General features: G+C 32.2%; 1 protein-coding gene and 3 long non-coding RNA genes across 6 annotated transcripts; 2 read left to right on the forward strand and 2 right to left on the reverse strand.

Moving 5' to 3' along the window:
* Positions 1–1,705: 1,705 nt before the first annotated feature.
* Positions 1,706–2,820, reverse strand: LOC126882120 (uncharacterized). Its single transcript, XR_007697151.1, has 2 exons — positions 2,686–2,820; positions 1,706–2,530 (listed from the first exon to the last, which is right to left on the reverse strand). It is a non-coding gene; the product is annotated as an uncharacterized LOC126882120 (long non-coding RNA).
* Positions 2,821–10,223: 7,403 nt separating this feature from the next.
* On the forward strand, positions 10,224–12,044 carry LOC126882122 (uncharacterized). Its single transcript, XR_007697153.1, has 2 exons — positions 10,224–11,635; positions 11,720–12,044. It is a non-coding gene; the product is annotated as an uncharacterized LOC126882122 (long non-coding RNA).
* Positions 12,045–14,651: 2,607 nt separating this feature from the next.
* On the reverse strand, positions 14,652–15,158 carry LOC126882121 (uncharacterized). The gene is made up of 2 exons (XR_007697152.1): positions 15,010–15,158; positions 14,652–14,922 (listed from the first exon to the last, which is right to left on the reverse strand). It is a non-coding gene; the product is annotated as an uncharacterized LOC126882121 (long non-coding RNA).
* A 2,994-nt stretch (positions 15,159–18,152) lies between these two features.
* LOC126882123 (protein-S-isoprenylcysteine O-methyltransferase) lies at positions 18,153–40,079 on the forward strand. Of its 3 annotated transcripts, none has more exons than XM_050646966.1 (5): positions 18,153–18,612; positions 24,644–24,905; positions 32,255–32,379; positions 36,909–37,016; positions 38,458–40,079. In XM_050646966.1, the coding sequence occupies exons 1-5, from the start codon at positions 18,421–18,423 to the stop codon at positions 38,632–38,634; spliced, it is 864 nt and encodes a 287-aa protein (XP_050502923.1). In that variant the 5' UTR covers positions 18,153–18,420; the 3' UTR covers positions 38,635–40,079. The 3 variants fall into 3 exon arrangements, with proteins under 3 accessions (XP_050502923.1, XP_050502924.1, XP_050502925.1); XM_050646967.1 differs by having other exon boundaries at positions 32,261–32,379; XM_050646968.1 differs by having other exon boundaries at positions 32,270–32,379.
* The last annotated feature ends 32,010 nt before the right edge of the window (positions 40,080–72,089 follow it).

A 72,089-nucleotide genomic window follows, 5' to 3' on the forward strand; every position in this document is an offset into this window, starting at 1 on the left:
TATTTATACATGTTGACATTCATTCTTCTTCGAAATAAGTCGAACTTATGTAGGTGAGGGCGACGCTCATACGCGTGCAACCACGTCCGAATAGAAGACGCGTGTAACGGCGGGTTAAGCTTGTCATGCACTGGTAGCTATACTGTAATATATGTATATTATATCATATCGCTCTCTATAGTAATGAGTGAGCCTGCAGACAGGGAACTAATGGTTCCGTATGTGCAGGCTCACTCATTACTATAGAGAGCGACGTGATATAATATATATTACAGTATAGCTCCCTGTGCATGGACAAGCATAAGGCAGTAACCTATAGCCTCAGGCTATATTATTATAAAAAAATCACTTAGATGGGACAACAGGTTTAGGAAATTCGAGACATCAAAAATGCCCAATTTTTAAGGTGGTGCGTAATGCACTGTATATATAGGTAAACTTATATACAGGCTGTAACAAAAATAAAATTTTTGTGTTTATTTAGTTGGCTATCTATTATAGTGTACAATCATCTAGAATATTTTGAACAAACTAAAAACATCAATATATCATCGAAAAAATAATAAAAAGGTCTTAAAATGCTTGGTTAGATATTAAGATCTAGTTAAAAAGAAACCAAAAACTGTATATTTTCTACAGAACGTAGATTATGAATTTTTAAGCCAGCTAATCCCATTTATTATACAGGGTGTCCCGAAAAGATTGGTTGTAAATTAAATCACATATTCTGGGACCAAAAATAATTTGAATGAACCTAACTTACCTTAGTACAAATATGCACACAAAAAAAGTTACAGCCCTTTGAAGATACAAAATGAAAATTCGATTTTTTCGAATATATCGAAAACTATTAAAGATTTTTTATTGAAAATGGACATTAAGCAATATTATTGCAGTAATATCTTAAAGAAAAATTATAGTGAAATTTGTGCACCCCATAAAAATTTTATGGGGGTTTTGTTCCCTTTAACCCCCCCAAACTTTTGGGTACGTTCCAATTAAATTATTTCTGCGGTACCATTAGTTAAACACTGTGTTTTTAAAACTTTTTTACCTCTTTCTATTTTTTCGATAAAGCTCTTTTTATCAAGATATGGCTTCTTTTTAAAATGGTTCAAAATATACCTAAAAATGTAAATCATAAATAAATTTTCATATTATTAGTCTCTACAATCGTACTTAACCATATACAAATATGTGGTGGATTTGACAAATATTCAAAATATCACGATAAAAACTGACTTCAAAAAAGTACTAAGAGGCAAAAAAGTTTTAAAAACATTGTGTTTAATAGTACCACAATAATAATTCAATTGTAACTTACACAAAAGTTTGGGGGGGGGGGGGTTTAAACGAACAAAACCCCCATAAAATTTGTATGGGGTGTCGGGTGTCCAAATTTCACTATACAGTGGAACCTCGATTATCTGTCTCTCTATTAACTGTTAACCATTTTGTAAGAGAGACTAAAAACTTTTTTTACAGTCACCTCCTGTTTTCATATGATATTTTTTGACATGTTTTGTAGTAAATTCAATTATCTATTTACTACAAAACATGTCAAAATTTACATGTGAAAACAGATGACCCTAAAAATGGTTTTTCGTCTCCTACAAAATTCATGAAAAAGCAGATAGGAGGTATTGTCACATCACCGACGATATACCAGAAGTATATGTGGCCATACCAAATAATACATCCTTGATAAATATAAACATTTTTATTGCACAAAATATATATATTTCTATATATATATATATTTTTTTCCATAATCATCACTACGATGATGATTCATTTGTATTGAATTGTACATTGCAATTCTCTGATGTTTGGGAAAAAGGGCTTAAGTCAGAATTGCACATCGATAATGTTTTGATGATTTCTGGACCAGAAAAATCGGCTCTTTTTATTGGTACATACAGTTTAAGTCTGCAACACTTTTTTTATGGTCCAGAAATCATCAAAACATTATTGATGTGCAATTCTGACTTCAGCCCTTTTTGCCAAACATCAGAGAATTACAATCTGGTCATAACTGACCAATGAGCAATTTTAATTTAACCTAAATTACTACTGTTCCTTAAAATGAAGAGCTTACCCTATAGCGTCTCTTATCTAATCTAACAAGATCGTGCACTATTCTAACATACACAGGCACACAAGCACTACGCTCTGCTTTTCACTATCACCTATCACTCAAACTAGTTCAAAAGGCTTTGTCCTCTTCAATCTTCTAGTTTGTCCAGTAGTAGATATCGAGGAGCTGGATTTCCTCAATATTCTCATACTTATGAAGTTGTTGTTGCTCATGACCTCCTGCTATCTTCTTGATGACTATATTATCCAGGTTCCATTCCTAGGTCTTGATATTTGTTTATAAAGTAATATCTTATTATGCATCGACAATGTGGAGTTTCTTCCAACTAGTCAATACACTTTTTATAGGTATCTTTCTTTTGCCTTTCATAGCCACAACAAGGCTATAATACGTTTCCTTCCTGGTTTTTTTGTAGACCACTTTCAGCTGATTCTAAAAAATTAAAATGAATGGTAATTTTTCTATTCTTTACAATTAAAAATCAAAAGAAATAGGAAATAGGTACTACTATTTACAGGTAATAATATGCATAAATAATTCGTTTCCTAAAGAATACAGAAAATTGAAAACGTTTTTATAATACTTACATAATTGTTTAAACAAAAGAGACCCAGCCAGAGCAAAACTAACAGACAGAACTGCAAAAAAGCCACTAATTTCCATTTTCCCACCCCCTCATCTTATATGCATTTTCCAATCAAAATTTTTAGGTTGTCATGAACATGAAAGACTCAACCTCAACAAATAATAATAAACAAAAAGCTCTACAGCTCTACTTCCACTTCCCGCCAAATGGACACAGGTTGGTGACACTGAATTCACGCCAAATAAATGAAAAAATAGAACAATTTTCTTTTTCGTCAATTTCTTCACGTGAAGTTTATAACGAACAAACTTAGATGTCAAAGTGTGCTTTTACACGTCAAATTTGGCCTTGAATAACTTGGTCAATTTCTTGTCCAATTTATTGTTGATGTAAAGTGGACTTAATGTCCAGCAAACGACGGCAATGTTGCCAGATTCCTTTTAGCGGGAATTTTAAAATTTTATAGCAGTTTGGTTTTAAATTTGACAGTTCTGTTTTCTCAAGTCAAAAATCTTAACCTTACTTTTACAAGTGATTAGGATTATTATTATTATTTTATTTACATGTAAATTGAAACAATAAATATTGTGCTGTGTCATAATTTCAAACTCATTATGTTGCAGTCTTTTCCAGTTGATAAAATTGCAATTCAAAAACTTTTAGGTAGGTACCTGTAACTTCCACATTATGATTTATTTTTTAAGTATTAAGGTTGATGTTGATATCAAAAATTTAGATTTCAAAGATAGTTTTATGTAGGTAGATACTAATAGAGATACTAGATAATTACTAGATAATAGATTAGATACAAAGTAAGCTGTAAGTAGTATAACTGCCCATGTAATCACCTGTTATGTTTTTTTAGATTTGCACTGTAAAGATGGCATAGGAAGAGAACAAGAGTACAAGAACATGAAACATCTTATTATGAATGTATATGTATGTGATCCTCAAAAAATTATTTTACAAAACAAGATAGAGAAAGAGCTTTAAAATCCCAAGGATCCTGCAAAATGTTTATTTGGTGTACTAGTTGAATAATAGTATCTAAAAATATTCAAACTAATTTAAAACACATTATGGGCATGAGGATGATATAGAGCACTTACATAAATACCAAAATCAGATAAATATCTCTTCAAAGTTTATTTTGAGACTTTCTTCAACAATGTAAGTAAAATATTTGCATATCGACGGCGGAAAGGCAGGACTTTGTAACGGAAAAATTTTTATAACATGAGTTACTTCAGTTTTCGCTTTAGAATAAGTGTATCGGCAGCTATTAAACAGCGATTACAGCTGGGAAAGTTTTTGGAAGGCTTCCAAAAGGCTTTCCCAGCTCTAAAAGCTGTTTAATAGGTGCTGACACACTTATTCTAAAGCGAAAACCGAAGTAACTCATTTTATACAAATTTTTCAGTTATGAGGTCCTGCCTTTCCGCCGTCGATATACACAATATAATTTAAAACAAGAATGTTACCACTAAACCACTTTTTAAATATTACTTATGAATATTGACTACAGTTTACAATTTCAAATAGTGTGTTTGATTTTCCTATACCTATATTTTACTTTTTTAGTAAACTTCAGACTGTTCAGGATAGCATAATAGCATAGGAGGCGAAATAAAAAGAATTGATTTACTTACAAGAAAAGATATCACAAACATTAAACTCTCTTATGGCATTGATTTGAAAGATGGGTATATGTACAATGATGATGCAACCAGTGTTTATTTTTGGGTTGAATGCTTACAGACTCATGTCCAATATTATTTTACAAACAACAGGGCATACTAATGGATATTCATTCTGAATTTAACATTTATGATTTTTGTCTTATTTTCCTTAATACTGTGCCAAAAGGAAATGTTAATTAAGTTTGGTAAATCCTTTATCGCAATCGATGGAACTCATGGGCTCAATTCCTATGACTTTGAACTTATGACAGTATTAGTAAAAGATGAATTTGGGAATGGATTTTGTACTGCTTTCTTATTTTCAAATAGAAAAGATACCTACTTTAATTCACCACTTTTTTTTAAATACACGTCTGTGTTGGTATTATATGTATAGTCAAACAAGAATAAAAAACCGCTAAACGCCGTAAAAATGAGTGGCGCATAAAATATTCCAGCTACAAAAGATTTGATATGAATGTTACGTGGCGCGAAAATGGATTTTCATTTGATGCAAAACAAAATTTTAGTTTTCTTTTAAAATATTTTTCCATAATATTTGCTAAATTTGAAGTAAACGCGCCACAAAAGAGTAACTTTGATACAGTTTGAATTTTGAAACTCTTTTGTGGTGCGTTTACTTAAAATTTAGCAAATATTATGGAAAAATATTTTAAAATAAAACTAAAATTTTGTTTTGCATCAAATGAAAATCCATTTTCGCGCCACGTAACATTCATATCAGATCTTTTGTAGCTGGAATATTTTATGCGCCACTCATTTTTACGGCGTTTAGCGGTTTTTTATTCTTGTATCAGGAGTTTTTCAAAGTTATTTATAAATTAAATGTATGAAGTTGAATGCAATGTTCCTCTATTACACGTCAAGCTTTATAAATTGTCACCTTTGTTGCATTATCTCCCAAATGATCTAGTGTCCATCGAATGTACACTAGATTTTTTAGATTGAAAAAAATATATTGAGATGGCCGGTAAATGAAGTCGGATTGCCCGTTGCCAGATTAAATTTAGCGTCGTAACCACTACAACTACATAAACCATTGGGGAATAATCGTTAATTGGAGTATACTTTTGTATCTTAATAACTTCTAAACGGCTTAACCGATTTTGATCAGTAAACATGAGTTTGAAACATATTAACCAGTAGTATCTGATGGATCTAAGGTCAAATATGATAACTGAAGCTATTACAGGAATTATTGAGCTTTCGAAACCGTTTTTCCCACAGGAAATAGATTTTATCATATTTATGAAGAGATTATATAGATTTTATCATAAAAATTCGAATTTTCCCGGATATGAGGTATACATTGTTAGATTCGTCTTGAGTCCTTCTACAAACGCTAAGTTATTGGCGTAATTCGTACGTTGAAATGTTGAGTAATTGTCGAAAAACCAAAATTTTCAAAGTTTAGTTTTTCAGTTTTTCGGCTATACTGAGCCGTGTATATGTCTGATCCTAACGGCTTCAACACCATTTGAAAGCTTAAGTCAACACTATTGATTTGATGTATTTGCGGTTTTCCTGCCTCTTCGTGATCCGAATATACCCCCAAAAAATATGCCGTTTTGTACCTACCAAGTCCTATAGCTGGCTTATGGGTGGTCAAAAGTAACAAAATACACCGGTTCTAAATCGGCCCTGACCCCCTCTTTAAACACAGAGAAAAATATCAAATCGGTTTAACTTTCAAACACACATCCATACATATCCACAAACATTTTCCCTTTTTTAAATAAAAATTGAGTCACATTTCTAAGCTCTATAACTTTTGAATGGTATAACCGATTTTCAAAATTATACATGCGTTGGAAAGGTAATGATCAGTTCTATTAGAAGCCGTAAAGGTTGGACAAATTTTTAAACTTTTTGGGAGTTTTGGTGACGAGAACGAAAAAGAGGCCCTAAATAGGAAGGGCCGTAAAATCTACACCCTTGGACCAAAATCGATGCTTGACATATAAATGGGTGAGTATTTTCTGAACTTTAAGATGGGAGTTGGCCCAATTCTCAATTCAGTCAGATTTAGAAAATCGAAAATTTTGTGTATACAATAGTGTCGCGTGTAGGGTGGTGTGGGTGTGCGCCACTGGCGAGAACTGCCGTTCTCTGGTAATGTTCAAAATTAGACATGCGTTGGAAAGGTAATGATCAGTACTGTTAGAAGCCGTAAAAGTCGGATTTAAATTTTCGAAGTTTTTGGGAGTTTTGGGGACCAGAACGAAAAACAGACCCTAAATAGGAAGGGCCGTAAAATCGACACCCTTGGACCAAAATGGATGGTTGACATATGAATGGGTGAGTCTTTTTCTGAACTTGAAGATGGGAGTTGGCAAAATTTTCAATTCAGTCAGATTTAGAAAATTGAAAATTTCGTATATATAATAGTGTCGCGTGTAGGGGGTGTATTTCTGCGCCACTGGCGAGAACTGACGTTATCTGGTAATCTTTCCGATATAAAACTAACAGCTTCGATAACTAATAAATCGAAAACTATTAATTTTATCAAAAAAATGTATAACGAACATTTTTTGCTTATAATTAATATTTTTACCAGCATTTGCGGTCAAAATATAAAAAAAAATTTCCACCCTCGAGATGAGGTGGCAACCACCCCATGGTAAAAGCGTCTTTCGGCATCATATAGATTTTGGTCCTTGGACTATCCACTACTTATTGTCAAATTTTTAAGCAAATCTATCCATTCTGTAAAAATTGCGAAGTGAAAAATTTCAGTTCCTGGACTAATTATACTTTTGGAGCTCTATAACTTCTGAGCGGCTTACCTGATGTTGATCACTAAACATGAATTTGAAACGTATTGACAAGTAGTATCTGATGCATCCAAGATCGAGTATGCTAACTGAACTTATTACAGGAATTATTGAGCTTGAAAAACCGTTTTTTCCCATAAGAAATAGATTTGATCATACTTATGAAGCCTATAACTTAAAAATTCGAATTTTCCCAGATATAAGGTATACACCGTTAGACGTGTCCTGAGTCCTTCTACAAACGCTCAGTTATTGGCGAAATTCGTAGGTTGAAATTTTGAGTAATTGTCGAAAAACCAAAATTTTCAAAGTTTAATTTTTCAGTTTTTTGGCTATGGTGAGCAGTGCGTATGTCTCAGCTTGATCGCTTAGGCGCCATTTGAAAGCTTAACTCAACCCTATTGATTTGGTGTATTTACGGTTTTCCTGTCTTTCCTTGAACCTAAGATATATACACCCAAAAAATATGCTATTTTGTATTTACTTAGTCCTCTAGCTAACTTACGGGTAGTCAGAAGTCAAAAATTAGACCGGTTCTGAATCGGCCCTCACACCCTCTTGAAACACAGAAAAAAAAATTCAGATCGGTTTAACTTTTCCACACACATACATACAAACATACATATCCACAAACATTTTCCATTTTTTAAATAAAAATTGAGTCACATTTCTGAGCTCGATAACTTTTGAATGGTATAACCGATTTTCAAAATTAAACATGCGTTGGAAAGGTAATGATCTATGCTATCAGAAACCGCAAAGGTCGCACTTAAATTTTTGAAATTTTTGGGAGTTTTGGGGACGAGAACGAAAAACAGGCTTTAAATGGGAAGGGCCGTAAAATCCACACCCTTGGACCAAAATGGAGAAGTAGCATATGGATGGACGAGTCTTTTCCTAAACTTTAAGATGGGATTTGGCCCAATTTTCAATTCAGTCAGGTTTAGAAAATCGAAAATTTCGTGTATATATATAGTGTCGCTTGTAGGGGTGTTGTGCGCCACTGGTGAGAACTGCCGTTCTCTGTGGATGTTTTCATATCAGGCTGTTTTACATTTTCATTTACAATGCCTCGTCAAATGTAATGGGTATTGCTCCTAATATACTGTTAAGTGCCTGGCACATAGATAGGGCATGGTAAGTAAATCTTAATAAAATATCTGATTCTGAAAAAAATCCTATTATGTATACAAGATGTATTAATGATGGTTTAGAGAGTATTAATAGCTTTTTGGGTAGACTTCTAAGTGATGTAGATACATACAATTTTTGTAAGTATTTCCAGTAGAACTACTGCAATAACATCCAACAATGGGCCTATTGTTATAGGAAGGGGTTGTGGAATTAATACCAATATGACCATTCAAAATTTTGGATAAAAGGGTATCTATTAGTTGTTATCAGTTAAGTTTAAAACTTGGCACTCATGGAGAGCTATACCATAATATATAATAGGTATATCTCATAATATTACATCTCATATTGTTCACTACAGTAGTAATGAGTGATCCTGCATACACAGAACCATAATAATATATTATAGTTCGTGTATGCAGGCTCACTCATTACAATAGTGAGCAATATGAGATATAACATAATATAGTATAAGTCTCTGTGCATGACCAGATTAACATGTTTGGTGCCCATCTCGAACAAGCTCCACTTGGCTGGTACCACATACTTAAATCATTTATTTAGTTACACAGTACTACTCACATAACTTATGTGTCGTCAGTACCTTCCGTAAAACCGTCGTGATGCTACCCATACATCATGGCCACTGAATGTGTTAAAGCTTGTTAATGTAGGAGAGTTACTAAAATATATATCTTATATTATATTGCCTTAAATAGAAAAAATATCTTATTTAAATTGTATCCATGTAAGTTTTCATTTAATGAAATAAACCTTTTAATCAAAAAAGTGTTGTTTACTTGTGTACACCCAGCAATATCCTGATCATAGATAAATAATATAGTATTACTGGATCCTGATATGCAGACGCCAATAGGGCTTTTCATCGATTGTCATTTGTTTCGAGCTTCTGTCATGAGTCACATAATATTAATGTATCTACATCATACGTCTTTGGTTTGTATCATTGGTATATACCAATAACGTACGACGTAGATATATTAATATTATATGACAGAAGCTCGAAACAAATGACTGTGAATGAAATGCCCTATTGAATAGGGCTTTTCATCGATTGTCATTTGTTTCGAGCTTCGGTCAAGTGTCACATAATATTAATATATCTACGTCATACGTCTTTGGTTTGTATCATTGGCAATATCAATAACATATGACATAGATATATTAATATTAGACAACACATGACAGAAGCTCGAAACAAATGACTGAGTGAAAAGCCCTATATCATGTAAATACAAGTCATAAAGATGTGTTTCTACAGTTAAAATTGCACAGCCTAAAGACATCATTTATGTAACTTTTAAGCCGTCACAAAATGACTGCAATAAGAAAATAGAATTTATTAACTTGCCCTCGCTAAGAATGTTTTTTTCAATTTTTTTGATTTTGCGGCTTTAGCCCTTAGCTATTTAGCCAGATACATGATGAGAATTAATACTATTATAATACATATTAAAACTAATTCAAATTACTAGTAATTTTATTAATATTCTGAATAATTATGTAACCACTTAATACTAAAATAAAAAAGTGTCCAACACATTTTCACCTTTGAAATCCTAAATTTCCATTCCCATTAAAAAATAATTTGTACTGTATAAGTATATTTCTTTTGAGCTTCATTTTTTTTTTTCAAAATACTGCAACATGAGTTTTAAATTATGACACAGTACAATACTTGTTTCAATATTTACAAGCAGTGGTGTCATGGCAAAATTAGCAGTGCGGGAACGCAGCGCCGGAACGCACTGCTAATTTTTGTTTACAAAACCCAAATTCTCTATTATTTTTTTCTTTTCTTAACCAGTGCGGGAACGGCGTTCCCACGCGTTCCCACACCATGACACCACTGTTTACAAGTAAATAAAATAATCCTAATTACTTGTAAAAGTAAGGTTATAAATTTAACAGAACTCTCTTTTAAAACCAAAGTGGCATTAGACTAATTTTAAAATTCCCGCTAAAAGGAAAAAGGTAAATCTGGCAACAGTGCCGTCGTTTGCTGGTTAATCTCACAGTAAAGGACATGACATTCTGTCATGTACTGTGGTTAATCTCTCCCCACAAACTATCACCTACCACTGTCAGTCGACCACAAACCATACATACTCATAGACGTTTCACGACCATGTTAATCTTTTGGATCGAATTAACGCCATCTCTTGATTGGAATGGGAACTAAATTGACAAATTTTAGTTACGTGGGAATTTCAAATTATAGGTTTTGCGGGATTTTTGATGAAATTTCGCAGGAAATTAAAACAACAGAAAGACAATTCAATGTTTTTTTCAATATGTTACTGAAAACTTCAACTATTCCAATTTGTTTTCAAAATGCTAAACACTACTGCCATGTGTCACGTGAAAGCACTGATGTGTAATATTGAGTTGAATGAAAATTTTTGAAAGAATCTTGTAGGATGATTGTTTAGATAAATATTACCTTATAATCTTTTACAAAGTTCCAAAAATATATAGGCCTGAAATGTTGATGACACACTTGTCTGTTGGAATAAACTGTTTCAGGATCTCTTATATTGTTTTTTTTAATGTGGAGAAACACAACACGGGATGATCAATGTAAACTAAAAATTCTACTCATAAAAACGGAGAGGAGGTTAATACAATTGATTAAAATTGTGATTAAATCTAATTAAAAACGTAACACCACTATAATAAAATAATTAAGCCACAAACTGTAAAATAAAAAGTAAATAACAAATTAATTTAATTGTCAATTGTCAGTTGCTAAATATGACAAGAGAATTGACTGACAGCGACATCTCTGGATTGGAATGGTAACTAATTTGCTGTCTTGACCTTGACAATTTACGTGAAACGTCTATGAGTATGTATGGTTTGTGCAGTCGACAGCAACGAAACAAAAAACGGGTCGCGGATGTTACGAGAGCTTAATTTCCCGACTCTGCACCCCCCACTACTGTTTATATGTGCACGTATTTAACGAATGGCGGGAAGTTTGAAAATGGCCATGACCAACCAGCTAGAGCAATCTAACCTTACACTTACATTTATAAAAGTGTTTTGTTATTGTTTTTGTATAAGTGAACTATTTTAATTTTGTCAAATTTACGTTTTATATTAGTAAAATGTATCCTTAGAATTTGAGGAACAATTTAGTGATGATGAAAGAATAATATATTTTTTAAATAACGCTTGAACCTGTACCATACAAGAACGAAAAAAGTTATGAAAGAATTTGATGATAACAAATTTTTATTAATGTTTATAGTTTCCATAAAAATACTGTGAGATAATTTATACAAGAGCTGGTCCCTGGTTTCCATTATGTAATTCTTTAGTAAGTATAGGTAACCTTCCTTTCATGAAAATACATGTTATGATACTTTTTGCTTGATATTTATATCTAATGGAATTTTTTTAGGTAGGTATGATGAGCCTAATATCACAGATCAAGTTTTAATAACATTAAAAACTTATATTATGAGTTGTTTTTATTTATTGTATGGTTTTGGTGGTATACCTATACAAAACAACTACTGAAAGATTTATAAAACCCATGAAGTACTGGCAGATAACATAGTTGTTGATATTGATAGAGAATATGTTAACACAGAAGATATTCCATTTATGAGTACTAATCTATAAACATGTTATAAAATACTATAAAATTTAACATTTATAATAAATATTTAAACCTTTGTTTTATTGTATTTAGTTTATATTCTTAATATACACTTTATGTTGAACATGTCTTTAATTGAATATTCTAATTTTCAATCAGAAATATATCCTCATAACAAATTCTAAACTGATCCACAATGTCTGAAACATGGTTCGTTTATGAAAATTTATTGTTTTCACTGTATTCGTTCACTCAACCATTCTCTCCAATTCTTTCTCTTTTGCCAGTCCCTTACTGCAGATTTATTCTTTCCATTGCTTGGTCCACTTTATCTCTTCTGAAAGATCTTCGAGTCTGCCTCTCTTCCTTCTTCCTATCAGGCTCCACTCTTTTATCCAATGTTTTTTGCCTGATCTCCTGACCTGTCCGTAACAGATTAATCTCTTCTGTTCTATGCAATCTTATATTTGAGTTCATTCCCATTCTTTTCTTAATCTCTGTGTGATTTATTCTATTTCTTCTTGTTACTCTACAGCTTCTGCTTAGGAATTCCGTCTCTATTGCTCTTATTTTGTTTTTGGTTTTCTTATTTATTATCCGATTTTCACATCTGTAAATCAGGATAGGTACTTCTTGTCATGGTGTTATATGTTTCTTTTTTGTTTGTTCACTTGTTCCTTTGTTTGATATAATGAAACCTGAATACTTTTATTTGTCTGTTCCTTTGATTTTTTGACCTTTGTCTATTTGCAGCTGCTCTATTTCTGTATTCTCTTTTGTTAGGTATTCAATTTTTTTTAGGTCTATTTCCATTCCATTATTTGTGTATTGCTGTTCCAGTTTTTTCATCAAAAAGCCGAGGTCATATTCATCCTGTGCGATCACTATTTGATCAGCAGTAAAACTTAGCATATATAAAGGTATTTGTTTCTTGCTGGTATTCCCATTCCTTCGCACTTTCTTTTCCATGGTTTCAGGGTTTTTTACTGCAGGGTAGATGATAGCAGTTCTTTTGTAGTTTTAAATGGACTGTCCATATATAGATATGTATATATTATTTGTAAAAGCATGTGATCAGTTTTTTTATTTTTAATGATCTGGAATTCTTGAAAAGTAATGTCCATTTTGTTGTTTATTTCTAAATCGGAAAAAGATTTCCTTTTCAGAATTCATCTTTTTGGAATAAAAACAAATAATATCAAAACTGAATCAAAATAATTCACAATAATAATGGTAGAGACACTCAAAAAATTTTCCGGGTAGAACGTAATTTTTTAATAATTATTTATTTATAAAGCAGTAAAATGCCACCTGTTAAATTTGAACAGTTATTTCATTATTATTTCAGTTCTTCAAAAAATTTAAAGAAAGTTTCAATATAATAATTATTGGTAAGTAGGTATTTCATATATTTTTCAAAAGTAGGTATAATAAATGTTATGTTATAAGTGCCTAGTGTTTACGTTTACCAAATAAAGTTAGGTAAGTCCAAATTCATAGAACGTCAAACTGTTCTTAGAGCTTAGTTGGTGGGGGGTGCCTAGTCAGGAAAATAAGCTCTCGTCAAAATCAATCTTGGCCGAGAAAAGCCGAAGACTCGTTTATAAAACAGAACGTGCTCTTGAGCACGACGTCACAGACATATAAAAGTATTCAGGTGTCATTATATCAAACAAAGGAACAACTGAACAAACAAAAAAGAAACATAATATACTACATTCGCTCTCGCGAGATTTTTTTTGAGACATTCGGAATAGGAAACGTACAACACAAAAATTCCTACGTCACACTATTAACTGCTAAAATCAACTCAAATCAACTTAATCTTTCATTAAAAAAAGAAGAATTATTAGAAATAGTGGGAGTGTCTACTAATCTCATAAAATTTTGTGAAGTTTATTTCTACAAAATATTTTTATTTTGTACAATAAATAATTTTCTCATTTGCTATCAATACATTATAATGGTTTTAATAAATAAATATTGATTGGCGTAAGGTTTATGTTATTTTTATGTCTGTTTACTATTAATAATATTGGATATGAGCAGGTGCGTTGGTTTTGTAGTAATTTCCAGTCACTTCTGACAACTGAATTTTTCAAAAAAGAAATTACTAACGTCTGTGTCAAAAAAAATCTCGCGAGAGCGAATGTAGTATATATAACACCATGACAAGAAGAACCTATTATGACTTACAAATGTAAAAATTGGATAATAAATAAGAAATCCAAAAACAAAATAAGAGCAATTGAGATGTAATTCCTAAGGAGAAGCTGCAGAGTAACAAGAAGAGATAGACTAAATAACATACATATTAAGAAAAGAATGGGAATGAACTCAAATATAAGATTACATAGAACAGAAGATATTAATCTGTTACGGACAGGTCAGGAGATCAGGCAAAAAACATTGGATAAAAGAGTGGAGCCTGATAGGAAGAAGGAAGAGAGGCAGACTCGAAGATCTTTCAGAAGAGATAAAGTGGACCAAGCAATGGAAAGAATAAATCTGCAGTAAGGGACTGGCAAAAGAGAAAGAATTGGAGAGAATGGTTGAGTGAACGAATACAGTGAAAACAATAAATTTTCATAAACGAACCACATTTCAGACATTGTGGATCAGTTTAGAATTTGTTATAAGGATATATTTCTGATTGAAAATTAGAATATTCAATTAAAGACATGTTCAACATAAAGTGTATATTAAGAATATAAATTAAACACAATAAAACAAAGGTTTAAATATTTATTATAAATGTTAAATTTTATAGTTTTTTATAGCATGTTCATAGATTAGTACTCATAAATGGAATATCTTCTGTGTTAACACATTCGCTATCAATATCAACAACTACATTATCTGCCAGTACTTCATGGGTTTTATAAATCTTTCAGTAGTTATGTTTTGTATAGGTATACCACCAAAACCATACAATAAATAAAAACAACTCATAATATAAGTTATTAAAACTTGATCTGTGATATTAGGCTCATCATACCTACCTAAAAAAAATTCTTATTAGATATAAATATCAAGCAAAAAAGTATCATAGCATGTATTTCCATGAAAGGAAGGTTACTTATACTTACTGAAGAATTACATAATGGAAACCAGGAACCAGCTCTTGTATAAATTATCTCACAGTATTTTTATGGAAACTATAAACCTTAAGAGTAAACAGTAGCGATCAACAGGTAGCAATAAAATATAACTTCGGGAGATAGTATCATAAACTTTGGCAACATTCGTAATCTTTGACATTATGTAAGATTAATATTATTGACAATTTAACTCATAGGCGCGCTAAATGGAAGTAACCGAAAACAATTTTGTTATTAGTAAATAAATATTTATAAAAATAAACCCAAATGGGTGAAAATTTTATGTTAACATAGGTATTTGTACGAAAAAATAATAATTTCATTGTGAAGCGAAACGAGAGCAGTCTTATTTTATTTAGTTCATAGAGCGCCAAAGGCACTCTAGAACACCCTTTAACCCTTCTTAGGGTCCCATCAGAGGTGCATATTTCATTCTCTTTGAACTACTAAAATTTGGGCTACCGTTATCGGTTCACAACGAAATGATGGCATGAATGCCGTGGCGGTATCTGCTAAAGATGAACGAAAGTTTTACTTCTAATATTAACAATATCAAAAATAAAATAAAACTTAGAACTAGTCTTCTGGTTAAACCAATCGTGGCTTGTGGCTTCTAAAATTTGCAAGCCAACGAATTGCCGGAGCTAAGATGGCCGAGGGAAATCTACCAGGTTAAGTCGTACTTCATGGAATGATTATTTATTATTTTGATTAGTTCTACTCGTAATCTGAGTATTCGGAACTAAGCTTTGTTGGAATTTTACCGTGCTGGACAGGCGGGAAGTGAGATGCAGCCTGATAGTTCTTCCTCGGCATTGTTAGCTCCTGCACTTTTTATAAAAATACACTTTCTTCAATTTTTTTATCCGATGCCTAGATTTTGTGTCATTTTGGAACTACTAATGAAATAAAAAATTTTAGTAGTTCCAAAATTACACAAAATCTAGGCATCGGATAAAAAAGTTTATTTGAAGAAATTGTACTTTTTTGTTCTTCTTAATGGCGGTACAGGCTCGTTTTTTTAATATTGTATTTAATTACAGAGTAATTTCCACATATTAATATATTTTTCAAATTGGGCCCTGTACCGCCATTCTTTATTTTATTACGAATACGTGTATACGTGTGCCAAATATCTCGAAAAAATATTCAAAATTACAGCCGCAATCTTGGAACGCGTTTTTGCTACCTGTTAATCGCTACTGTATCACCTTTAGCAAAAATAAATTTTTTCGGGTTCAAAAATTGCAATTTTTCGATTTTAAGTTCAACCGCGTTTATCTCGAAAACTATGCATCCTACGAAAAAACTTGTCAGAACAGTTTTTGCTTAGAATGACCCAAAAAATACAAAAAAAAATGTTTTGTTTTGCGAGAAATCGCTGTTATGTAATTCCTCAAGTTCTTTGTTTATAACAATCTTATCGACATCCGGATCAACTGTTACCCAACAAATTCGTGTTCTACGGGTCAAGATACATAAAAAAATCTTGGGTAAGACCATCTGAATAAAGGAGGCCGTTGTACCCCCTTGGCGACAGGACTATGAATATCTACCTAAAAAAAATTGGCATTTGTACTGTAGTCAGGATTTCTGTACCTAAACATAGATTTATTACGAATTTCATTTTCATGGGAAACAACTTTTCACACTTTTTTTATGTATGACAACAGTAGATTACTTTTCATAGGTACTTACATTGTTAAAATTTGTGGTGGCTCCAATTTCGATGTTCTCATAATTTTGGCACGGCTTTTAATGGACTTTTTCTTGGAATTATTCGCTTTATTTGTCGTTTGATTAACTTTTCCCATTTCGTTAAACTATTGATAATATGTTAAAAATAAAATATCCTCCTAAATCTTTATACTCGCATTAGAATTCGAAATGTTTTTACGTAAAATATACTTACCTACCTACATAGAACTGAACTAAAACACAATTAACAACAATCTATTATTTCAAACAGGCCAACAACTTATACAACAACAACAAAAATATAATAAATAACTATCAATAAACACTATTTTCCTATGAAACCACTATAACGAATTCTTAAATTAACACACTACTGCACTGGACTGATATCAATAAAGATGACGGAATAAATTAGAGAAAATCTGACGCAGGTTTGTCAAAATGACACTGATAATTTCTCTATGTTGCCTAATTAGTTATTTAGTTATAATATGTTCGATTTCTTGTTAGAAATAAAAAATTTTAGTAGTTCCAAGATTACACAAAATCTAGGCATGCGATAAAAAAGTTTATTTGAAGAAAGTTTATTATTTTTTTCGTCTTAATGGCGGTACAGGCTCCTTTTTTCAATATTTTATTTAGCTTTAGAGTAATTTCCACGTACTAGCATATTTCTAAAATTGGGCTCTGTACCGCCATTCTTTATTATATTACGAATATGTGTGCCAAATATCTCGACAAAATATTCAAAATTAGAGCCGCAATATTGGAACGCGTTTGCTGCTACCTGTTGCTCGCTACTGTAGCCTCTTAATAAAAATTTGTTATATATCATCAAATTCTTCCATAACTTTTTTCGTTCTCGTATGGTACAGGCTCAAGCGTTATTTAAAAAATATATTATTCTTTCATCATCACTAAATTGTTATCAAATTCTAAGGATACATTTTATTAATATAAAACGCAAATTTGATAAAATTAAAATAATTCACTAATACAAAAACAATAACAAAACACTTTCATATATGAAAATGTAAGGTTAGATTGCTTATTGCTCTGGCTGGTTAGTCATGGCCATTTTCAAACTTCCCGCCATTCTTTAAATACGTTCACAAATAAACAGTAGTGGGGGGTGCAGAGTCGGGAAATTAAGCTCTCGTGCGGATGTTCCCCAACTGTCATCAATGCGACTAACTTCACGCGTAACTTTGATACGAGAATTATAAAAAAAATATGCATTGAAATCCAGGACATTCCAGGATCCAGTAATTTTTTGAGCGTTATAAAGTGAGTACAATGACATACATATTTCTTTTTTTTTTGTAATTACAGCTTCAATTTACCGTACACTTCTCGTAGACACTCCCGATAAGGTAGAGTCGTGTTGACAAATACCTGGCGTGCCCGTACGCCAGTCTCACCCAGTCAGACGTGGTTAGAAAATTACTTGTTAGAAGGCATCCGAATCATTTGAACTACTTTTCCTTTGACACATTATTTGTCAATATTTTGACTAGAAATGTAGAAATTTTCTATTTCAGATGTTTACCTGATGCATTTTTCAATTTTCAAAAATAAACATATATAAATGAAATACCGATTAAAAATAGCACAAAATCAATGTAGCTACACCTGAAAATGAGTTTTTAAGTGAATCTAACTTGTGAATAGAACATATTTATTTAAAATATTTGAACAAAAATGGTTTGTATCCAAGTTCAAATAGGGCTCAAAAGCTTCTTTTTGTCATTCGCGTTAGTAGCAATTGTAGCTTTCGTACAAATATATTATAGTATTATACACTTTTGGATAAATGTTTTGATGTTTTCTGCCGCCGGCGTTATAGATTTTGTATTAGTAAAAGTGTTCTTCAGGAGATATTTTCCATTTCAAGTAAGTTCTATATTTTTGTAGATCTAAACTATAATTTAAAATAAATAGTTCTATAATTTTTTTTGTTCTTAGCCACTTTACACGATGCAAGTAATTGCGAAATTTATTGCACAAGTTCTTGCAGCAAGAACTTCTGCAATAAGTTGCAACTAGCTTTCTGCAATAAAGTGATTACACAGTGCAAGTAATTGTAGTTCTGGATCCCGCGTATGAAAAAAAAGTTGATTAATAGCAAGCTGAAAATTTGTTAATAGCTTAAGGGTGTCTAGTCGGATAAACTTTGATATATGGGAACACTGTAACAGGGGCAGTTTTAATTGTGGAACAGGTTAAAAATTTGGAACGGTCAGACCACGAAAACCGCACATTTATTTTGTCCGACAGAACAGACTTAAACTCTCCAAACAGAGATTAAACTCTGATGCAAAAATCAGACTGCTATTTATCACCTGTCATAATTCCTGTCATTTGACATATTCTACATGTTCCACTCATTAAAACGCCCATTTGGTGATAAATAGCAGTCTGATTTTTGCATGAGAGTTTAATCTCTGTTCGGAGAGTTTAAGTCTGTTCTGTCGGACAAAATACATGTGCCGTTTTCGTGGTCTGACCGTTCCAAATTTTTAACCTGTTCCACAATTAAAACTTCCCCTGTTCCAGTGTTCCCATATATCAAAGTTTGTCCGACTAGACACCCTTAAGCTATTAACAAATTTTCAGCTTGCTATTAATCAACTTTTTTTTCATACGCAGGATCCAGACCTATTGCATAAACTGACATGAAATGGACAGAAACTTTGACATACCATAAATTTTGGGTTGTTGTTTTTATAAATTAAAAATGTAATTTTTTGAGTAGAGTTATCAGATATATTAGATTGAAAATGTTAGATTATAATTTGAGAAAAGTATAATATGTATTATGTATAACAAAATCAATTAATACCTAATGCAAGTATACCTATAATACATTATTCATTTACAAAAGGAAACAAGTTGTTAAATACAAAAGAAATAAAAATAGAATATAGTTTCTTTAATCCCTATGTTGCATAATTAAAGTTATCCCCCAGAATAATGTTATCTGTGAAGCGTGAAATTGGTAAAAAGTTCCTCTAGTTTTGTCAAAAATTGTTTAGTTTGAAATTTAGGATGACAGAATGTCAAAACAAACAGTGTAGCCTTAAAAGTTACTAAAAATATACCCTAACTGCAGAAAAAATTGCATGAAAAATAGGACATGTTCTATCTAGCTGCAACTTATTGCAGCAAGAAATTGCTGCAAGAAGTTGCAGCTTTTATGTGCAATTCGCGTATGACACGATGCAATTTCTATTGCTGCAAGAAATTGTGCAATTAATTGCGCAATTAGTTGCATGGTGTAAAGTGGCTATAATGGAAGTAATATTATATATACAATATATCAACTATTCATTCTAAGACAGCTTCTAGAAAAGGGATGTGAGTATAACAGACCCATACACAATCTCTTCATAGACTTTCGACAGGCATATGATGGAGTAGAAAGAAGCCAAGTATGGAATGCTATGGCAGAGTTCTCAATACTGATTCGGATGACCAAAGTCTGTATGGAAGGTGAAATATCTAAAGTACTGTAAATAATAAACTGTCTGGCAGCTTTGAAATAACAGTGGACTCAAAGAGGGTGATGCGTTATCTCCACTACTTTTTAACCTTGTATTAGAGAAAGGCATGTGGTCAGCCGAAATAAAAACAAAGCTGCTATCCGTTCAAGGTCCCAAGCTATTACTAGCATACACAGATGACATTGATCTTGTTGAAGACTCTATCCTATCCATAAAAGACATTTTCAACAAGGTGGAAGGAGCAACAAGTGAAGTAGGGCTCAAGATTAACACTAGAAGCACCAACATTTTTACATAGCTAGAAGCACCGGAGCGGTCAGGATGACGGCTATTAGAATTTTCTATCGCCAGTCGTTTTCGTATCCTTTTTTTACTTGAAAAAAACCTATATTGAATTAATACCAACTATTACAAGACATATTTAGTTAATTTAAATAAATTATTTAATTATTTAAGCACAATTTATGTAGTAGCAAAATTTTTTAATTTTGCTTTTGCTTTTACAAGACCTACACACAAATTTTTTACATAGGTATATGACAAATTTCACATGTTTTATTTTTGTTGCAGTTCCCTGTTTGCCACTTCTTCTTCTTCAGGTGCTATCTCCGCTACGGATGTTGGCTATCATCATAGCTATTTTAATTTTTGGGTCAGTAACTCTAAATAGTTGTTTTGAGCTGCATTTAAACCATTCTCTCAGGTTCCTCAGCCATGAAGTTCATCTTCTTCCGATGCTTCTTCTACCATCTACCTCTCCTTGCATTATGAGTCGCAGGATTCCATACTTCTCACATATCCGAGATACTGTAGCTTTTGTCACTGCCTACGTTTATTATTTATTGAGGTGTTGTATCTCTGATTTTATCCGTTGATGTTGTCCTCCCCTTAGTCATATGATCTTGTTGCAATTCTTGTGCTAACTGAAGTAGGAAAGTTTGCCTAGATATTTGACAACCAGTAACTTCCTTATATAGAATCCAAGCATTTATTCGTACCGTATCTAAGATATTAAAAAAGTCTGCAACGGCCATCTTCTTGAAGCTGATTTGGTTGAACACTGTATGGCCATCTGATTTACAACGTCTACTCCGTATTTTGTGTGGTTGTAGTAGGTAATGGCTTCATGTTTCTTCTTTTTATCTATGCCTATTTCAATATTGTTTGAGTATAGAGAACTCAGCGCTAGAAGATTTTTCTTCATTTTTCACTAGTACACCTGGTTTCCCTGGTTAGCTCAAGTCTTCGTGTATGAAAATGTTTGATTTGTTCGTTTTTTTTTTTGATGGAGAAATGTCCTTTCTTGCTCGGTTTATTGTTCCAGTACTGCTGGTAGCCTTGTTTTGTAATTCTTTTTATGTGTAGTGACATTTCTTCCTTTATTCATAAATGGGCCCATTAGACGTCTAATTACATGTTCCCCGAGAAGTTGATTGTCTGGTAAATCTTTCGGTAGCTTAAGGAAATCCGTGCCATAAATATTTGGACTAGGCATTAGCTGTAAGCCAGAATTTGATTCCAAACTTATCGGGTTTATATGCCATGTACCTACTGGGTGAAGTGACATCTTGCCTTTGTGGGAAGAAGCTGTTGGTCGATAGATATAATATTTTAGTTAGTTGTATGTATATCAAAATATACAATTCTCTGTAAATAGGTTCCATATTGCTGACGCAAGTGCAAATTTCTCTGTTGATCATCACTCTGATCTGGTACTTCTCCTCCGTAAGAAGGACCGCATTTTTTCTAGGTGAACATCAACATATTCAAAAAGTAATTAGGTACACTAAGTATTTACCTGTAAATGTAATCCTTAAATAAATGTAGCAAAGTCCTAAATTATTAAGTTTCTACAATAACTATGAATAAGTAGTAATACAGAGGGTCAAAAATAGAAAGCAGTCAAAATGACCGCCCTGGTGCTTCTAGGTATATATTAACACATCTCAAAAAGTAATTACACTAACTACCTGTAAAGAAGGAATTATAATCCTCAAATAGATCTAGCAAAAGTCCTAAGTTATCAACTTTCTAAAACAAATAGGAATAATACAGAGGGTCAAAAACAGAAAGCAGTCAAAATGACCGCTCTGGTGCTTCTAGTGTTAATGAAGAGAAGACGAAATGAATAGAACAACACGCAGAGACAGGATAGGACAAAATGTGATGGTCAACACCTTTAATTTCGAAAGAGTACAATGTTTTAAGTATCTAGGGGCCATAATCACAGCTGACAACGATGTTACTGAAGAAATAAGAGACAGAATCCAATCGGCAAATCTCTGTCTATTCGCACTGGATAAGCTTATAAAATCAAAAAATCTTACAAGTTCCAAGAACAAAATCTATAAATCCATCTTCAGACCTGTACTAACATATGGATGCAAAACGTGGACCATGACCAAAGCAAACGAAGAAAAGCTCCGATGTTTTGAACGAAAAATACTTAGAAAAATTTTCAGATCTCACCACTACATTAACACAAACCAGTATAGGATCAGAACCAATATCGAATTAAAACCACTCTACCAGGATCAGCACTCTACAAACTCACAGCGATTAAGATGGGCAGGCCACGTGCACAGACTTCATAACGAGAGACTTGTAAGACTGGTATGGGAGGAGATTCCTACAGGCAAAAGACCACTCGGACGTCCCAGAATGTAATGGAGAGATACCATCCAAGCAAATCTCCAGAAAATGAACATTCCATTTGTCCCTAGGTTGATGGAAGACTAAACAAATTGGAAAAAAGTTGTACAGTCAGCCAGGACCCACCCAGGGTTTAGCACTATGTGATGATGATGAATGGAAGTAATAATTTGAATAAATCATTAATAAGTCAACAAATCAATCTACAAAAATGACAGTGGGATTCCAAGCAACATCATACAGGCAGTCTTAACATCAATTTGAAGCTACAGTAAAACCTGCCGGTAAAGCTACAGTAAAACCTGATCGGTCTGTCGCCACATTGATCCGGATATGAAAAAATCCAGATATCAAGACCACTACTTCTTTTACAGTCTCTGAAACGTTTTCTCCTTCATACATTCCAGTAATCAACGCCGTCAATAACTTTCGTCGATAGACACATTTTATAGATTCTATAATACATTATTTCGCCATCTTTTAGTTCTTCTTTTAGTGCGTTGTTCAACAGCAGGACTGCCTTTCTCGGTAGATTTCGGTAGATCCGGACGGCGCAGAACCGTCCGGATATGGGGAGGTCCGGATATGACAGGTCCGGATATGGCAGGTTGTACTGTATTTTCGTATTTATGTATACTCTCACCCCACAAATAAAATGAATCAAAACATATTAACGAATATAATTAACAATTTAAATGGCCCCATTATTATAATGGGAGACCTCAATGCTCATCATCAACTATGGGGAAGTGACATAAACAATCATAATGGCAACGTTATAATAGACTTTGTGAATGAAAATAACTTAATCATTTTAAATGATGGAACCCCAACTAGGTTGACACCCCCATATCAGAACCGTAGTGCAGTTGATGTAGCAATAATATCAGATAGTCTTATATCTACCTCTAACTGGCAAGTTTTTAATGACATTGGCTTTAGCGATCATTTTCTGACAATATTAACACTAAATACTGATGTACCTAAAAAACAAAATTCCAATACCAACTCAAGACTCAAGATTTGGGAAATTTATCGTAATAATATTGAAAAATCACTGACTACATCTAACGACAGTTATGAAACATTTATTAATAGTATAGAAGAATCAGCATATATAAACTCTAATATCAAGCAAACACATACAAGACGACTTTTGTTTTCGTTTTAGAACGAAATATGTATTTATTTATATTAGTTTTACTCCTATTCTGAGTATGGGGGGACTAATCTTCGCTGGAATTTTACTGGACAGGCGTGAAGTGAGATGCAACTATTTAGATCTCCCTCAGCCTTCTTTGTTCCGGCAATTTGTTGGTTTGCAAATTTTAGAAACCACGAAGGTGTTACTAGTAGATTGATCCCAATAGTTTTTTGATATTATTTTTAATTTTATTAAAAGTAAAACTTACACTTATCTTTAGCAGATGTCACTACGACACCAACACCATTAGGTTATTTCGTTGTGAATCGATGCTGGCCGCCCGAAGTTTGGTTGTTCAGAGATAATCAAATATGCGCTCTCTGAGGAAATTCTAGCAAGAATTGAAACCGGTCAGGGCCTCGATTTTTGACCCTTCGCTTCGTTATCGAACGTATTCGCTTCGTATCTCTTTAGTATACAAAGCGAATATGTTTGATAACGAAGCAAAGGGTCAAAAATCGAGGCTCTGAGTGCTTTTGGTGCTCTCTGAACTAACCAAAAATAAGACGGCTCTTGTTTTCGTTTTACAACGAAATATTTATTTATAATTATGTTTTGTTTTTAGATTGCTGTTAGAGCTGCATTCTTAGGCTATGTATTTGCCTTAGGGATATTTGTTAAATTAGTTGTTCCATCCCATATACAAATATTTGGGAGTTACATTTGTGTGATGTCATTCTTCCATTTTAGTGAATTTATAGCTATAGGGCTAGTCCAACCTAAATTTGTATCTACTGACTCCTTTGTCTTAAATCACAGCCCACAGTATATAGCTGCTGCAGTTTCTTCCTGGGTAGAATTCTTCGTTGAGTACTACTTCTTTCCAGGTTGGTATTTTGGTTGTAAACTGTTTCTTTATAATTACAAATTGATCTTTTAAGCCCCAAAGCTCGGTTTTAGTCTCAGACTAAACATACTGTGGCCACATTTAAACACAATAATAATATTGTAGGTCACATTGGTACAGATGGTCTGTAGTAAAAACATGCTGTGTACCAGCCGGGTTTACATGGGGCTAAAAGTATGAATTTCCACAATTTTTTTTTGCATTATTGTATCATTTCATTTAAGGGGATAGGCGCAAAATTTTTGACTAATGCTATTCAAATTCATTAATTTTTTTCGAATCCTGAGAAAACTAATAAGTAGAGAAAATTAATCCTGAAAAATTTAAACGCAGAATGAAAGATTATATTAATACCGTGGGCCGAAAGTCCCTGTGAATTTCTATAATGTATTATTTAATAAGTTCCAAGGGTAAAAAAGAAGAGAAAATTGAGTGTGATTTTTAATTTCAAATATATCATTCAAAAGAAACTTTTTGTTTATTCTAAGGGACTTTCGGTCCTCGGTAATAATGTAATCTTTCATTATGCATTTAAATTTTTCGCATACTTAGGCTCCCTGATCACCAAGGAGAACGTCATGACGGAAGAAATCAAGCGAAGGATAATCCTAGCAAACAAATACTATTTTGGACTGAGTAGACATATGAGAAGCAGAAACTTAAGCCAAAAAACAAAAATAACCATATACAAAACCCTTATACAACCAGTGTTGACATATGGATCAGAGGTATGGACCATCTCCAAGGCAACTTCTGCTTATATTTGAACGAAGGATCCTGAGAGGAATATTCGGTAGTATCTGTGAAAATGGTGTTTGGAGGAGGTACAACTACGAGGTATACCACAGATATAAACAAAAATTTGGTGGTAAAGACATAGTATCTCTTATAAGAATAGGAAGACTAAGATGGGCAGGACATCTAGCAAGATCACAGCAGAACAACCCTCCTAGAAGAATCCCTATGTCACAACCTGTGGGAAGTAGAAATAGGGGTAGGCCAAAAATCTTATGGAAGGATGGTGTAGATGAGGATAGGAGAAAAATAGGCGCAGCAAACTGGCAACGGTTGGCAATGGATAGGACTGACTGGCGTAATAGACTTGGGAAGGTCGAGGCTCTTTCATAGGGCTGTGGCACCATTGATGATGATGGTAACTATAAAGGGTGCGCCAAACCTCTGGTTTTCTTTTATTCCGGCTAAACTATGGGATATAGAAAAAAAAATTTATAACAAAACTAATGTGTATCAAAGTCATCAATAATTAAATATTATTTTAGATTATACGTACAGGGTCATTCGGAGCGACAGTATGAACCAAAGTTGTGTTTTTTTAAATGAAACACTCTACAGGGTAAGTGGGGAGGAACGCGCCAAACTTTAGGACTGTATAAGTAGTCCTGTCGCCAGGGGGGGTACAACGGCCTCCTGTATTCAGATGGACTTACCCAAGTTTTTTTTATGTATTTTGACCCGTAGAACACGAATTTTTTGGGTAACAGTTGATCCGGATGTCGATAAGATTGTTATAAACAAAGAAGTTGAGGAATTACATAACAGCGATTTCTCGCAAAACAAAACATGTTTTTGTATTTTTTGGGCCATTCTAACCAAAAAGTGTTCCTACAAATTTTTTCGTAGGATGCATAGTTTTCGAGATAAACGCGGTGGAACTTTCAAAAAATCGAAAAATTGCAATTTTTGTATCCGAATAACTTGATTAAAAAATAAAATAGCAATTCTGCTTACCGCATTTGAAAGTTCAAGTCAAAGTATATCGGTTTTAGTTATTGCTAAAAATTTATTATTTTATTGTTAAACAAAAGTATAAACACCTATTGTCTGTCCCACCTTGACTTTACAGTACACGAACATACGGCAATACAATCCTTATGGGAGTTTTTAGCGCGGCGATGCCGATTTTCTTCAAAAGAATTTTCAATCGGACATTACCAAGGTCCTAAAAATGTAGGTCCCTAAAAATGTTAAATTAAAACTAACCCGTTACAGTCAAGTAAAACAATATTTTTCATTGTTTTTGTGAGTAATAGTCATTTTCGAAAAGTAATCTCCAATTTTATAATCGATATGCGTAATAACTTTTTTTTGTTAAGAATGTTAGAATATTCAACATTCAAAGTGGATGTTGTTCTATGGTTGTTAATTTATGTATTGACAGTATAGACAGTTCTGAAGTAATGTCAAGAAAAATATAAAATAGATTGTCAGTCAAGTTTAAGTAAAGTTTTATATTGTCCTACCAGGTCCTATTGGGACCGTGCAAGTTCGGCAAAGCGACCCCTATTTCTACGCTCTGTACTTTTATTCGCACTTTTAATTATATTGGCCAATTATATTAGTCCTGGTTACTGGATAATTGTCAAGCCCATAGTCCAAAAAAATAGTAAGAAGAAAAAATAAGATTCAGGTTATGTTATGAAAACGTGAACAATTGTATGTAGTAAATAAAATTAGTTATTAAAATGCAGTACTGCACTCAAAATACAATTAATTAAATTTACCTTTATATAATAATTGCATATCATATCAGTATTGTGGAGCAATATATAATTTTTCTGCTTCAATGACAGAAGGTATGAAATATACGTCAATTTGACAATTTCAATTGACAATATGAATTATTTAAGATAGTTGCAATATTTCTCCGCGACTCGCGCACGGTCGTTTCTCGTTTCCCTTCCAAGTACTTGCACACCGCGAATAGTTGAGAATAAATAAAGTATAATAATTGTTGATGATCAGTTCACCTAAATTAAATTATAACAAAGAATATTAAATAAGCTTAAAATTATTACTGATAACATTGTATTCAGTAACTCATTGCTTATTTGGAAAATTTGGATCCTAATTGCAGTTTATTGTTATTCTTAATGACTGATTTCCAAGATGAAATTAATGTCATCATTTTAATGCGTTTACACCCTACGACAGTGGCAGGAAAGTGAGAAAGACGGGATTATAGAAAGAAGCTAAAATATATAGTTTAAATGTATTTTAATTATTTCTGTAGGTACCTACGTATTTATTAATCTTTAACATATTTTTGCGCTTAAATACATTATTATATAAAAATATAAATGTTTTATACAAAATTATTTTTATTTTGTTCACATAAAGGTATTTTTCGAAAAAAAAAATGTTTTACAACCCCTGACAGCCACAAAATGTCAATAATATTAATTCCTAAGTTTTTAATAGTTATCCTATAGAAAAAAGTATGTTTGCTTAAAACCTGTTTCTGATAAAATTTGGCATCACTGTTGGTCATAAGAAGCTGTACTGTAAAGTCAAGGTGGGACGCACAATAGTGCTGGAGTGATGTTTTCAATGATTTCTCATTTAAAATCGAACGAGTAGGTAGAGTAGGTACAAGTGCAAGCGAGGCTATTTCTACGTAGCATGCATGTAAACGCATGTATTAGGCACGGGAAACACTATGTGTTTATAGCTTTTTTAGCAATAAACACATAAATTTTTAGCAATGTATATATTCGAAACCGATAGAATTTGACTTGAACTTTCAAATGCGGTAAGCAGAATTGCTATTTTATTTTTTAATTAAAAGTTATTCGGGTTCAAAAATTGCAATTTTTCGATTTTTTGAAAGTTCAACCGCGTTTATCTCGAAAACTGTGCATCCTACGAAAAAACTTGTAGAAACATTTTTTGGTTAGAATGGCCCAAAAAATGCAAAAACATGTTTTGTTTTGCGAGAAATCGCTGTTATGTAATTCCTCAACTTCTTTGTTTATAACAATCTTATCGAGATCCGGATCAACTGTTACCCAAAAAATTCGTGTTCTACGGACCAAAATACATAGTAAAAACTTGGGTAAGTCCATCTGAATACAGGAGGCCGTTGTACCCCCCCTGGCGACAGGACTAAAGTGATAATAATTAAAAATAACTGATATGTTGTTATTCGATTTTCATTTGTTTCCGAGATACGGGGTGTTAAAATTTTTATTACAAACTGACGATTTATTTATTGCTCTAAAACCGGTTGAGGTGTGCAAATGAAATGTGGTGGGTTTTTATGACATAGTTATTGCGCATGTTTCTACACACAATTAAGAATTTTATATTCACCATTGACGCGCGTACGGGTAATAGTCTGAAATTTTTTAAAGATAAAAATGGTACGCCACTGAAATATTTCAAATTAAAAATCTTCTTGAATTCCTCGTTCAATTTGTAACAAAAAATCTATCTTCCCTTTTTTTCATACGACGTTTACTTTTCATGCAAAAAATAAAACATCTTAACGCTTAGAAAGTTTTCGACGAAGTTTCTATATGAACGTGTAGAAACTTATTTCGAATACTTTGTAAGCGTTAAGATATTTTATTTTTTGCATGAAAACGAAGCGTCGTATGAACAAACATGAAGATAGATGTTTGTTAGAAATTGAACAGGGAATTTAAAAATAATTTTTAATTTGAAATATCTCAGTGGCGTACTATTTTTTTTTTCTTTAAAAAATTTCAGACCCTTATCCGTACGCGCGAAAATTGTGAATATAAAATTCTTAATTGTGTGTCAAAATATGCGCAATAACTATGTCTTAAAACCCACCAAATTTCATTTGCACACCTCAACCGGTTTTAGAGCAATAGATAAATCGTCAGTTTGTTAGAAAAATTTTAACACCCCATATCTCGGAAACAAATGAAAATCGAATAACAACATATCAGTTATTTTTAATTATTATCACTTATATTATACAGCCTTAAAGTTTGGCGCGTTTCTCCCCACTCACCCTGTATATGTTAAATCATTTTGAATAGATTTTTTAAAAGTATGAAGAATTTGTATTAGGTTTTGTAGGTATAAAGTTAATAATTTTCGAAATATTTACACTTTTATTTAGAAAAATGCTAATATTTAAAAAGCCGTGGATTAGGTTTCCAAGGTAATAAACATTCAAATGACTCATCAAAGTTTTTTTAGTATAGTGTTATTTTTAAATAATTTAATATCTGTGACATCTAGCCGTAAGATATACATCTATTTTCTAATACAAAATTTTCTCATTTTTTTAAATGGAACACCCTGTATATTAGTACTGCATGTTTATGTCATACAAAGGTTGTGACGTCCACGAGCGTGACGAAAAACACGTTAGTACAATCTACACATTTCATTTTTGAGGTTAGGCAATGTTTTGACTGTGTACTATAATCAGCTTTGTCTATAATATAATGTTACTTGTAAAATACATTACGCCCGTGGATATTCTGCCACGTCCGTGGAAAACAATAATGAGTGTGGCCCTCAAATCTACATCTAAAATTACACTTACTTTTTTAAAGGGTCCACAGATGTGACAAAGGGTCTTGACGAAACAGATTTCACCAAACAAATCACTCTTTATACGCAAAATGTCTGTTGAAATAACTTCACACTGATGCGTTTAACAGTTTGTTTGGTTTTACGCTTGCCTCGCCATCTGGTAAACATTTGTGGCAATTTAATATATGCTCGAATTTTTAAATGTATTATGTAGGTCCACGGACATGAGAAATATTTTGTGACAAGCTTTAAACCTATATAAATTAATAGCTGATCCAACTAAATTAATTTTATATCTAGGACAGCAGACAATAGAACATAAAATCAAATCGTTTAACTACAATTTGTTTTGTTATTTCTAATATGTTGTTTAAAAACAGACTTTCAATACTATTCACTACAGTAGTGGGAGCACGCAAAATATAATTATATTTTAGTGACGTCACGTTTCCTAGCAACCGTCAATTCTCGCATTGTGAAATTCGTTTTGTGACGTCAGCAAAATATAATTCTGTTTTGCGTGCTCCCACTACAGAGGTGACTGTCCACGGACGTGATAACTCACGTTCTGTGGACAAGATAAAAACGCAAAAATGAAACTTAAAAATGTATGGATTATAACGCTTTTAAAACAGGGCAGACTTACCAATACAAAAAAAAATTGAAAGTAAAAACAATTTTTATAATAATAAAAAGTAGTTGTGACCTACTTTCGTCCTATTTGATATGAACAACCCATTAGTAATCTGTATTAGTTTAATGGCCGGTTTCACCAACGACAAATAGTAGTTTATTCTATGAATAAAGTTATTCGACCAATAAACTGACATTTCTCCATTCCTAACGTAAAATAAGACTTATTTTATTTATTTATCAAATAACTACTTACTCTTCGAATAAATTGGCAAGTTAATCTTGCTGTAAATATCTATAAGAAAGTAAATTCGGTAGTTTAACTTTAAATTATTAAAATTATATTGAAACAAAATAAAAATATAAACGTCTAATAAATTTTATTCGACGAATAACTATTCATTGATTTATTTGTTGTTGGTGAAACTGGACCTTAGTAGATTAATATGTATTAGTATTAATTGTTAACATGTATCTGGCTAAATGGCTAAGTGCTAAAGCCACAAAATAAAAACACATTCATTTATTTAATTGTTATCCCAGATTTAAGTCATGCAGCTCTCATTCCATCTACATAACTCAGTATAAACTTATCTATAGTCCGTCCTGCCTTTACAGTATAGGGAACATAGGCAATGCAGTCCTTATGAGAGTTTTTAGCGCGGTGATGCCGATTTTATCAAAAATAATTTGTAATCGAGCATTAGAGAGATTAAATTAAAACTGTTTTAGAAAGGCAATCTACAATTTTAGGATTCATATGCGTAATAACTATTCGCGGTGTGCAAGTACTTGGAAGGGAATTGAGAAACGATCGTGCGCGAATAGCGGAGAAATATTGCAACTTTCTTAAATAATTCATATTGTCAATTGAAATTGTCAAATTGACATACATTTCATATCTACTGTCATTGAAGAAGAAAAATTATATGTTGCTCCACAATATTGATATGATATGCAATTATTATATAAAGGTAAATTTAATTAATTGCATTTTGCTTGCAGTACTGCATTTTAATAACTAATTTTATTTACTACATACAATTTTTTACGTTTTAATAACATAACCTGAATCTTATTTTTTCTTCTTATCATTTTTTTGGACTATGGCCTTGACAATTATCCAGTAACCAGGACTAATATAATTGGCCAATATAATTAAAAGTGCGAATAAAGTTTGCAGAGCGTAGAAATAGGTGTCGCTTTGCCGAACTTGCACGGTCCCAATAGTATATCAAACCTGCATCATTGGCCAATATATATTGGCATCACCGCACTAAAAACTCTCATAAGGACTGCATTGCCTATGTTCCCTACACTGTAAAGTCAAGGTGGGACGGACTATAGGTACTTATTAACATACTGCAAAAGCTGTTCATCAAGTTATAGCAATTTCAGGCATGAAGCAATTTTATTGGGTATCCAATATTGGATTGGGTATATGTGTTCTTGGAGAGCTATTGAGAAAGACTGCAATGTTGACTGCTGGATCAAATTTTAATCATTTGGTAAGTAAGATTATTGGCTTGATTACAATTTTCTGGTTGGTAGTTTTTTATAATTTGAGGTTATATAGGAAAGTATCAAGATGAGAATGAAACACATATTTACTGCACGAAGCTCCAGTTTATTCTAATTGCTTAAATCTGTTCTTTCTTCTTCTTCTTCTTCTTCTTCTTCTTCTTCTTACGGTGCCGTATCCTTAAGGACGTTGGCCAGTACATTTGCCCATTTAATCCTATTTGCAGCCGCCCTGAATAGTTCCATGGAAGTCATATTCGTCCATTGTCGTAGGTTTTAAGCCAAGAGTTGCATCTTTTTCCTGGTCCCCTTTTGCTATTGATTTTGCCTTCGATTATAAGTTGGAGCAGTTCATACTTTTGATTTCTTACTATGTGACCAAAATATTGTGTTTTCCGTTCTTTTATTATAAGCATAAGCTCTCTTTCCTTGTTCATCCTCTGCAACACTCGCATTTGTCGTAAGGCTCATGTAGGATATTCTGAGCATTTTACGGTAGCACCAGAGTTCGAATGCATGTATTTTTTTGTGTGGCTTCTGTCATTGTCCAGGCTTCAACACCATAGAGCAAGGTGGAGAAAACACCTGTTCTTTAATCGAAAGTAATTACTGGGATTAACGACATTCAATCTCTGATACACACAGGGCCGTAACTACCATTGGGGCAACCGGGGCAGCGCCCCGGGCAGAGGGGGCCACGCAGGGGCTTTCGTTTGCTTAGCCGTGCATAGATTTTAATGATAAATAAAAAATATGTATTTTAAAAGCCGATCCCAACGAAACATTTTCAAATGACACAATTTTAAAAGACCTTACATGGCCACCCTGACCTCAACCTAAAGTTTTAATTTCTTACTAGGGAAATTGATCTTTTCGACTAAAATGCAATTGGAACAGAACAGGGGCCCCTGAGGCTTGAGCTAAGCTGGAGCCTCCGAGACCTTAACATAAAAATTTAAATTATTACTTAGGCAATTAGTTATTTCGGCGTAATAAAACCGTTTATTTTCTTCTTTCATTGCTTGTATTTGACTTGTTTGTCCCTATAAAGTCTTTTCCGTTATATTGATGGTACTTCCAAAATTATTTAGCTAAGGTGATTTCAAATTTTTTTGCTTTGGTCAACTAAAATAGCAATATATAGGTACAAGAAAGTTCAGTCATGGAATGCATTAAAATGCGTTTTCAAGGGGTTAAATATCAAACATTTTCCGGACCCCTCCTTCCACTGGAGGCCCAAACCCTTCAGACCTCCCGGTAGGGAGGTTTGTCCCGGGGCCCCCAAAATCGTACTTAAGGCCCTGGATACACATTGCAAGAAATAGAGAGTTAATGGAAAATGTGATCACTAACATCCAGTAGTGAATTTGCATCTGAAGAAGAAGGAGAATCGAAAGTAAAAGTGCAGTCTTGCAATCACACACGAATTGCAAATTCCGCACTCGTGTCAAGAATTAAGACACTTCTTATTTACAAAATAATTGTACAACTACTCGATATTAAACAATACATAATACACATTCTTAACCCAGTTAAATATTGAATAATATTTGATATTGTACTTACTTTTACTTACTTAATCAGTAGACCCATTTGTACCTTTCGGTGTTGGACCATTTATATTACAATTTATTAAATTACAATAATTTACAATCTTCTGAGGTATCCTAGCCTTTATGAACTCTCTCCATTCCTTCCTATTGGATGCCATCTGTATTGCTTCCTGCCAAGTCTTACCCTTAGAGCCCGCGCAGACTGCAGACTTTTTAGTCGGCCGATAGTTTAGTCGGCTTCTTAATCAGTACAGAGAGGTATGCATCGGTGAATCGGTGTAATGTGCGCATCTGCATACCTCTCTGTACTGATTAAGAAGCCGACCAAACTATCGGCCGATTAAAAAGTCTGCAGTCTGCGCGGGCTCTTACTCTGTAGTATCTGCGAGATGTCACTAGTCCATTCTTTAATGGGTAGTCCTCTTCTGTTCTTCCCTATTGGTTTTGCTTCCCACACTGTTTTCACTTGTCGACTATTATCCATGCGGGTTAGATGTCCGAACCATGCCAATTTTTTCTCCTTGATTGAGTCGAGTATCGGTTTGATTTTAAGTCTTTCTCGTATTTCTTCATTTCCGATTCTATCAGTTCGTTTTACTCCGATCGTTCTTCTGAGGTATTTCATCTCTGCTGCCTGAATTCTGCTCTGCTGTCTTTTGTTTAATATCCAATTTTCTGCTCCATATGTCACCGTAGGTCTATATATTGTTTTGTATATTGTCATCTTGGTCTTTGTTGATATTTCTTTATTATTAAGGAATCCTCTATTTAGTGCTTGGAATAGTTTTCCTGTGTTTTCCATTCTGTTGTTAAGATCGTCCTCGATGTCTCCTTTGTTGTTGATTACTGTTCCTAAGTATTTGTATGAATTTGTGTGTAATATTTTTGTTGATCTATCATTACTTCTATTTGATCTTCCGTCCCTTGTTTCCTTGATATTTTCATTATCTGAGTCTTCTCTTTGTTTACGTTTAAGTTGTGTTTGTTTGCTTCTTGGTTTCATTAAGTTGTATTTCAGTTTTTTTGCTGTTTTCGCGATTAATACTATGTCGTCTGCAAATATACACATCTCAGCGTTTATCATTTGCATTCTGTTCCAACCGATGCAGTATTTTTTGAAAATTGTCTTACATTCTTTCACTATCTCATCTATTACATTTATGAATAGCACTGGGCTGAGACTTCCCCCTTGTCAAACTCCTTGAGTTGTTTCAAATGGTTCTGACTGTATATTTAACATTCTTATTGTATTTGTTGTTTTCATGTATATACTTTTTGTTGCTTCTATCAGTTCTTCACTTACTTGTTTCTTCTTTAGGATTTCCCATATATCTTTTCTTTTGATTTAGTCGAATGCTGTTTCCATGTCTATAAAGCTTAGATATATTTCTCTATTTTTCTCTTAAACGAAGATACATGCAGAAAATTGAAAGCATTTGGGGTGTGGCTATGGCTATATCGGAGAATATTTAACATCCCGTGGACTAACCGAGTCACAAATGACGAGGTCCCCAGAAGAAGGAAGAAGAACCAAGAGTTACTGACCATTATCAAATCTCGAAAGTTACAATACGTTGCCAAACTCCTCCGATACGTCTAAAGGTGGGAAACAGTATGTTATTTACTTACGTGAAAATAAAATGTTTACATTTTAAAGTTACTTTTTTTTGTTACTTTGATCTCTTTTCAAATTTATCGTAGAAATCAAAATGTTCCTTTTTGATTCAATACTGCGACTACTGGCCTATGTATAAACTTCTTCTTCTTCTTCTTTTTTTTTGCATAGACATGACTGTCTGTTTTTTCAATGTGCCTCTAGTAAGTTGTTGTTCCATCTTTTTCGTGATCTTCCCACTGATCGTCTTCCTACTGGGGAACCGTCTCTCGCTGTCCTTATTTATTGTCATTCGGCTTATGTGGTCATTCCATTCTATTCTTCTGTTTCTTACCCAGTTATTAATGTTGTCCACCTTGCATCTCCGTCGTATATCTGTACTTCTAGTTCTGTCCCATAGAGTCTACCATCGATTTTTCGAAGGGTTTTCATCTCCGCTGTTTCGAGCAATATTTTTGTCCTCTCTGTGTCGGGTCGTGTTTCTGCCGCGTATGTCATTATTGGTCTGATGACTGTTTTGTAAATTCTGCCTTTCATTTCTTTTTCGATATTTTTATTTCTCCATATTGTGTCATTCAGGCAACCTGCGACTCTGTTCATTTGATCTTCCACTTTTCCTGTTTCGAGCCTCCCGTAGCTAGATAGTGTGATGCCTAGGTATTTAAACTCTATCACTTGTTCTATTATCTGACCTTCCAGCTCCAATTTACATCTTATTGGATCTGCTGTTATAACCACGCATTTTGTCTTTTTTTAATAATCTGCATAGCAGATTTTTTTTAAGTTGTTTTTCTCTCATTTGGTATTATTTTTTAGTTCTTACTTTTTTTATAATATCGTCCATGATCAGGTTGAACAATAAAGGACTCAAGGAATTCCCCTGTCTTATCCCATTGCCGGCTTCAATTGGGCCAGTTAGTTCATCTTCTACTTTTACTTTTATTGTGTTGTTCTGGTAGATGTTTTCGTTCGTTTTAATTATTCCTAGAGGTAGGTACATCTCTTTAGTATAACAAATGGATGATGTCCTTTAATTTGAACCTGTCAGATGCTTTCTTAAGGTCCACTTTCCACTTAACATAAATATGCCGGTTTGTTGTATTCTAACGATTTCTCTTGAACTTACCTCATTATAAATATAGCGTCAGTGCATGATCTTCCCGACCTAAAACCTTGTTGTTCTTTTGCTAATGGTATAATTTCATTCCGTTTGTTTGTTATCACTTTGGTTGTTAAGGAGATGGATGTATAAACTGGAATAGAATAATAAACGAGATCAAAATTTGAATATAATTTTTTGTTCGCCAGCGTATTATTGTTTTATATTTTACATTTATTCGTTTTTTAGGTCCAATGTGAAAAATTTAGTAATCATACTCTGGTCACGTATGGAGTGTATGGCTGGTTCCGACATCCTAGTTATGTAGGATGGTTTTATTGGTCTATAGGCACTCAGGTTTGTTTTACATTATTTTTGGCTTTATTCTAAAATGATACATTTGGTCTTGTTCAGATCACCAAACATATCGAACTTTGTATTAACGTCTAATCCTACTGAAAGGTCGTATACACAAACAAATTACTAACCTTGTTTGTACATATCAAAGCAACACCTTGTCGAGCGACCTACTTACAGACAAACATATTATGTTTAAGTCATTATATACCATATTACGATATACAGTAGAGTCCCGCTAATCCGAACATATTTGAGGCGTCGAAAAGCCAAGGGGTATAAGTGCAATTTTGGCCAAGTTGGAGATAAGTACAGTAATAGATAGTCAATACCCATTTTAATGTTGTCGCCAAAGGGTACAAGTGAATTTGAAACCAATAGTGACATCTATGGATATTTCACTTAACTCCTGTTAATAGTTTGTGTATCGTTTGGCAACCATTGGATATGAGTACGCTTATATCCCTTGGCCTCCAAGCAAATGTTAGTTAAATCGTTTGGCAGCCAACTCATTAATACTTCTTGGATTAGTGGTGCAATGTATTAAATTTCATACGAAACCCTTCTTTCAGTGCGTAATTAATGTTGGCGTCATACATATAGGATTTTAAGAATATCGTGAATCATTGCATTACATTTTAGTTAAAGCGAGTTGACACTATCCAAGTGTACTTGGTCAAAGTCGACTTACAACGAATAAAAATGAACATGAATATTCCTATCTCACTGAAAAATTTAATTTGAGGTTTCATAGAACCTTAACCGACACATGCGTGTTTGTGATAAATTACAAAATATTGATACAGCTTAATACAGTTTTAGGGACCTCGAAAATGAATCACATGTTGCAATTTGTTTCGACTTACTAAAGATGTTGCCAACACCTGCTCTTCATAAGTCTAAAGCATATTACTTGCGTCAATTATGAACGTATAATTTCTGCATTCATAATATAAAACTGGGGTTAGGCACATGTTTTTATGACACGAAGGACAAGCATTCCGGGGATGTCAATAAATCGTCTCTTGTCTTTTGAAATTCATACAAAGCCTACCAGAACATGTTACACATATTACGTCTTTTAGTAACAAGTCTTTTAGTGACAAATTGAATTTGGACTAAAGAGTAAAGATACAAGTACAGCACAAGTATTTAATTGGAAGACAAATGCGGTTTCTTTTTCTAAACTATATCTTATAAAATGCTAAGTTTTTTAAAATCTGATATAATTGTACTATTAGATAAAAGTTTTTGAAGTTAACAAGACCAGCCAATCACTATCTTGAAAAATAAGCGGTAGAATTTAGGAAAGGTGTTAAACTTTAAACTTGATTTTCTCAAATCTACCAAAAATGCACTTGTATCCCTTGGCTTCTAAACGCCTTATTTGTAATATTATGTGTTGGTAAATTTTAAAATTTATTTGATTTATTCTTTTCAGATTTTATTATTAAACCCTCTATGTGTACCCGCATATGCTTTGGCCAGTTGGCTGTTCTTCAAGACTAGGATAGAAATAGAAGAAATCACTCTGCTAAACTTCTTTGGCCAAAACTACTGTGATTATCAAGAGAAAGTCTGGACGGGAATCCCCTTCATCTACGGATACAGGATATAGCCGACTATTTTCTACATCGACGTGGGCTTTTCTTGTTAAGGGGAGTATATCTACTCTTACAAGATTATATAAAAAAAATGAATGTTCTTTAGTGTCAACATATGGGTATATTTCAATCATTTTCATTCAGACTCTTATCAAAGTGCCATAAAGGTAGATTTTATGCCAACAACCCCAATATTTTTCACTCTACGTAATTTTTTCCCTGAGTAAATTTCTTGTCTCATGAACTTTTTCCTCTTCTTTTTATTTATTTTTGACACTCTGTATCAAAAAACTATTTAACTGTTTAAGGTACTAGTACACTTTACACCAAAAATAAGCATTTTTTTCAAGATTTTTTTCTCAGAACCTTTATTAAAAATGAACATAAAACTTTTTACATATTAATATCTAACTCCTAGCGACTACAAAAATTATATCTTTTTTCATTTATACACGTACACTAATATTGTAGTGGGCGCCAAAGTCAAGGCCTCGAAAAAAAGTAGTTCCGATGGCGGACAGTTAATCTCAGGATTGGGATCTCTGAAACGAAAAAATCACACGGCATTTAAAAAAGGAAGGTTTCTTACGTGACAATTTAAAAGTTAAGGAAAAATTCCGCAAAAAAAAAGATTTTACGGAAACTTGAAAAATTTTTGTGAAAAAATCGCCCGTTTTTCTTCAGTTTTTCATGGTTAAAAAAAGTGTTGTGACACTATATAATATGTATTTTGCAAAGTAGAATAGGGAAATTGCTGTATTTCTTTTAGCACTTATAGTTTATGAAAACAATGACTTTTAACATTTTTGTAAACATGTGAACGATGACCTTGGCCATCGTGGCACATTTAATATGCATCTGTAGATGTAATGACACCGATTTTTTGTCACAACTCGGTATTCTAAAAATGTCGTCTATAAGACGTCGTGTCACATTACACCAATTGAAATTAGACGTCTATAGACGTTATATCCGCCAACGTGTTAAGAGAACTATTCGGCAGCAAATATTTCTTGGGGATTTTTTATCCGGTATTTGTTGTGGGGATATTTTGTCCAAAAAAATTTGTGGGGATTATCTGTCCGGGGATTATTTGTGGGGATTTTTTGTCTGGAGATTTTCTGTTCAGGGGTAATATGTGGCGATTTTTTGTCCGGGATTATTTGTCCTAGCTTCAACTGAATATGTACCCATCAAGACCTCGTAAGTTTTTTGATTAGGAACTCCCGCTTTGATTTCTTGTAGAAGGTGACGCACTTTACAATCTGTCAAACTGATAGTGTTTTATCTTCATTGTCTATTAGATTCAATACGTCTGTATTTTTAGAAATTAATTTGAAACCAGTAATTTTGTGTTCTAAAATAATATATTTTTGTACGTCTATGTTAACTTAATTTTTTAATTATTTTGTGAAACTAGTCTACATTGTTATTTTTAAAATGTACTTCTTCAATTTTACCAGTCGTTTTATTTCTTAATAAATTCCCTATTATTTGAATATTACACACTCTAGTCATTGTAACAGTAGGTACAATCTTATTATTTGGAAAACACAACCAAGGCTCACCACAACTCTTCAACTTAGCTCTGGAACACATAATCAGAAGTGCAAGAATCGACAAACCGACTACAGTATTTCATCGAGAAGGACCAAACTTACTATTGGCATTCACAGACGATATCGATTTAATAGGAAACACCCGATTAAGGATGGATACTTTTATAAAGTTCGAGAAGGAAGCAGTGGCGTAGCTGAAGATTTGGGGGCCCCCTGCGACAATTTTTGTGGGCCCCCGTATTATAAACGTAACGACAACTAATAACAGTATAACTACTAATATATGTGTAAATATTTGGCCTTTCTTTAATAAGTCTTCATAAGATAGTGTTAATAGATTTTTGGGAATAGACATGAAAACCTATTATATACATGCTTCTTAATACGACAAACATATTAGTAAGTTGTTGCAATATTATAACTAAATTTACATTGAAAACATGAACTTCAAAACTTTTTTTGCTACAAGTTATTTTTTCGTCGCAGCTGAGCTTATTGTAAAAATTTTTATACGCTTTATTGGTTTATTTTAAATTCCGGTATAATACCCTACTTCTTTTGCTATTCCTGCTGCTTCTGCTAAAGTTTCGGAAAACGAATTTCTCATGTCTCAAAAATTATAACTCGTTTTTTCAAAAAGTTGAAGGGCGGCCGTTAACTCTACCGTTTCAGATTGCAAAAGTTTTAATGTTAGATTAATAAAGTTAAGTATTTTAGATCGAATAATAATGATAACGGCAAATTCAAAATTATTCATATGCTCTAATAATGTATAAGCTTCTAAATTTTCATCGTTTTTTTAGATAGCAATGAAATTTTCGTTAAAGATTTCATTACTTGTCGGAAAGCTCGAAGCAAAGCCATAACAGCATCATGTCTGGATGACCACCGGGTTTCATATAATCTTTTAAGTGTTGGCGATGAATCCAAAGTAATAATAGTACATAGTACATCCCATCTTTTAATAGGTATTTGCACTAAAAAACATATCTCTTAATTATATCGTAAAAAACAACTCCTGTATACCAGCAACGGCATCAGTTAACACTAGGTTTCAATGTCAGTTATGCGCCTTTGTACGCCTGAATATACACCACGCATAACGCTTGTCTTATCACACTCCTTTCCTCTGCAGTTGTGTACCGAAAGGTGCTTTGACGGTGTAAACCTTAAAATTTAATTTACAAAACCTTTGCACTTTGGTTTAACATGCGAATAAATCCCAAAAAACTTTCAACAACTTCTGCTTTGGAAGGTACATTATTTTCATCGCAAGTTATTTTTACGTACCGGAAAATAAAACTAATATAGTAGGGGAGGAAAGTATGCTAAATTTGCAGTAACTCAAGCGTTATGGGGACTTATTGGCATTGGATTGTGAAGATTAGGTCCTAAAACCAAAAAAAGTTAAGCAAAGTTTTGCATTTAAGTGGGGACTTTCCATTTTTTAATTTAATTTTCCATTTCCAACAATTATTTTTTCCGATTAAATGTCTCGAATAAGAGTTACTTATTTTTACGTAAGGAATCCAAATCTGCAATAAAAATGGGGGCTACTATTTAATATTTTAAAGTAACCCCCCACTCCACCTTCGTGGGGTCGTGTTTGGCGTCATTCGATAGATTTTTCAAAAATATTGAATACGTATATTTTGCAGTTTTTCGATGTTTATTTCGCGAAATATCTCGTGGTTTCTATTTAAAAATTTTAAATTTACCCCCCATCTCTCTCCGTGTCGGGTCGAGTTTGGTATCACTCGAAAGATTTTTAAAAAATATTGTAAACGTATTTTTTATTTTTTCTATCTGACGTCTATTTCTCGAAATATTCGCTTTTTTCTTGTGAAACTTTGTGGCTCGCCCATTTCCTTACGCCCCGCTCAAACCGTCAGATTTTTGAAATATACACTGTTCTGCATGTACTTAATTTACCTTATCTTAATCTGACGATTTAGAGTTTTTCTAAGAATATAATTTTTTTCGGGCCCCCTTAACGAACTCCCTGTATTAAGACTAATATATGGAAGTGGTACATTTACAGGCAACAAGGTTTCTCCCCATGTCATATTCTGACGCGCTCGAGTAACTGCAAAAATCCCCGCTTGGGCTTCACTACCATAAGCTAATCTTGTTTTGAAATATCTTGAGTGGTATCAAGTTTGAGTGGTATCAGTTTCTTGAGCCAGCAAATTTATAACTTCGTTTTGTATTTTTGGGGGCTCAAGTAATTTGTTTTAAGTTATTGTTTTTATCGATTAATTTAGCTAAACCAGGATTATATTTAGCTAGTAAAAGAACCACCGACAAGAAAATTATCTTTTTGGGATTCATTTTCATCTAAACTACCAATATGTCCACTAAACGCTAAATTGCACCCGGAAAGAGTAAGAGTTACGTCAATTAAATCTCCTTTAAAAAAAGTAGAAGTATTAAGCTTGAAGGCATTAAGGGGCCCCTCCTAACGTCGGGGCTTTAACCTTTTAATGGCGGCTATACGAAATATTTGGAATAAACAGATAATATGTAAAAGGTCTATTGATTTTGACATATTTTAATAGATTTTGAAGTAAAAAAAAATATTGCTGCTGTATTTTGTCTTTATCATGTTGTTTCCATTATGGGAACGTTGGCATGTAAGGTATTATGTATTTTCTAAAAATAAAATACTTAACTGTTTGAAAAAAGTCTAGTATTTTTATAGTTTTGTATTTTTGGGGGCTCAAGTAATTTGTTTTAAGTTATTGTTTTTATCGATTAATTTAGCTAAACCAGGATTATATTTAGCTAGTAAAAGAACCACCGACAAGAAAATTATCTTTTTGGGATTCATTTTCATCTTAACTACCAATATGTCCACTAAACGCTAAATTGCACCCGGAAAGAGTAAGAGTTACGTCAATTAAATCTCCTTTAAAAAAAGTAGAAGTATTAAGCTTGAAGGCATTAAGGGGCCCCTCCTAACGTCGGGGCCCCCCGCTTTGAGGGCCCTGCGGGCCTATCAGCTACGCCACTGGAAGAAAGCAGAGAAGATGGGGCTCCTAATCAACGAAAATAATACGAAATATATGTATATGAGCCGCAATAACCAAAGCAGAGACAGAATCGGTCAGAACATCACCATCGATGACTTTAACTTTGAGCGCGTTAGAAAATTTAAGTATCTTGGATAAGTACTTAACTTTTTTATTGTCCAACATAAGAGAATGAATCAAAAAACAGAATGTTACGAAAATATGAGGCTATAGTTGGGTTTTAGTTTCAATATTTTATAAATGCTAGAATATTCCACAGGGTGTGGTGAACTTTGAGAAAAAAAAACACAGTTTGATTGATACACCCGGTATACAATGACAATTTACCTGTTTAGCAAAAATATTACAGCGATATTGTTAAAGAATAAGGCTATAACATATTAAAAAATCACTTAAATCGGACAACACGTTTAGGAAATTCGAAACATAAAAAATGACCCATTTTTAAGGTGGTGCGTAAATTTCTTGGTGGAGTGTATTTTCGGGCAGACACGAATTGAGGACCAAAATGAAATTTTAAGTAAGGGTTTACTTTTATACCTGAAAAAATCTCACGAATTGAGGACCAAGATTTCTGATAATGAAATCATTATACTCAGGTATAAAATATTATTAAAAGTACGAATCACAATAATCGTAGATATTTATTGCCTATTTAAGAAACAATATTTTAAACAAAAGCGTTACACAAATTTACATTTAATATTTATAAAAATAAAAGAGTTACACATATTTACATTTAATATCTATACCCCACATAACAATTTCATGTTCTTAGTAAATTCATAGAACACACTTTTCAGAAAAAGTATATATGTACTGAGAATATGCGTTATTACCATTGCGAATGTGCAGAGCAGATACTGAGTATATATACCACATTACAGTACTTAAACGTTCTATGTATATACTTAGAATGTACTACCGCACTTCTTTTCAGTATATACCAAGAACATACTTTTTAGAACATTCCAAGGACGTGCTATAAACCTATTTATATACTTAGAACGTACTACCGCACATCTTTTTAGTTTATACCAAGAACGTATTTTTAGAATATTCCAAGGAAGTGCTATAAACCTCCTATTTATATACTTAGAACGTACTACCGCACATCTTTGTATGGGAAGAATATATATTTTTAAGAATATTCTAAGAAAGTGCTATCAAGTGCTATATTGATCAGAATTATGTTTTCAGCATCACCTAATCTCATCTTAGGTTCTACTGGTTCTACCAAATACCTATTATATTTACATATTTTAATTGCAAATGAGAATGTAGTAGCTACATTCTACAATATTACTTTAAAAGTAAGTACATATTTATAAATTTTTAGTTATTTATATAAATTATTAAGTATATAATATTTTTAGCTAAACTAAACTATGTATAAGTAGGTAACTAAAATTTATATACTTATATGTACTTACCTAGATACCCAATATTGAGTTACCAAAATAGATATTTTGAAACACCGCAAACAAAATAAAGAGATTATGTATGTTCTTTAGTCCTAGTACTTCATCATTCGTCTTCATCCTTAACACTGCATAGATAAATAGATACAAAATAATGCCTGTTCGTTTTCATATTTTACCATTGTTTCCTATCCCTGATCCATTCAGGTAAAGAGGGTATTACATTATCCTAAATTCAGTCACCGAACCTCGCGATTACACTTGACTAAATTTAGGATCTATTACATTATCCTAAATTCAGTCACCGAACCTCGCGATTACACTTGACTAAATTTAGGATCGTAAATTATAAGCAAGTGTTGCAACGACAGGGCTTGAGTTTAAGTAGGTAAAACTTTAAAAGGCAGGTAAAAATAGCGCTGTATCGTCGCCCCCGTTAGCGAAATTATTCCGATTCGATTTTTTTGCACAAACTTACTCAAAAAGAGGTCCTTATAAAAAATTCACAGGGTGCCAGGCGGTGCCGTGGTCGAAAAATTGTTTAAACATTTTTTTTAAACAAATCCACAAAAATAATTTTTTCATTTCGAACAATTTTTTTTAGATAATTTGGGTCATTCTAAACAAAAAAGATCTCTTGTCATTTTTCGCTAAAATTGATTGTTGTTGAGTTATACGCGATTTAAAATTTGAAAAATGCGAAAATGGCTATTTTCAAGGCTTAATAACGAAGCGTATCGTGTATAACTCGACAACAATGAATTTTAAAGAAAAATCAAGAGACCTTTTTTGCTCATAATGACCCAAATTATTTGAAAAAAATTTGTTCAAAGTGAAAAAATTATTTTTGTGAATTTGTTTAAGTAAAATTGTTTAAATAATTTTTCGACCACTGCACCGCCTGGCACCCTGTGAATTTGTTATAAGGACCTCTTTTTGAGTAACTTTGAGCAAAAAAATCTAATCGAAATAATTTCGCTAAGGGGGGCGACGATGCAGCCTGGACTACAGCTATAATTGTTAATAATTAAAAATAACAGCTTTGTATTAAAACAAAGACAAAAATTCAGGATCTTAAAGGAGGGATTTTAAACTTTGATTTGATTGCTTTCTGACTTTCATAATAAAATTTTTGATCGAGTTATTATGCCTTGAAAATGGCCATTTTCGCATTTTTCAAATTTTAAATCGCGTATAACTCGACAAAGACCAATTTTAGAGAAAAGTCACAAGAGACCTTTTTGCTCAAAATGACTCAAGTTATCTAAAAAAAATTGTTGAAAATGAAATATGTAATTTCGCTAACGGGGGCGATGATATAGAGCGGTCTAACGCTCGGTTTCATAATCGGTTAATGTGGATTTTAAATTTTAAGTTGGTACCTTTTACGTGAACTATAGTTAATGTTCACTTTAAGTTGATTATGAAACCGGGCGTAAACCTTAAAAACAGTAGATGGCATATGTGTGCCATTAGTTATTATGAATGACACCTAGTTATCAGCATCCAGTGACATTTTTATTGTTTTGGGTACATAGAAAATGGTACAGAATTGTACACATTATGTACACCCATCCGATTTAGCCATTTAGGATGGCGGAAACCGTCCTAATTAGGATGCTAACCATCCTAAATGCGATTACATTTTCTTGAATTCAGGACATCCTAAATATCGGATGTTAAATTTAGGAAGATGTAATACCCACTTAAGAAATGGTCCGAATAAGACGGGATTATGTATTGTATTGTGGAATAACAACATCGGTGGTTAGTGTTGCCAAACGGAGGGAAAGGGCCCAGCCGGGTAAGATGATGAAAACTGCCCCCAACTCGATTCGAATTCCATATAGGTCACCGTTTAGCATATGTAGTGAAATTCACTTTCTGAAATGTTTAGCCCTCTAGGTAGTCATGTGACCCACCTAGAGCCTAATTAGGGTTTTTATGTTTTTATTTTTTATCTCAGCCGCATCGAGAACTAGCGAAAACTTTAAATAAAAAAGTTGTAAGCTTTAAAAAGTTCTGTCCCAAAAAAAAATTGTTTTTTTAATTTTTGGCGGGAAATTTAAATTTTAGAACGATTTTAAAATTTTAAATAAGTATAAAAAAAAATAACTAAGACATTCGATTTCACGATGAAAATATATAACGTGTATTTTTGCATAGTGTTTGACCCTGAATTTTTTCAAATTTTTAAAATTAGTGAAACGCACCTTTAAAAATAAAAAACCGCATTTTTTCGGTTTTTTTTTTTTCGTTTTTTTATACAATTTTATACATATTTTTCAAAAAAGGTAACACCGTCACTAGATTAGGTAAAAAACTGAAAAATAATTGGGGTTTGCTTAATAAAATTTTTTTGTAACGCCATCCATTTTCAAGATACAGGGCGTTGAAGAAAACAAAATTTTACACATTTTTTACGATTTTGCCGAAACTACTGGCAACATTGTAATAAAACTTGGCGGGTTTTAAGAGGTAGTTATTGTGCATATTTTGACATACAATTAAGGATTTGATATTCATCATTGGCGCGCATAGGGGTAATGGTCTGAACTTTTCAAAGGAAAAAAGATAGTACGCTACTGACATATTTCAAATTAACAATCATTTTTTAATTTCTCGTTCAATTTGCGATAAAAAACTATCTTCTGCAAAAAATAAAATATCTTAACGCTTCCAAAGTATTCGAATTAGTTTGTATAATTTATGTACGAGTTTTACTCTGGGCTAATAGGGAACTTGCATAAATTTTTAAATTCGAAAAAAATGTTATAAATCACCACACAACATAATTTAAAACATGTATCAAAGAAAAAAAAGTTTTGTTTGTCTTTTGTTTGGCCCCTAAAGACGATTAAAAATTCAAATTAAAACAGGTGGTCCAAAACGCATCGTGACGTCACTTGGCTTTACATTTACATTTTTCCAATAGGGCTTTTCATCGATTGTCATTTGTTTCGAGCTTCTGTCATGTGTCACATGATATTAATATATCTACGTCATACGTCTTTGGTTTGTATCATTGTATATACCAATAACGTATGACGTAGATATATTAATATTATGTGACACATGACAGAAGCTCGAAACAAATGACTGTGAATGAAAAGCCCTATAAAGTAAACAGAATTTTAAATTAGACGTTATAAACGTCAGTAGAAAATACATTTATGTGACGTTACAAGTGTTTTTGATCGTTTGAACTATTCATAGAAAATTTCGTACTTTTACAAAATGGTTTTATTTTCAATAGTAAACCTTCGTTCCTTTCCTTCAAAAATAGTATAAAACTACAATTTTAACAAACTGGTATATTATTATTACAATGACATACGATAAATGTCATTAGAATATAAATATTTTTGACTTATTCCACGACGATGAACTTGCCAAATACCCAAGTAGGTGAAGGCCAATAAACTAAAGAAGGAGAAGAAGAATATACCTAAATATAAGGTTGTGTCTAGGTATACGTTACCGTGTACGCAAATAAAAAAGTGTCAGTGAATTCTTATTTTTTATTTGTTTAGTGTTTGTTTTTAAATTAACTACGGAGTGTGGACAATTATTTAGTTCTTTTAATGAGTTTAAGAACATTTTAAAACAGTACGAAAAAGATAAGAGACTATAAATTAATATATATTTTTTTTAGTTATAAATGAAATAGTATGTATTACCGTAAAAGATTAAAATAAAAAGAAGACCTAAAGCTTTCACAATAATAATTAACTTGTTCTAAAGCTATTATCCTTGTGGCATTTTTGTAATCAACTATTCTAAATGGGAACTAAGCCACAATTTAACCAAAAAATAATTTTATTAACGTTTCGACGTCGTTGTCAAAATACAAAATATTATTAAATTAAACAAAAATGGTGTTGCTTAGTAAAAAATTTTTCTAATAATTTATTTAATATGACTAGTTTTTGTATTTTGACAATGACATCCGATTTGGACGTCGAAACGTTAATAAAATCATTTTTTAGTTAAATTGTGGCTTATTTCCCATTTAGAATAGTTGATTATAATAATTAACTTACGTATAAAAATTATTTTAACAATATTTTGTACGTGTTATGTCAACTAAATACATATATTTATTTTGCTAACCTAAATATATACTTTAATATATACATTGATTTATTACAATTAAGTTTGAAACATCTGAATAGTTCTGCTTCCCTTCCTTTAACAAATATTTTTCTATCAAACACACGCTAAACATATCAAAATAGCATGTACCAAAATATACAGTCACTGCGCACGCTAAATAATAACGTCACTGGCTTGATGAAGTTTAATTCGCGTGTACATACCTAACTTTTTTATTTGCGTACACGTTAGCGTGTACTTAGACACAGCGAAATATAACCATAATAATAACTAATGTAAAACTATGTGACGTCACGGGTCGTTTGAACTATTTTATACCGCTGAAGACTTTAAATACGTATTTCTAAGTTATTACGAGTTTTTGAAGCGTGAAATTTTGGAAATCTCATTTTTAAACAAAACTGAACATTATTATGCAATAAAAAAAATTGTGCAAGTTCCCTATTAGCAAAATTCATGGAAAAGTTATTTACCAGCAATTTTATTGCTGGAATCGAATTATAAGATCCTATGTATTAATAATATAGGTATGCAAAGTCCGCCGATAGTGTGCTACTTTTTTTATAAACAAAATGGCGCCGACAAATCGTATTTTTTTCAATTATTGTTCTATAACTCCGAAGATTTTAAATTTACAACAAAAACACCCAAATAAAAATTCACCGCAATTAAATTCTGCACAGAGATATGTTTTTCACGATTTGCTCCGACGAAAATTTGCCTCGGAAAATGCGGGTTTTCCTAACAAAAACTCTAATTTTCAAATAAAGTTTTAGGTAAGTAATTATTAATCAATAATTAAATAACTTAGTGACATCAAAGCTTTCTTGGTATATATTGTAATTCCAGAAGCCGGTGAAAATTAAACGAATATTTTAGCAACAATTCAATTGTTAATTAACAATTTATGATCGCAATAATAACCAAAATAATCATGATACATTGATCAAACTTATAAAGATTATAAAGATGAGATGCTTATTTAATATTTTATCGACAAAATATAAATTTTTCTTTTTTTTGCATAATCTTTAAATTAAAAAAAAAATAGTTATAATACGCTGGTCTAATTAGTAAAGTACAAAGAAAGGTTATTTACCAGCAATTTTATTACTGGAATCGAATTATAAGATCCTATATATTATTAATATAGGTATGCAAAGTCCGCAGATAGTGTGCTCCTTTTTTTTTATAAACAAAATGGCGCCGACAAATCGTATTTTTTTTACACCAAACAAAAGATTTTAACTTTACGCCAAAAACACTCAAATAAAAATTCAGCCCAATTTAATTCTACATAGAGGCATATTTTTCCCGATTTGCTCCGACGAAAATTTTCCTCGGAAAATGTGGGTTTTCCCAACAAAATCTCGAATTTTCAAATAATTTTTTTGGGCCAGTAATTATTTATTAATAATTATATAGTTTGGTGAAATAAAAGCTTTCTTGGTATAGATTATAAATTCAGAAGCCGGTGAAAATGAAACGAATATTTTAGCAACAATTCAATTGTTAATTAACAATTTACAGTCGCAATAACAACCAAAATAATCATGAGACATTGATCAAACTTAGAAAGATTATAAAGGTGTAGGTGTGATGCCTATTTAATATTTTGTCGACAAAATATAAATTTTTCATTTTTTTGCATAATCTTTAAAAGTTAAAAAAATGTTATAAACAAATTAACATTTCTCAGAAATTGTTTATTATATTCTAATTTTAAAAATACTTAAAATGCGTATTTCATAGGTCTTGAAAATGAATGCTTTAAAAATTTTTTCCAACCATTTGCAAAAAAGTTATGAAACAGCAAAGTAAATATACGATTTCTCCGTTGTTTATAATTTGTTTTAATTGTTTCAAAGCTTAAAAGTGAGTCTATGGTACAATATAATTACTCACAAAGAATGTCAAAAATTAGTGCAATGGTTATATTTTAATCAAAGATTAAAAATACTTTTTTTTTTGTAATTTTTAGCGCAAAAGTAGGCCTGATACAGAGTCGGAGCTAAAATGTTCACTCGAAGCGACTGACACACAGCATACATTATTTTTATTAAAAGTGTACGTCGCGCGGCCGCCGGTCGTCGCTCCGAGTGAAAATTTTAGCTACAGTACTGTATTATGCTACTTTCGCGCGTGTAATTACAAAACAATATATTTATAATCTTTAATTAAAATATAACCATTAAACTTATAATCGATATTTTTTTGTAAATAATTAGCTTGTACTTTAAACTCACTTCTACGCTTTGAAATAATTAAAAAAAATTATAAACACCGTAGTAATCGTATGTTTACTTTGCTGTTTTATAACTTTTTTGCAAACGGTTGCAAAAAAGTTTTAAAGCATTCATTTTCAAGATATTTGAAATGCGCATTTTAGCTATTTTTTAAAATTATAATATAATAAAAACTTTCTGAGAAACGTTAATTTGTTTATAACTATTTTTTTAAAACATTTAAAGATTATGCAAAAAAATAAAAAATTTATATTTTGTCGACAAAATGTTAAATACTCATCTCATCTTTATAAGATTTTAAAGTTTAATCAGTGTATCATAATTATTTTGGTTATTATTGCGACCATAAATTATTAATTAACAATTGAATTGTGGCTAAAATATTTGTTTAGTTTTCACCAGCTTCTGGAACTATAATCTAAACCAAGAAGGCTTTTAAGTCACCAAATTATTTAATTATTGGTAGATAATTACTTATCTAAAACTTTATTTGAAAATTAAAGATTTTGTTGGGAAAACCCGCATTTTCCGAGGAAAATTTTCGTCGGAGCAGATCGGGAAAAACACGTCTCTATGCAGAATTTAATCACGGTGAATTTTTATTTGGGTGTTTTTGTTGTAAAGTTAAAATCTTCGGAGTTATAGAGCAATAATTGAAAAAACACGATTTTCGTGCGCCATTTTGTTTATAAAAAAGGTAGCACACTATCTGAGGACTTTGCATACCTATATTATTAATATATAGGATCTTATAATTCGATTCCAGCAATAAAATTGCTGGTAAATAACTTTTCCCAAAAATGGCCTATTCTCCGATAATCAGCCCAGACTATTTATGTAGATGTAGCAACTACTAGAAGTTCGAATACTTTGTAAGGGTTAAAGCCGGACTCAAACGACTCGTGTACTTGGCGAATAATCGTCACTTGCGTATACTGGCAATGCTGTGTGAGTGGGTTACTAGTACAATTATTATACTATTTGTCCAACACTAATAATATTAATGTTAATACTACTATTAATTGACAAAGAATTGTACTAGTAACCCTCCCAAAAGACATAGTAAGTATCACAAGTAACGATTATTCGCCACGTACACGAGTCGTTTGAGCCCGGTGTAAGATGTTTTATTTTTTGAATAAAAATGGCACGTCGTATGAAAAAATAGGAAGATAGATTTTTTGTCACAAATTGAACGAGGAATTCAAAAACGATTGTTAATTTGAAATATGTCAGTGTCGTACTATCTTTTTTCTTTAAAAAGTTTAGACCATTACCCCTATGCGCGCCAATGACAAATATAAAATTCTTAATTGTATGTCAAAAATTGCACAACAACTAGGTACCTCTTAAAACTCGCCAAATTTTATTACAATGTTGCCAGTAGTTTCGGCAAAATCGTAAAAAATGTGTAAAATTTTGTTTTCTTCAACGCCCTGTATCTTGAAAATGGATGAAATTACAAAAAATTTTTATTAAACAAACTCCAATTATTTTTCAGTTTTTTTACCTATTCTAGTCAAAGTGTTAACTTTTTTGAAAAATATGTATAAAATTGTATCAATAAACGAAAAAAAACCAAAAAATGCGGTTTTTTATTTTTAAAGGTACGTTTCACCAATTTTAAAAATTTGAAAAAATTCAGGGTGAAATATTATGCAAAAATACACGTTATATAATTTTTTCGTGAAAACGAATGTCTTAGTTATTTTTTTATACTCATTTAAAATTTTAAAATCGTTCTAAAATTTAAATTTCCCGCCAAAAATAAAAAAAAAATTTCGTACCGAGATTTTTAAATCTTACAACTTTTTTATTTAAAGTATTTCGCTAGTTCTCGATGCAGCTGAGATAAAAAATAAAAACCTTAATTAGGCTCTAGGTCTCTAGGTTGGGTCACATGACCACCTAGGGGGCTAAAAATTTCAGAAAGTTAGTTTCACTATATATGCTAAACAGTGACCTATATGGAATTCGAATCGAGTTGGGGGCAGTTTTCATCATCTTACCCGGCTAGGACCTTTCCCTTTTTGTGGGAATTTTCAACATAAAAGGTGATAAAGGGAAAAAGTTAACTCAAAAGTTGTTCCAGTCCAAATTGTAAAATATTAAAAAAACAATCAAAATATTTGAAAATAATTAAACATATCTTCTAAGATTTTGTAAAAAGGAGGGAATTTTTTTTATAAAAGTAGGAATTTTTAAGGTAAGTTGACGGAAAAAGCTTACTCGACGGTTGGCAACACCAAAGCCTTTGGTTGTGAGTTTTTGGCACGTTTTGGTTCTGGAATGGTCCATATTGAATTGAATGTACCTAAATTCAAATTCCAACGATGTAAAAATACTCATAATAAACTCGAAATGGTAAAGTTATTTCCATTATGAAAACGAATTTTTAATAATAAACGTTAATACAATTAATGTTTAAACTTTTTTACCATACAATAATTTTGAAACGAAATTCGTCCAATACTACTTGCATAGATAAATTTTATTAATTATTCTAAAAAATAACCAAGTTGATAATCTATAAGGCTAATATTATACTTAAACATACATATTATTTTTAAGATATTTTAAAAGTATCAAAGTATCTACTTATAAGTACGTGTTAAGAATGTACCTACGTATAAGTATGTGTTAAGAGTGTACCTACTTATAAGTATGTGTTAAGAATATTCGATAAAGGTATATTCTAAGAATAAACTTTTACGAATATTCCGAGATATTACGTACACGAATGTACTCAGTATATTCGGTACGAGAATATTCTTTGAAAGATATGCAAAGAACATGAAATTTAGAACGTTTTTTAAGGTACATGCTACGCTTGTACTACGCATAGGTATACTAAAAAGAATGTTGACGAATGTTGGTATAGTATATGCTTTGAACATGATGCGAACATCATTGTTATGTGGGTACTTTATGAAAACATGATGCAAATTTTACAAAATTTATTCGTCTCAACAAACCGTTATTATATTCCGACATTTTAGAAGTTAACATGTTTAATCTTCGCCTAACAATTTTGTTCTTACATTTAACAGGCTCCTTAACGCTTTGAATACGAATGTAAGTATCTGTTTGAAAATTGTTCAAAACGTTTACAAATAAATACAACTAAGGGTGCATCGAATAGAAATTTAAATTAAATCGAGAGTGAAAGGACTCGCATGCATTTGTAGAATTTTCTGTAGTTACATCTGCTTCAGCCCAAAGTGTTGGTGGAAATAAAGAATTTTCACCAACATAATTGTCTATTAAATAGTCCGCAAAATCTACCGCAGCTTTATGCAGATGATTTGGCTGAAATTCAGCCAAATCCAAAACAAAACATTCTCCAACCTCCTCTGGTTTTAAAACAGATAGTCCAAAAAGACACCTCAGCCACTTTCCACTGTCACTTTTTCCATCTTGATATTCTTTAGCCAAGCCTAAACTCTGTATTGTCCTGTACCAAGCTTGGCCAAGATGAAACCTGCATCCAACGATCTTTGTGGTGGGCCATGTGCAGAAATTGGTTTATGAATAGCTAATTCATAATCAGCTACAATAATTTTTGGAGCAAATATTAAATTAGAATTGCGACTCGTTAAAGAATCGGACCCTCATTAACCCTAATCTCTCCCTACCTTAATTCTCTAATCTCTCGTACGGTCCGTAATTCGGTGCACTTATTTTGGCTGTTCAGGTAGCGGTCCTCAATTCGAGAACACCGGTATTTTCAATGGTTGAAAAATGTGTTTTGAAATTTAAATTTTATTAATATTTTACGAAATATTAAGAAAGGTAGTAAACAAGATCCAAATACACACAACCAAACTTATATGGGATCACCATTTATTTCAAAGTAATATTTATTTCTTTTGAAAAAACTTGTTATTGTTGCGAAGAATAAAGGTTTTTATTGAAAATAAACAAATCTATAAGACAATCAGATAGTACAGCTCGGTACGGTATAGGTTATTTGCTTGAGTTGCAAAATGAACCAAAATAAATAAACTAACTTTTGCGTCAAAAAACGAAAATATGCGTCATATGGGGTTATAGAACTTACAAAGGGGAAAGATTATTGGTCTTGTGGAGCAAGTAATGTTCTCAAAGGGACACAGCTGTAGAGTGTAGAGCTAGGCGTAACACAGGGCGTACTGTCCAAAACCTATGCTAGGTAACAGGAACTAGGAAAGCTCAAAAATAAAGCAAGGGAAAGTCGCCAAAAAGTAATAACGGCTCGCCACGATCGTTTAATTGCCCATTCACCTGGAAGACGCCCAATCATTTCTCACCTGCATCTCCAAAGGCAGCTTTTGGAAGCTACAGGTGTAACTCTTTCAGTAAACGATAAGAAGAAGAGTTCGTGCCAAGAAGTATACAGCAGGAGACAGTTATGGGTTCCCGAGTTATCCAGGCAGCACAAGATTGATCGCCTAAATTGGTGTCTTCACCACCAAAACTGGAACATTGGGAATTGACAAAATGTGCTATTTTCAGAAAAGTCAGGATTTGTGTGAAATCAGATGACCCACGAAATCGTGTACTTAGAGGTCGAGGAAGACAAGCAAGAACGAAAACTGTCAGATCTGTTCACAAATATACAAGAGGAAGTGCAATGTTCTGGAGAGGAATTGTGATCCGTAAAAAACTCCTTTAATTTTCATCCAATCAACTTTAACTGCTCACGCAGGTATGCTGATAACTTGTAGTTAGGCTCTGGAGAGGTGCAACAGGTGAAAATTTAATTTTCTTACATGATAATGGACCTCCACATACCATTAGACTGACTAGAGACATCATTGAAGCAGAAGGTATCCCCTGTTTTTAGTGGCCTGCTTGCTCACCCGAGCTTAACCATATATAGATAATTTGTGGGATATGCCTTCAAGAAAAATTAGAGCTCGCCGGGATAATCTACAAAACACCGCACGGCTAGTACAAGCTGCTCTTGAAGGATGGAGCAACCTACCACAACAAAATGTTGATAATTTGATTAGGAGCGTGCCCACGCAAACTGAAGCTTGCATAAGGACTAGAGGTAATAACACTGACTACAAAAAAAAAATAAAAAAAAATAAAAACAATTTAAGCATTATTCGTTTTACATTGAAATTTTTTATGCTATTGACTTTAAAACAACTAATTTCAATTTGTTTGTTAAATACTTTATTCTTTTATTTAATTGTTATGTATTTGTTATTATATTGCTTTAAAATAAATATTGTTTGACTTCGCTTGTTCGTTTTTTTCATTCGCACGAAATAATAAGAAATATCAGGTGATTCCATATTTGGGTGTTTGTAACTACAGAGGTATTACCGTAACTAGCACACTAACTCGACTGTACGGAAGAATTCTAAAAGATCTAATATGTGAAGAGTACCATCCGTACGAATCAGGGGAAACAAAGCGGCTTTAGAGCAGGTAAATCCATAATAGACAACATTTTCTGTATAACTCAAGTAATAGAAAAAAGGCTGCCAAGAGCTTAAGAGTTGCATTTACTTGTGTTTGATCTAACGAAGGCATATCACGCGGTCCCCATTAATAGACTATGGGAAGTACTAGAAAAAGCATAAATGTATCTATTATACAGGCACTCAAAGAACTATATAGAAACTCGACATCCAAAATTAAAAGTGGAAATAAAATATGAAAAGGTTTCCTGGCCACTAAAGGGCTAAGGCAAGGATGCTGTATATCTCCAGTATTATTCAATACATATATATATATATATATATATATATATATGTTAATGTGATATTCAAAGATCGGTGTGCTCAAAGCAATTGATTAGATAATTAATTAATTAATTAAATTTAATTTTAATGATGCACTTATGATTTAATCACACTATTTAATGCTCTAATCTCAGGGTTTTATATTCTCGTGCTTCAATATCTCCTTTGCTTTACATATAAATAAGGTCAAAGACTAACGGAATAAAACACATATATGGTACAAAAACATCTATTGAAATAAATTCACCCTCAAAATATCCTCTAAAAATAATATCTCCTATTCTGATTATTGAAATACTCCTACCACTATCTAAAGTACTTATTGAAATTTGCGTTATGAATAATTCTACAAAAAAAAATAAAACTGTCTCTCGGATGATGAGTTGTCCAAATTCTTGTCTCTGGTCGCCTACAATTTACTCTTAGCAGCCCCCTATGTAGTCAACAATCTCGCAACAAACTATTGCAAGCCTATTGTCATCAATGACCCCCTACAGATGCACGTATCTTTCAAAAAACAATGCTAGCCTTTTCTCCTCTCAATAAACTGAATCTATTTCTCGTTCCGGCATGCAACGGTGACTCTTGGAATATAAGTAGAACAATATAACTTACAATGCTTTACGTGATGAGCCTCCGTCAGGACACTTATTTCAACAAACTCACAGCTATTCATTTATCTGCCTTACTACTTCAGGAGACTCTCAGAGATCACCACTATTCGACTTGACGATCATTTAACAACTATCGTCTAGAATCACATTCGTTTAAAGGCCAGCACTAAACAGTAACGTTGAAAAAATTATTCTACCGTAAAATTAAATTATGTAAAAAATTATGAAAATCCACTGACAACGATTCCAAAGAATTAAATTCCCAATTGTCAATGTCAGATTCAACACCAACTTTTCCTACCATTAGAAATTTCCTAAAACTAATTACATGCCAATCGGTTTTTAAGGAGATTACATTCATTTAAATTTCTAAATACAATTGTTCCCTAACCCGGTCTCATTGTCCAAACACATAACCACTTCCTTATCATACTAACTGTACAAAGAAAATACTTAATCCCTATTTAAATTTTGTTTACCTACGGCCATCCAAAGATAATTGACTTTCATTTCTTCGAAATGAATTTTGGTATATTTTTATTATATGTTTTAACTTTTCTAAAATATTAAGATCGAAACCATATTAATTCAAATTTTACATATCTTAACAACTCCCGCCATTTGATTTGCCGAAAAACTCTGTTATTTATTTAAATGACACAAGTTTTTTTTAGGATCAAATTATTCCATTATGTTACCAAACTCTACTCATGATACTTATAAATGTCGTGAATGTTAAAAATACCCCGTAACTTGCCTGTCTCTATATGCGCTAATTCATAACTATTTACCCCATTTTCCGTATTGACCCTATATGGACCTTCAAATACCGGCATCAATTTAGCACAAATACCATTTTGTAAATTGGACACCCTTAGTGCCCTCACTAAAACTTTATCCCCTTTCTGGAATGTAACCGGCCTTCTTCTTCGGGTCCTCTCTTGCCTTTGGAGATATTTCTCTCCACTTCGTCTCAATCTTCGTTGAACCACCTCGATCACTTCTTCGTATTGTCTGGGGGCGGTGTCTTCCCACGGTCTCGTAGGCATTGTTCCTTTCATTACATATAAAGGCGTCTCCTTGGTAACCGTATTTGGTGCACAGTTCAAATACGTCTCTATTTCAAACACTTTTCTGTCCCAATGTCGATGATGTTCTTCCGCAGCAATTCTTAGAAATTTTGTGACTTCTTGTATAAAACGCTCTGATGGGTTGCTCTGTGGATGTCGGATGCTTACAAATTTTGTATTTATGCCTCTCTCTCTTAATTCCCCTTTAAAACGGTCGTTCCTAAAGTATGTTGCATTGTCCAACAAAATATTGTCTGGTCTTCCCACTGTTTCGATAAAATCGTCTATCTTCCGAAGTATTTCAGCTCCTTTCGTGGTTCTACATGGGTACAGTTTTAAATACTTTGAAAAAACATCCACCATAACTAATATGTGTTTATTCCTCTGTGTTGTTGTTATTAAATCGCTCAACATATCAATGGCGACAATATCCAGTTTCTTCCGAGCTATGACGTTTTTTGTGATGTTTTCGTTTTTGAAATTCTTACTTTTACACTTTTGGCATGTCTCGCAATTTCGAGTCATCTCTTTGGCTATTGTATAGTCCTTTCGACAAATGTAGTTCTCCCTGAACATAAGCCACACCTTCCTGCTTCCAATGTGTCCGTTGTCACAGTGTAATTTTGCTAAAACTTCTTTTGCCATCTGTTCCTTGATTACATATAGTTCTCTACCATCGACCCTCTTAAAATATAAGTTATCCTCTTGTTCGACCCTTTGCTTTTCTCTTTCATCCAGTTGTTCCTGATTTTCCCTGATCTGAGCCAAAGAAAATAAGCCTGCTTCTTCTCTCATTATGTTCATGCCAACGTGGAGAGTTTTGTGGTCCTCTTTGCGGAATTGTTCATCTCTCGTCAACGCATCAGCCAAGATATTGTCAGTTCCTTTGATATATTTAAATTCAAAATCATACTCTTGAAGTAAAAGAATGCCCCTATGAATTCTATTATTTACCAGCCTATTTTTCATTATATGTATCAAAGCTGCATGGTCTGTTTCAATGGTGAATTTTGCCCCTAGTAGGTAAAACCGTAATTTATTTACACAAAATAACACACTGGCGAACTCTAATTCAGTAACGCTGTACTTTCTCTCATATGTTTTGGTTACACGGGAGACAAAACAGATTGGCACCTCTACATCGTCTTGGATCTGTGATAACACCCCTGCGAATTTTGTTATGGAAGCATCGGTCCGGAGAATGAAAGGTTGATCATATCTTGGGTGGTGTACTCTTACAGCTGTGGAGAAAGCTCCTTTTAAATTTTTGAAAGCCATTTCTTGTTCCGTTCCCCATTTCCACCTAACATTTTTCTTAAGTAATGCTATCAACGGTATTTCTTTTGTGCTGATGTCTGGTATTAGTTTTTTGAAATAGTTTACCATTCCCAAAAATCCCCGCAATGTTTTTAAATTGGTTGGCCTAGCGTAGTTATTTATAATTTCGATTCTTTCTTCTGCAAGACTAATCCCTTTTGTGTCTAATTTGAATCCTAAATACAGTATTTCCTTTTGGAAAAACTGACACTTTTTAATATTTAATTTCAATCCCGCTTGATCCAGTTCTTCTAGCACAGTGTGAATATGTCGTAGATGGCTTGTTATATCTGGTGAGAAAATTAATAAATCATCTATGTAATGTACAACAAATTCTCCATGCCTATTTAAGATTGTGTTCAATGCGCGAACCAAAGCAGCGCATGCACTCTGTAGGCCAAATGGTACCACCCTAAATCGGTATACCACTCCGTCGATCGAAAAAGCGGTATAATTTCGACATTTCTCTGCCAAAGGTATTAACCAAAAACTATGTTTCAAATCGATTTTGGAAAAAATGTGTGACCCTGTGATTCGTCCAAATATGGCTTCGATGTTCAAAGGCGCTTCGTATTGCGCGATTGTGTGTGAATTAATGTTTCTTGCATCTAAACATAATCGCAAATCACCACTCGATTTTTTAACGCATACTATCGGGTTGATATATGGAGAGTCACATCTTTCTATCACCTTGTCTTCGATCATTTTTTCAATTTCCTGTCCGACGCTTTGCCTGTATTTATACGGGATTGGATATGTCTTGGATTTAAAATTTTCTAAGTTTTTAACTTTAAAAGAATGTTCATAATTTTTAGCCACTCGGCTTTCTTCATTAATCAAATCTCCATAATTCTCTAGAATCTTCTCTACTTCCTTTTCCATGTTTTCTCCACATTTTAATTTTCTTTCATCCTCATTTTGTTCGCATGTATTCACTGTCCATAATATTTCTTCATAAAATTCTGGATTCTCGTCCATTATTGCCATTTCTTCTCTGTCCTCATCCTTTATTTCTTCTTCTGTTTTTTTTTATCTTCAATTTCCATTTGGTATCCCGAGCACCATGTTTCTACTGCTTTCATTTCTCTTATGAGAACTTCCTTTTCTTCCTGCTTCCTTTCTGTTTTATCGTCGATTGCCGACAATTCTTCCGTACCTTCGATTTCCTGTCTTTCTCTTGTATCCACCTTGTTTTCCTTCTTTCTTTTTGAACTCTTCTTCTTTTTCTTCCTTTTTTTTTCTGGTTGATTTTTTTCTTGTACTTTCGGTTTTTCCTCTACAGTCATATTGATTTCTTTATGTTTTTCCTGTTCATTTATCTTTTCAACAATTATTTTCCTATCTATTTCCATTTCTTCTTCTATGTTGTCTGGTTCTGCTCTGATTTCCAGTTTATTCTCAGAAAAATTTATGGTGATATGTTTTTCACTCAATTCATCAATTCCCGCTATCATATCATGGTTTAAATCTTCGATCACCACACATTGCCTAATATAGTATTTGTCTCCCACTCTGATCCGCACTCCCAAACCTTCATTTACTGTCGTCAATTTTTTGTTGTTTGCACCCACTAAAGCAACCCTAGGAATTTTATACACAAATCTGTCCAAATTTAATTCTTTTACTAGTTTCTTATTGATTAACGATATCTCCGATCCAGAATCAATCAAAATTTTAATCGCTTTATGTTTTATAAATGCATCTAAGAATATTAAATTTGAATTAGAACTTTGTCTTTCATTTCCCGCCAACTGTATAAACTCTCTCGGATGACAAAATATACCGGAGAGTTGTTTATGTTTGTTCAGTGGATGCTTTATTGAAAATCCTGTCTGGATTCATTGCATACATCTTCTTCCTCGTTTTCTATTGTTACATGATTCATCTCCCTTCTATTTTGTCGTTGGAAATTCTGATTGTTTCTACCGTCCCTTTGTTCGTTCGTATTCCTAGTCGGAGGATTTTGTGCATCTCTGTTTCTGTTGTGATTTTCATATGTTCTATTTTTTGCGTGATTCCTGTTATCATAATTTTGTTGTCTATTGTAATTTTGGTATTCTCTCGGCCTATCTTCGTTTGTTGATTGGGCATGTCGGTTTCTCTGGTCATAATTTGATTGATACCTTCTTGCCGGTCCATTATATTGTTCATGTTGTCTTCTGTTTCGCATTTCTCTTCTTTTTGCTTCCCTTACTTGAAGGAATTGGCACAAACTATCAATATCTTGATAGTTTCTCAAAATCACGTGGTCCTCCAGCGTTTCTTCGAAATGTCTGCTTATCATTTCTACCAGTTGTTCGGTAGAGTATTTGTAGTCTAGATATTTGGAATTGTTATATATCTGCAAAGCATATCTTTCTTCCGATATTCCCATTTTCTCGTGATATCTTCCATTCTGTAGCTCTTGGTTGATTTCCCTCTGTTTAACTTTCCCCCAGAATGTTGTTCTGAAGCTATTTCCTTGTGGCATTTTTATGATTAATTATTTATATGGGAAATAAGCCACAATTAAAATGAAAAAAATAATTTTATTAACGTTTCGACGCCCAAATCGGGTGCCGTTGTCAAAATACAAAATATTACTAAAATAAACTAAAGTGTTGTTGCTAAGCAAAAAAATTCTTCTAATAATTTATTTAATCTCACTCATTTATATTGGTAATTCAGACATATATTATACATTTTAAAGTAGAAGACTTTAAAATGATATTGCCAATATTTATGAGTTGCGTTCCTGGGACGACTTACTGAAAGATAGTTCATTCGATTACATGAAATTAACCCCAACTCAAGAATATCCGTCATAAAAAATTATAGCATGTGATATGTCTTTAAAAAGACAACCAAATGCAACGACAGTAAAATTCTTGCGTTAGAATTTCCCCCAGAAATAGTTGAGAAATTTATTTTCGAAATCTGTCCAATTTTCAAACTCATCTTCTTTACTTTCATACCATAACGCTGCTCCTTCTTTCAGATGGTTTCTAATTGTTTCTTTGCAGTCGTCAAAATATCTAATATGTTGCAATTTGGTTTTCAAATTTTTAACAAATGGTACTGGGTGTGTTTTTCTAATATCCCCTCCAAATTGTATTTTCGCGTCGCTTGTACCAAGGATAATCATTTCCCTTCTTTCTCCACAATTCTGTTGATTCTTGAGTTCCGCAATTTGTTTTTCGTTTTGCTTAAATTTTTCTTCTATTTCTCGCCTGTCTTCTTGTATTGCATTTTCAAATTTGCTTTCTAACTGTTCTAATTCCATCTTCTGCACAGTCTTAATATCCTTCATTTTAGTTTCTATTTCTTCTCGTTGCATCTTCAGTTTCCTTTCTGTTTCTTCTCTAACTTTTTCTAAACAGGCTTTCACTTCATTTTCATATTTTTCCAAACGCTTTTCCAATTTGCCATCATTCTCTTCCAATTTCTGTTCTATTCTCTGTGATATTTCTCTTTGTGTTTCTTCCATTTTTTGTTGTGTTATTTCCATGGCTCGTTTTGCTTCCTGTTGATTTTTCTCTATTTTTTGTTGTGTTTCTTCCATGGCTCGTTTTGATTCCTGTTGATTTTCTTGCATTGTCCTTTTTGTTTCCTGTTGATTTCTATCCATTTGTTGTGATTGGAGTTGCATCAGTTGCAATAGTTTCTCTATTCCTGTTAATTCCTGTTCTTTTCTCTCCATAATCGTTGTATCTCCTTCATTACCCAATCCTTCAACAATTTTTTCCTCTTCTCTGTTATTCTCTCTGCTTTCTTGCATTTTGCTTTGCCTCCTTGTGGTCGACATGTTGTTTCTTTTTGTTACTGTTTTCTTTGTCCCCGCCAAATGTGAAATTTTACAACACTCTATAAGTTGCAGAACACGACAAATATTTCTCCCCAAATTTAATAAATTTTCGCCACAAATATCAAATATGCAATCAGTAAATTTCAAAATAAATATCAAATGTACGACTGGTAAAAATATTAAATAATTCAATAGCAGTAAATATCAACTACCTACGATCAATCCATAAATCAAAAATATTTTTATACCTGGAAAAATTGTCAAATTATCTCTGGATCACCTGTAGTTATTCCTTATCTCTTTCCCTACCATCAAATGCAAAGCTGCGATATTTTTTAAGCCACCACGTTCTGGGCTCCAGTTAATGTGATATTCAAAGATCGGTGTGCTCAAAGCAATTGATTAGATAATTAATTAAATTTAATTTTAATGATGCACTTATGATTTAATCACACTATTTAATGCTCTAATCTCAGGGTTTTATATTCTCGTGCTTCAATATCTCCTTTGCTTTACATATGATAAATAAGGTCAAAGACTAACGGAATAAAACACATATATGGTACAAAAACATCTATTGAAATAAATTCACCCTCAAAATATCCTCTAAAAATAATATCTCCTATTCTGATTATTGAAATACTCCTACCACTATCTAAAATACTTATTGAAATTTGCGTTATGAATAATTCTACAAAAAAAAATAAAACTGTCTCTCGGATGATGAGTTGTCCAAATTCTTGTCTCTGGTCGCCTACAATTTACTCTTAGCAGCCCCCTATGTAGTCAGCAATCTCGCAACAAACTATTGCAAGCCTATTGTCATCAATGACCCCCTACAGATGCACGTATCTTTCAAAAAACAATGCTAGCCTTTTCTCCTCTCAATAAACTGAATCTATTTCTCGTTCCGGCATGCAACGGTGACTCTTGGAATATAAGTAGAACAATATAACTTACAATGCTTTACGTGATGAGCCTCCGTCAGGACACTTATTTCAACAAACTCACAGCTATTCATTTATCTGCCTTACTACTTCAGGAGACTCTCAGAGATCACCACTATTCGACTTGACGATCATTTAACAACTATCGTCTAGAATCACATTCGTTTAAAGGCCAGCACTAAACAGTAACGTTGAAAAAATTATTCTACCGTAAAATTAAATTATGTAAAAAATTATGAAAATCCACTGACAACGATTCCAAAGAATTAAATTCCCAATTGTCAATGTCAGATTCAACACCAACTTTTCCTACCATTAGAAATTTCCTAAAACTAATTACATGCCAATCGGTTTTTAAGGAGATTACATTCATTTAAATTTCTAAATACAATTGTTCCCTAACCCGGTCTCATTGTCCAAACACATAACCACTTCCTTATCATACTAACTGTACAAAGAAAATACTTAATCCCTATTTAAATTTTGTTTACCTACGGCCATCCAAAGATAATTGACTTTCATTTCTTCGAAATGAATTTTGGTATATTTTTATTATATGTTTTAACTTTTCTAAAATATTAAGATCGAAACCATATTAATTCAAATTTTACATATCTTAACAATATATATATATATATATATATATATATATATATATATATATATATATATATATATATATATATAATCTTGTTAATTTTGAGGTTGCAGTCATAAATTTCAGGGGGCAGGATAAGTACAACTCTTAGTTATTATCAAGCTTTCGCAAAATTTATTTGCTTCTTCTTCTTCTTCTTCAGGTGCCGTCCTCGTTCCGAAGTTTGGCTATCATCAAGGCTATGCGTATTTTTGATACCGTAGATCTAAATAATTGGCAGCTGCTGCACTTGTACCAATCTCTTAAATTCTTCAACCATGAATGTTTTCTTCTGCCAATGGATCTTTTACCTATTATTTTTCCCTGAATAATTAATTGTAGTAGCTGGTACTTTTGTCCCCTCATTATATGTCCCAAGTATTGCAGTTTGCGCTTTTTAATAGTAAGCGCAAGTTCTTTTTCTTTCTGCATCCTTCGCAACACTTCCATGTTTGTCACTCTATCTGTCCACGATATTCTCAGTATCCTGCGGTACATCCACATCTCGAATGCTTCTATTTTCCTTGTATCGATCTTTTTCAGTGTCCAAGCTTCCATTCCATAGAAAAGAAGTGACAGCACGTAACATCTCATCAGGCGAATTTTAAGATTTAAACTTAGCTCTCTTCCGCATAAAACTGTTTTCATTTTGGTAAAAGTAGCTCTAGCTTTTTCTATTCTGATCTTGATTTCTTCAGAGTTGTCGTTGTTTTCATTAATCACAGTTCCCTGGTAATTATATTTTCTAACACGCTCAATTCTTTGATCATGTACGGTTATGTCAGAAAAATTTTGTGGAGATTTCGACACCATCATTATTTTTGTTTTTTTGATGTTACGTGATAAACCGAACTTTTCGCTGCACTCTACTATTCTGTTTATCAGTGTTTGGAGATCTTCCGGGGTTTAGAAATTAAGATGATAAAAAATGTTGTACATAAAAAGCATAAAAACTTACAACGTGAGGTTAATCCATTAAATTTTTGGCATACATAACAAAAAAATATATAAAATTCTTAATCTAATTCCTAATCTTCTACAATGCCTTAATTTTAGTTAATTTAAAAAGAGAAAAATTATTTGACAATTTAATTTGAAATTTAGTATGTCAGAAAGACATTCGTATCTGTTTATTATATTTTATTTTAAGTTGCTAATAACTAGTTTTTTATTATTTCTTATCTGCGTACTTATTATATTAATTAATACATAATAATTATACAAATTAATAATTTGTAAAATATTATTTTTAGCAATAAAATGGCGCCAAATTTGAAAATTTAATTTTGAATTTAGTCAGGCAATTTAGTATTTTTAAATTAAAATATTAGTTTTCGTAAGATAGAATGTAATTATAGATGGTGCTTAGTTTATCTATGTCACTTTTTTTATTGACACATTGATATTTGTTGATGCATACCATTTCGAGAAATTCCCTTTTAATTAAGTTGTTTTCATGTTTTAGGATCGTTGTTTCATTAAAATTGAATGAATGATTTTTACTGATTGCATGATCTATTAATGCACATGTATTTTTGTTAAGTCTGAGGTCGCTTTTATGTGATGTTAGTCTGCCTATTAGATTTCTGGATGTGTGTCCGATGTATGATTTATGACAACTTCCGCATGGTATATTGTAAACTACATTTGAGCTTTCCATAATGCTAATAGGAGTTCTAGTTTTTGTATACAATGATGCCAATGTTTTTATATTTTTAGTTGTAATTTTAATTTCAGAATAGTTTAAAAATACTTTAGTTAGTTTAGGTGTTAATATTGGTATATAAGGTAGTGACGTAAAAGTAAATTGGGTTTGTAAATTTTGGCTATTTGATTGTGTTGTGTGATTAATGTTTATGTTTCTATTATTAGGGTTGTTAAATAAAATTTTGTTTATTAGTTTGATTGGATACGAATTCTCCAATAAAATGTCTTTAAGTTCCAGTAATCCTTTATTAATGTTACTAGTATGGGACAATTTATTTATTCTGTTTTTTAGATTATTTTTTATTTATTTTTTAGATAATTTATTATTGTATACAAAAACTAAAACTCCTATTAGCATTATGGAAAGCTCAAATGTAGTTTACAATATACCATGCGGAAGTTGTCATAAATCGTACATCGGACTCACATCCAGAAATCTAATAGGCAGACTAATATCACATAAAAGCGACCTCAGACTTAACAAAAATACATGTGCAATAATAGATCATGCAATCAGTAAAAATCATTCATTCAATTTTAATGAAACAACGATCCTAAAACATGAAAACAACTTAATTAAAAGGGAATTTCTCGAAATGGTATGCATCAATAAATATCAATGTGTCAATAAATAAACTGACATAGATAAACTAAGCACCATCTATAATTACATTCTATCTTACGAAAACTAATATTTTAATTTAAAAATACTAAATTGCCTGACTAAATTAAAAATTAAATTTTCAAATTTGGCGCCATTTTATCGCTAAAAATAATATTTTACAAATTACTTATATCCATAAATTCTATAATAAGTACGCAGATAAGAAATAATAAAAAACTAGTTATTAGCAACTTAAAAAAAAAGAATGTGTGTGTACTTTGTACGCACGTAAGAAGTTATACTTCTATTATATGATTATATGATTATAAACGAAATTAATATACTTTTTATTTATATTTTATTTAAATATTAAATTAATTTATACTTAATACTTCTCAAACATTTTTATTAAAACAGTGCCAAAAATTAAAATAATAAAAAAATAAAACACACACAAACACATTAAAAATGCCACAAATGATTTCTGAACATTAATTGTCGGAAAATTTTTTAACTAAATACGTATTTTCTGAAAATAAAATTATATAATAAATATACTTACAATCATAAAATGTATAAAAAAAAAAATAAAAAAATAAAAGTTTCTATTGGGATTCGAACCAACTTACCACGCGGCTGGTATTTGCGTTGTATTGGGATTCACCCGCATTAAAACTGCACCACAGAGGCAGCTTGTCATTATGTGCGAAGATCGTCTAACTAAACAGATTAACCTTTTGACATTTTTAACTTATGTAAATCAAATTATTTTGATTTTGAATTGAAATGATTTAGAATTGAAAAAATACAACAAAACATAGGGTAAGAAGACAATATATTAGGTGAATATTGATATAAATTTTGATGGTAATCAAATTATGTAAAAAAAAGTATTACATACTACTTATGTATTTTGGTAGGTTCAAGGTAGGTATCGGAGCCCGTATAACGACTAATACATTTCGCAATCACTTGCGTCGTGCAAAGTGGCTATGTTCAAATATCATAACAAAATTTGATCAACTATTTATAAAACACTTACCAGTGAAAGATTCTTTAGCTTTGAATAAGCGAGATCTGCGGCACTCATACTAGGCACAGTTTGATGAGCTTTCACATTGGCATGCAACAATCATCTCTTCTATGTAAATAAGTCCAAAAATATAATATGAAAACTATTTAAAAAGGCAGTATAACCATTAACTAACTTTTTGTTTGTTGTTTCTCTTCCTACAAATTTTAAAACGCAACAAGCATACATTATAACCAAACCATGCACAGTCCCACAGCTGCCATATTGGATAATTTTTGTCATGTCATTTGAACATCCAATCAGAACAAAGTTATAATGCGCATGCGCCCGGTCGCTAGGTTTTCCCATATAAAATTTCACCGTCATTACGCCCGTAAAGAAGTATAACTTCAATAAAATATAATAAACAGATACGAATGTCTTTCTGACATACTAAATTTCAAATTAAATTGTAAAATAATTTTTCTCTTTTTAAATTAACTAAAATTAAGGCATTTTAGAAGATTAGGAATTAGATTAAGAATTTTATATATTTTTTTGTTATGTATGCCAAAAATTTAATGGATTAACCTCACATTGTAAGTTTTTTATGCTTTCTATGTACAATATTTTTTATTATCTTAATTTCATTGTATTTACTAAAACTTTTTTAGCATATCTTGAACAAGCAAATAAATTTTGCAAAAGCTTGATAATAACTAAGAGTTTTACTTATCCTGCCCCCTGAAATTTATGACTGCAACCTCAAAATTAACAAGATTTTACATACTGTCAGTCAATATTACCTAACTGCTTTATATATATATATATATATATATATATATATATATATATATATATATATATATATATATATATATATTACCTCTATATATTATATATTAGTTATTACCTCTTAGGTAATATAATAGTATATATATATATATATATATATATATATATATTATTCTGTTTTCAATTTATCAATCAAAGGCAAAATAAAAATTAAATTTTATTTTTTTTTTTAAATAACGCGGGCACATAAATTTGATACACCCTGTATATTGATCTGTAAATATTTATTAGAATTTAGTTTGGATGTAAGTAGATTTCTCTTTTAATGAGCTTTCCGAAGAACCATTAAAGACTTTTGTGAATAATTAAAGTGAAAAGGACGATGTATTTAGGTTTAAAATGGAAAAAGATTGTTTATTACGGGAACTATAGAATCCACAGGTAGAGGTAATTATCATTTTCTAGAAAAGTGGTTTAAAAGAAAGTTTGGAATTTTAATATCTTTGTTTCAACCCGAGTAAATGTTGTAGGATTCCCCGAAAGTAATTAGGATGGTCGGAATAATTTTGAAAATGACTGTTTGTTTGTCGAATGGAAAAGAGAAATGTTTCTGATTCTTGGCAATTTGGAAGGGGAAAAGTGGTTTGAATGTTGAGTGAATTTGAAAAAGAAGGCAGTATGTTATTGGCATCGCTGAGGAGCAGTTCGACGTTTTCGTGGATAAGTAGTTAGCAAGTACCAGTGGTTGTTGATAGTGGAGAATAGTGCTGAAAAGTAGAACGAGAGACAGATCAAATTGAGACGAAATACCTTTTTGGTTCTGTATTATTGTGAGAAGGAGAGCAGAGAATTTTTGGAGTTTGTGTGAATCGAGTACTGGTCAAAAGAGGCTTTGGCTCGTTGGAGAATTGGTGCTGGTATGCTGATAGTTTTGAAGCTGGAGAACGGAGAGGGCTTTGATGAGTAGCCTTTAACATAGTCAACGAGGGAGAGCTGTTTTGGGTCACGAGAAGACATCAGAGTGAGTGAAGCAAAAGGTCAGTCAACTTATGTGAAAGATATTTTTATGTTCGGAAACTAAAATTTTGAGTAAAGAGCGTAGGAATTAAAATTCGAATATTTCAAAAAGTAAATAGGAAGTATAGCTAATCTTGGGAATACATAATTTGGTTTTGTTTATTTTGTTGTACCAAAGTCATCGGGAACAAACCGATAAATTGTTTTTTTTAACTAGAATAAATTTAAGTGGTAAAAATTTCATTCGGACATCTGTGTCCACAGGTTTTAGATTTGATAGATTTTAGAGTATTGATTTTGATAAATAAAAGATAATTCTGTATGTTTATTTTATATTTTTGCTTTATTTCTTTTTCCTATTTTATCCCGATTAGGATCAACTAAGAGATACTGAAACCACAAGAGAAGATAAGTATAACGTAAGATAATTTAGACATTTTTTAATATTATAAAAAGGCACCCTGAGATTTTTTATTCATTTTTATGTATGATTTGCGACAATTAAATAATTAATCAAATAAATAATAATTAATATAAAATTAATAAGAAGCAGATCATAACAACATGGCGAGCCAACTTAGGACATTAAAGTATCTCTGGTTGTGAATTTGAAGGGAATAGGAAACGGAAAAACAGGTGAAGGAAAATTTATTTGCCCGTCGGAAAAAGTTGATATATTTAAAATTTTTGAAATATTTGTTTGACTTAATTTTTTTATCTAGGTACAGTTTTTACATATTTATTTTATTTTTGATTGATTTGAATTTTGAAATATTTAAAAATTTGTGGGATAAAGTGATTATATTTGGGGAGAGAAAAATTTTCGTCTCGACAGCATACAAGGTATTTTCGAATTTCATATTAGGCGGGGATAAAATTTTAACTACATGTCGATAACAACCAGAAGCAAAAGCACAGAAAACAAAAAACAAGAAGAACATTTCGAACAAGAAGAACATATAGAACAAGAAGACATTTTCGAAACAACAATCATGGCATCAGAACAACAGGAATTATCAGGAATAGATAAACTATTACAACTGATGCAACTCCAGTCACAAAAAGTGGATGACAATCAAAGGGAAACAAAACAAGCAATGGATGAAGCAAAAAGGACAATGGATAAAAATCAGGAAGAAACATCAAAGAAAATGGATAAAGTGGATCAAAAAATGGATGAAACACAACAAAAAATGGATGACAATCAACAGGAAACAAAACAAGCAATAGAAGAAAACAACAGAAATATAGAGAGTATTAAGAAGGAAATGGTGAAAAAAATTGAAGAGATTAAAGAAAAGAGCGAGAAACAGGAGATAGAGATTAAAGAAATCAAAATCAAAATAAAGGAGATAAACAGTTGCCAGAAAAAGGAACTAGAAAATTTGGAAAATAAGCTGGAAAATGCTGTTCAAGTAGACAGAGAAGAAGTGGAAAAAAGAATCACAGAAATAGAAAAACAAGTCACCGAAAACAGGACGCAACAGAATTTTGGAGAAAGAAGAGAAACGATTATCCATAGTTCAGAGGAAGTGAAAATAAGATTCGGCGGGGATGTAAAAAAATTACACCCAGTAATTTTCATAAACAATTTAAAAAAGAAAATACGATACATCGGTAACTTCGAGACAGCCAAAGAAACGATAAGGAACCATCTTAAAGATAAGGCAAGTTTATGGTTCGATAGCAAAGAAGAAGAATTGGACAATTGGCATAAATTTGAACAAAAGTTCCTGAGTTATTTCTGGGGAAAAATACAACAGCTAGAAATAAACAAGGAATTGCAAAATGGGAGGTACCATGATAGAATGGGTATTTCAGAGAAAGCATATGCACTACAATTATATAATAAT

Source organism: Diabrotica virgifera, chromosome 3, assembly GCF_917563875.1.
Source record: "Diabrotica virgifera virgifera chromosome 3, PGI_DIABVI_V3a".
Lineage (NCBI taxonomy): Eukaryota > Metazoa > Arthropoda > Insecta > Coleoptera > Chrysomelidae > Diabrotica > Diabrotica virgifera.

Excerpts from the sequence above, each read along its gene's own strand:
- LOC126882123 (XM_050646966.1), top strand. The coding sequence starts at position 18,421 with ATGGTTTGTATCCAAGTTCAAATAGGGCTCAAAAGCTTCTTTTTGTCA. Across the intron at positions 18,613-24,643 it reads GGAGATATTTTCCATTTCAA|ATTGCTGTTAGAGCTGCATT; the intron begins GTAAGTTCTATA and ends TTTTGTTTTTAG. Across the intron at positions 24,906-32,254 it reads TGAGTACTACTTCTTTCCAG|TTATAGCAATTTCAGGCATG; the intron begins GTTGGTATTTTG and ends CTGTTCATCAAG.